Below are 72,089 nucleotides of genomic sequence, written 5' to 3'. Positions count from 1 at the left end.
ATTGGTGTCTGTGATACCTGATTGGAGGAACTCCTTCGGTGCCATTGAACGTACCATGGCTCCCCTTAGCGGCGAAGCCACAGTACTGCAACGACCAGAACTCTGGGGCGCTGCACACCCATCCTAGACAGGACATCAGTGTTTCAGGTAATCTGATTGCCTGAAGCACTGAAAAACACTGCAATTGGCTGTTCAAGATTGAACAGCCAAGCACAGCAATTATAGTTGTGGGGGGCTACCCCCTTTCCCCCTCGGACTAAGGCACCCTGATCCCTGCTGTGAGCATCAGTAGTAACAATGATGTGATCACCTTGCGATTATCGCAGTGGTCGCATGATTGACATGACATACATGTACTGCATCGGTCAGTAAGTCTTTCCTGATCATGACGTATATGTACTGCAAATATCGGGAATGGGTTAAATGCCAATAGAAGCAAGAGGAAAAAAGAAAACATTTCTGTATTTGAGTCTTTGTTAATACCAATATGTAAGCATTAGTTATATCCTGCAAATTACTGGCAAGGATGGCTAGTTTCTAGGCAAAAAATACATGGAGACTCATACTGAACCTATAAGGATTAACATATGATCAACACAAGTGTGGTTTTTACATTAACAGATCACAGTATGATACAGATTTCTCATGTGCATGATTTATACAGTTGTGTGAAAAAAGTGTTTGCCTTCTTCTTTCCTGTTCTTGTTGAGGAGAGCCATAAGATCAAATACTTAATTAACCTCAAGACGTAAGAGATTGAGAGAAGTGACCCATAACGTGTATTGTTTAACCTTACATAAGTTTTCCCAGATCAAAGTGAGACACTAAAGATGGCTGCCATTTCCTGTATCAGCATGCAATGTGCTGGTATCCAAGATGACGCCCACCCTGATGACCTCATGGATCCACCCACAGTGACGCCCACCCTGATGACCTCATGGACCAACCTACCCTGATAACCTCATGGATCCGCCCATGGACTTGCTCATTGCCCAACCCACTAACCAATGGAATACATCCGATCACTCCCATTTTAGAGCTAACCGAGCCCCCTTACAGGAAATATATAAACTTGTGTCTGACTAAATAAAAGCCCCTTTTGGAGCTGAGCCATAGATTGATCAAGGAGAGTTTACATCTGACTGTGTGTGTCATATGTTTATTTCTTTAGTGCGCACCTGATCAATATCCATTAGGCCAGGAGTAGGCAACTCGAACATTTTATTATTGGTCAACCCAACATATTTGGCCGCGCAACCTGGGGCCAGCAGAGGAAGAGCCCTGAACCCTGAGGACCGGCAAGTGGAACAGCAGGACGCGCTGAATACCCCGAACCTGGAGACTGATCACCTCCTTATCAGAACACGGTAAGTCTGCTGATTTTTATAATCTGTAGTCTTTACCTGTGTCCTTTGGGGTATCCTGTGCAGATTGCCTGACCGTGTCCGGTTTTCTTGGTATCTGTAAGACTGCAGAAGGGTCTCTCCACTGCTGGTCATTTAATTGCAAGAACCGTCACATGTTTTAGTTGCCTACTGCCTGTTACGTGTTGTGAAGAGGGGAGATGACTGGTAGTTAAGAGAGCAAGCGTTAGAAAAGAAAAGGAAGCGTTAGAAAAGGAAAGCAAGTGTTAGAAAAGAAAAGCAAGTGTTGAAAAAATAATTCTTTTTGTTTGTGGTACAGTACACGGTTGTCGCCTGTGATACGATTTTCAGTTCTGTATAGGAGAGACTAGGACCTTGAGTGAATTGACTCGGCCTAGGAGGGGCCCTTTAAACTTGGAGTGAGATGACTCAGTTCGAGCCAATTAAATTTATAGTTTTGCCTCATGACATCGAGTGAATTGACTCTGCACGGGGACTGGTAATTTAGGGAGCAATTTGATTAAGTAGGGAATAATTGGTTTGTAAAGTACGGAACACGGAAGTCAGACAGGGACCACGTGACAAGAAGGAATAGGAACTGAGTGCTGCAGACTCAGTTCCCTTTAGAATCTCAGGTTTGAGTCATCTCCCCGTCTTATTGTTTGTTTGGTGTTTGCTATCTTGATAGATAGATATATATATATACTGTATATCTATAGAAAGATGGAGAAATTAATGCAGTTCTGCCGTATTGGCACTAAGCCAAATTCAGATGGCAAGTTAGACCCGTGCACATTAGTAGCGACTCGTGAAGGGAAGAGTCATGTTAAACAATGTAAAAAGCTTATGAAGTTGTGTGGAATGCCAGAAGGGGGAAGGTTACAGCCCCTGGAGTGGAAGATTGTCTTGAAGGAAAGAAAAGGTATCCTAGAAGATAATGGATTGTTTACTGCTAGGGCGTGGGAAAGAGTTTCTGAAAGTCTGTATAGAGAAAATTGGGTAGAAGAGGAAAGGAATAAAGAGTAGAGCTTTGAGTTGTGTATTACAAAAATATATCCTGTGAGCGACCACCACCGTATAATGGTGGCCCAGAGCCATGTGCTAACTCTGGCAGCAGCCATTTTGTGGATGGGCCATGTTCTAATTCTAATGGTAGCCATTTTGTGGATGGCAAATGTGTTAATGCTGGCAGTAGCCATTTTGTGGATGGCAAATGTGTTAATGCTTGCAGCAGCCATTTTGTGGATGGAAAATGTGTTAATGCTGGTGATAGCCATTTTGTGGATGGCAAATGTGTTAATGCCGGCAGTAGCCATTTTGTGGATGGCAAATGTGTTAATGCTGGCGGTAGCCATTTTCTGGATGGCAAATGTAATTTTGACGGCAGCCATTTTGTGAATGGCAAAAGTGCTTATTCTAATAGCAGCCATTTTGTGGATGGCAAATGTAATTCTGGCGGCAGCCATTTTGTGGATGGCAAAAGTGCTAGCTCTGGCGGCAGCCATTTTGTGGATGGCAAAAGTGCTAGCTCTGGCGGCAGCCATTTTGTGGATGGCAAATGTGTTAATGCCGGCAGTAGCCATTTTGTGGATGGCAAAAGTGCTAGCTCTGGCGGCAGCCATTTTGTGGATGGCAAATGTGTTAGTGTTGACGGCAGCCATTTTGTGGATGGAAAAAGTGTCAATTCTAATGGCGGCCATTTTGTGAATAACAAATGTAATTTTGGCGGTGGCCATTTTGTGAATGGCAAATGTGCTGCTCCTGGTGGTGAACATCTTAGTCTAAGGCTACACACCACATCACCAAATCCTTGTTACCCAGTAATGACCACTAACGGCCAATACTCTATTCCTTCGGGAAGTGGACAGGCTTTACCCATGTTTCCCGTCTCAGTGGTTTCCAATGGTGCATTGACCCTTTCCCCTATCACTCCTGTCGTGAATCCAGCAATCCTCCCACCTGGATCGTCCCCGGCACCGACCCTTTCTACTGTCACTTCCACTGCCAATTTAGCCGCACACCCACACGAGTTGCTCCAAGCAACGGCCTCTCCTTCAAATGCTTCCGCTACAACAGCACTCTCACGCAGTCTACCTAACCCTATACCCGGTTCCTCAAAGGCTCTCTCGCAGCCAAACGCACACCTGTATGGGACAGTGGCAACTGTAACAAGGGGGGCTCAATCTGGGAGGGGGATACCAATAGCACAGGAAGCACAAAGGGGAGGGAATGTTGGGAACCTATTTTTGAAAAAGAACTTCCTGAGGGACCCTTGTTAGTGGTGGGAAAGGGTGACATAACAACAATGGAGACAGACGCTATTGTTAATGCTGCCAATTCTCGGTTAGAGCACAATGGAGGTGTAGCTAGAGCTATAGTGGAAGCAGGAGGGGTGACTATTCAAGCTGACAGTCGAATCATTGTTGAGTCACGTGGTCAGATAGCTGTTGGGGACATAGCGGTGACTAAAGCTGGCAATCTTCCATGTAGAATGATCATACACGCTGTGACCCCTACTTTTGACCCTATTCATCCAGACGTTAGTGCTCAACAACTTCGTGCAGCAATAACTCACATTTTAGAGTATGCGAATATTAGTGAGCAGATTGAGACCTTGACAATTCCCACCATTGGTGTTGGCATTTTAGGTTTCCCTGTTCATGCATGTACAAGGGAAATCATTGGAATTATAATAAGCAAGTGTAGCCCCCCCCCAAGCATTTGCTGCCTCTCTGAAATCAGGTTAAATAGTAATGAGGACCGGACTGTTAAAGCTTTTAAGACTGCCTGCGTCACCTGGACCCCACACCATGATACTGGAGCTGCCCAAATAGAGCCCCTCATTCCAGGACTGTTACCTCCTCCTTCTCCTCATACACAAAGGATTACATCTGTACTCCCGGTGCCATCTCTACTCCCGCCTCAGGTGTCACCATCAACAGTGCCAATGCTCATGTCTGAGGAGCCCACCCTCTATGTCAAGTTTACACCCCAGCAAGCTGCTACTCTGTTGAACGAAGTTCTAGATCCAGAAAAACAGCCGTGACCTTTCTACAGAAGCATGCTTCAAATCCAAAGTACTTACCCAGCCACGTGGCAAGATCTCATTTCCCTGGCAAATCTTAAAGCAGGCGATGCATGTTGGCCTGTTATGGAAATCGTGTTCAATGATGTCTCACTTGCCAGTGACACTACATGGGACTCTGGTGTTGAGTTCTACCAACAACTTAAGACATAGGCCTCGGATGAGTTGGCTGACCTGTCACTTATTGTCGCCAATGGATTCCAGATGCCTCAAAGCTGATGCAGCCATTGTACGATGACCTCAAGACGTCAGCATTTCCACTATGTACCAAATCCGTGGAAGCTTTCTACGCTCTTAAACAGGCCATACAGTCTGCAACAGCTTTTGGAATCCCAAATTCTGATATCATCTGAGGACATCCAGTTCTCTTAATGGCTCCACATGACATAACTGCTATTCTTGCAACTTAAACATCTGTTGGTGCAGCGTCATATGAGACTCCAATGTTCGCTCTTGGTTCCGGATAATGTCACTCTTGTCCGCTGCAGCATCCTCAAACTGTCCATGCTGCTTCCTCTTTCCAGGGGGGATGTGGATGATGATGCTGATACTCTCGGTGAAAATGCTTCTACACACTCAGAGGAGGATCATGACTGTCTTGAACAAATGCAGGAAGAAGTAGCCTCCAAGAAAAACGTGTCTGAAGACCCACTCCCACATGCTGACCTGACGTTCTTCACTGATGGTTCCAGATTTGCAGATGAAACAGGAAGATTCCATACGGGATATGCCGTGGTTACACATGACCAGGTCATCTCAGCTGGATCGCTACCACCGCACATGTCTGCACAAGAAGCGGAACTTAAAGCTTTGACGTTGGCTTGTCAGGAAGCGACGGAGAAGGTGGTCAACATCTACACGGATTCAATATACGCTTTCGGAGTGGCTCATGACTTCGGCAGTATCTGGGCAGCCAGAGGATACCTAACATCCAGTGGAACTCCTGTAAAACATGCTGCTATCATACAAGAATTTGTGGCCGCTCTAGATCTACCTTTGGAGGTTGCAGTGATCAAGATCAAAGCTCACGGGAGATTGGATTCTCCAGAAGCAAGGGGGAACTTCTTTGCTGACAAAACAGCAAAGACCTATGCTGCGGATCCATTTAGGAAAGAGAAAGCAGCTATGTACATGTCACAAGACACTGAAGAATGGCCTAAATGCTCTCTCATGAGGATTATCCATCTACATCAAGACGAGACACCAGATGATGAAAAGGAGCCATGGCAAGAAGGAGCTAAAAAGGATGAAGATGGAGTCTGGAGGATGAACAAAAAGGTCTGTCTACCCCATAATCTGTACCCCTCAGTGACAGAATGGGCACACGGTATCACACACAGAGGCAAAAATCGGATGAATGACCCAATTTGGAAGACTTATATGGCACCTGGGATCTTTACGGTCACCCAAAAATCTTTCAAGTCCTGCCTTGTGTGTGCAACATGCAATCCAGCACCGCCTCAGAAAGTAACTCAGAAACATTTGGCTAAACCACTCTCTCCCTTTCAGAGAATTCAGATAGATCACAATCAAATGACAAAAGTAGGGAAGTGCGAGTATGTACTGGTAGTGACCGACATGGTCTCAGGATGGCCCGAAGCCTATCCAGTAAGGCTACTTTCACACTAGCGTTAACTGCAATACGTCGCAAATGCGTCGTTTTGCCGAAAATATGCATCCAGCAAAAGTTCTGGATACGTTTTTTCGTCATAGACTAACATTAGCGACGCATTTGCGACGCATTGCCAAACGTTGCGTCCGTTTTGTGACGCTTGGGCGTGTGGTAGCAGACCGTCGGGAGAAAAAAACGTTACATGTAACGTTTTTTGCTCCCGACGGTCCGCTTTTTCCGACCGCGCATGCGCGGCCGGAACTCCGCCCCCACCTCCCCGCACTTCACAATGGGGCAGCGGATGCGTGGGAAAAATGCATCCGCTGCCCCCGTTGTGCGGCGGAGACCACGCTAGCGTCGGGAACGTCGGCCCGACGCACAGCGACGGGTTGTTCCCGACGCTAGTGTGAAAGTAGCCTAACCAACATGACTGCCAGAGTGACTGTTAAGAGACTGATGACTGAAGTAGTATGCAGATATGGGGTCCCAGAGGTAATTGAGAGTGACCAAGTAACCGCATTCATTGCAGCACTGACTAAGGAACTATGGACATTGGTGGGAGCTGATTTGGGTTTACATACTCCATATCACCCACAGAGCAGTGGGAAAGTAGAAACACTGAATGGCACCTTCAAAAATAAAATATTTAAAGCCAGTCAGGAGGTTAGACTTGGACAGACATTTTGCCCGTTGCCTTATACTCAGTCAGAAACACTCCAAGGGGTTCCACTAAACTCACACCATTTGAGATTCTTTTTGGGGGGCCTCCAAGATTGGGTCAATATTTTTCACAACAGCTAGCCTTAGGAAGTGATACTCTTGTAAATTATGTATTTGTCCTTACTAAAAAACTGTCAGTAACACATGTACAAGTTTTATCATCCATTCCAGGTCCAGATTCCACTGAAGGTACCCATACTTTCCAACCTGGTGACTACGTGCTGGTAAAGAAGTTCATCAGAAAGACATCCCTGGAGTCAAGATTTGAGGGTCCCTACCAAGTGCTCCTGACTGCTACTTTGGTCAGGGTTACTGAGCGTCTCCTGGATCCATCTCTCACATCGTAAACTTGTTAGGGACAGAGTAGGATCTGACCTGCTTGTCAAAGTCCAGCTACAAAGGGAGGTTTTCCACAAGGGAAAACTTGTCTCAAACTGGTGAAAACTCCAATTCCCCCTCCCGGGCGAGACGGTCAGATCTAGGATGTGTTATATCAGGGTGAGTGACGTGTGTATTTTATGTAACCATGGTGATGGGAGATTGGAGAGTAATAGATCCAGCAGGTAGGAAAGTCCCGAGGACATGGGTAACGCGCTCCGATATACCTCCTCGGTATACCCATAATTGGTCACACATTCTCTGGTGTCAATAGCATCCATTTTGTCATGAAGCCTCTGATGTCATAGTGACACTTAACACTGGTGGGTTGGGGAACCGTGGTGGGATCAAGATAAAAAAAAAAGGGAGGTTAATAAAGTATTTAGGGGGGACTGTTGAGGAGAGCCATAAGATCAAATACTTAATTAACCTCAAGACGTAAGAGATTGAGAGAAGTGACCCATAACGTGTATTGTTTAACCTTACATAAGTTTTCCCAGATCAAAGTGAGACACTAAAGATGGCTGCCATTTCCTGTATCAGCATGCAATGTGCTGGTATCCAAGATGACGCCCACCCTGATGACCTCATGGATCCACCCACAGTGACGCCCACCCTGATGACCTCATGGACCAACCCACCCTGATGACCTCATGGATCCACCCATGGACTTGCTCATTGCCCAACCCACTAACCAATGGAATACATCCGATCACTCCCATTTTAGAGCTAACCGAGCCCCCTTACAGGAAATATATAAACTTGTGTCTGACTAAATAAAAGCCCCTTTTGGAGCTGAGCCATAGATTGATCAAGGAGAGTTTACATCTGACTGTGTGTGTCATATGTTTTTCTTTAGTGCGCACCTGATCAATATCCATTAGGCCAGGAGTAGGCAACTCGAATTGAACATTTTATTAATTGTTCAACCCAACATTCTTTTGCATGTTTGTCATACTTAAATGTTTCAGATCACCGAATAAATTTAAATATTAGACAAAGATAACAAGTGAACACAAAATGCAGTTTTTAAATGAAGGTCTTTATTATTAGTAAAGGAAAAAGAAATCCAACCCTACAGGGCCCTGTGTGAATAAGTGATTGCCCCTCCCCTTAAAACATAAGTGTGGTTTATCACATCTTTGTAAAGCTGAGTTCAAATTCCCCAGCCACACCCAGGCCTGATTACTGGCACATCTGTTTTCAATCAAGAAATCACTTAAAGGGAATCTGTCACCCCAAAAATCGTATCCGAGCTAAGCCCACCGGCATCAGTGGCTTATCTACAGCATTCTGTTAATGCTGTAGATAAGCCCCCAATGTATCCTGAAAGATGAGAAATAAAGGTTATATTATACTCACTCTGGGGCGGTCCCGTTGCGGTCCGGGTCTGATGGGCGTCGCGGTCCGGGCCTCCTAACTTCATTCGATGATGTCCTCTTCTTGTCTTCTTGCAGCGGCTCTGGCACAGGCGTACTTTGTCCTGACGAGGGCAGAGCAAAGTACTGAAGTGCGCAGGCGCCGGGAAAGGTCAGAGAGGCCCGGCGCCTGCGCACTGCAGTACAGAATGCTGTAGATAAGCCCCTGATGCTGGTGGGCTTAGCTCAGATACGATTTTTGGGGTGACAGATTCCCTTTAAATAGGACCTGCCTGACAAAGTGAAGTAGACCAAAAGATCCTCAAAGCTAGACATCATGTCGCAATCCAAACAAATGTGCTGGAACAAATGAGAAACAAAGTAACTGAAATGTATCAGTCTGGAAAAGGTTACAAAGCCATTTATAAAGCTTCTGGATTTCAGCAAACCACAGTGAGGCCGGGACAGTGCTGCCGGCATGGAAGGCGAGTATAAGCTTCCCTATCCAAACAGAACACTGGTCTGAACAGATGCATACTAAAAGTAGCCATCTTCATACATAACTAGCAAATAAAGTTGCACCCCGTATTTTTTTTTTTTTTAAACGCTAAAGCATATAAACATGAAATCTATAAAATTTGTATTGCATTACTGCTCTAGAAAATAGGAAAAAAAAGTATTCTTAGCACATAATTTGGCCAATTCATGCGTGCCCAGCAGCCAACAAGGCGATCTTATGCTTGGAACCTATGTTTACATGCTTTAGCGTTAACCCCTTAACGACCGCCGATATGCCTTTTAACAGCGGCAGTTAAGGGTACTTAAACCACAGCACCGTTAATTAACGGTGCTGTGGAAAAAGTGAATAGTGCCCACCAGAGTCGGATTTTCTCTGAGGTCTCGGTTGCCGGGGTAGCCGAGACCCCAGAGAACATGATTCAGGGGGGTTTTACTGACCCCCGAGTTGCAATCGCCAGTGATTAACCGTTTACCGGCGGTCGCAACAAAAAAAAACAATACGCGATTTGCCATTTAATTTCTCTGTCCTCCGATGTGATCGCACATCAGAGGACAGAGAAATGGGGTCCCCGATCGCCCCCTGATACTCACCTGTCTCCCCCGGTGCTCCTCATGGCTCCAGATGGGCGCCGCCATCTTGTTCCGGGAAAAAAATGGCGGGCGCATGCGCAGTGCGCCGGCCGGCACCCTGAAGATCTTTGGGGTCTCGGCTGCTGGGGGTAGCCGAGATCCCAAAGAACATGATCGGGGTCGGTTTTTACCGACCCCTGTTTTGCGATCGCCGTAATTAACAGTTTACTGGCGGCCGCAAAAAAAAAAAAAAAAAAGCAATGTCATTCTCTGTCCTCTGATGTGATCGCACATCAGAGGACAGAGAAATAGGGGGATCAGGGACCCTGTTATACTTACCGGTGTCCCTGGGTCCTCCTGCTTCCTCTCCTGGCCGCCGGCTTCTTGCGCTGGTAAGAAAATGGCGGGCGCATGCGCAGTGCGCCCGCTGTGATCTGCCGGCCGGCAGAGGAAGATTCTTCCTCTTGTTTTATTTTGGTCACTGTAAGATCATTTCACAGTGATCACAATAAAAAAAAAAGTAAATAACCCCCCCCCCTTTATCACCCCCTTAGTTTGGAAAATAGAAATACATACATTTTTTTAATTACTCTTTCCTATTAGGGTTAGGTTTAGGGCTAGGGTTAGAGCTATGGTTAGGGTTAGAGCTAGGGTTAGTGTTGGGGCTAAAGTTAGGGTTGGGGTTAGGGTTAGAGCTATGGTTAGGGTTAGAACTAGGGTTTGGGTTGGGGTTAGAGCTAGGATTAGGGTTAGGGTTGTGGCTAAAGTTAGGGCTAGGGTTGGGGCTAAAGTTAGGGTTAGAGTTGGGATTAGGGTTTGGATTGGGGTTGGCATTAGGGTTATGTTTGGGATTAGGGTTATGGTTAGGGGTGTATTGGGATTAAGGTTAGGTTTTGAGGTTAGGGTTGAGATTAGGATTAGGGGTGTGTTGGGTTTAGGGTTTTGATTATGATTATGATTAGGGTTAGGGGTGTTTTGGGGGTTAGGGTTGTGATTAGGATTATGGATCGGGTTGGGATTATGCTTAGGGGTGTGTTGGAGTTAGAATTGGGGGGTTTCAACTGTTTAGGTACATGAGGGGGTCTCCAAAAGAGACAGCCAATTTTGTACTCAAAAAATCAAATTATGCTCCTTCCCTTCTGATCTCTGCCGTGCTCCCAAACAGTGGTTTACCCCCACATATGGGGCATCAGCATACTAAGTACTAGTTGGACAACAACTTTTGGGGTCCAGTTTCTCCTGTTACCCTTGCTAAAATAAAAAAAAAATTGGGGGCTAAAATTTTTTGTGAAAAAAAAATGATTTTTTATTTTCACGGCTCTGCATTATAAACTGTAGTGAAACACTTGAGGGTTCAAAGTTCTCACCACACATCTAGATAAGTTCCTTGGGGGGTCTAGTTTCCAATATGGGGTCACTTGTGGGGAATTTCTACTGTTTAGGTACATCAGGGGCACTGCAAACGCAACATAACGCCCGCAGACTATTCTATCAAAGTCTGCATTCCAAAACGGCGCTCCTTTCCTTCTGAGCTCTGCCATGCGCCCAAACAGTGGTCCCTTCCACATAAGGGGTATCAGCATACTCAGTATAAATTGCACAATAAACTTTGCGGTCCAATTTCTCCTGTTACCCTTGTGAAAATAAAAATTTGGGGGTGAAAAGATCATTTTTGTGGAAAAAATATGATTTTTTATTTTCATGGCTCTACATTATAAACTTCTGTGAAGCAGTTGGGGGTTCACAGTGCTCACCACACATCTAGATAAGCTCTTTGGGGGTCTAGTTTCCAAAATGGGGTCACTTGTGGGGGGTTTCTACTGTTTAGGTACATCAGAAGCTCTGCAAATGCAACATGACGCCCGCTGACTATTCCATCAAAGCCTGCATTTAAAATATCACTACTTCCCTTCCGAGCCCCGATGTGTGCCCAAACAGTAGACCCCCCCCCCCATTAATGGGTTATCAGCGTACTCAGAACAAACTGGACAACAAATTTTGGGGTCAAATTTCTCATGTTACCTTTGAGAAAATAAAAAATTGCGAGCTAAAAAATCATTTTTGAGGAAAGAAAAGGATTTTTTATTTTCACAGCTCTACGTTATAAATTTCTGTGAAGCACTTGGGGGGGTTTAAAGTGCTCACCAAACAACTAGATAAGTTCCTTAATGGGTCTAGTTTCCAAAATGGGGTCACTTGTGGGGGTTTTTCACTGTTTAGGCACATCAGGGGCTCTCCAAACACAACATAGCGTCCGATCTCAATTCCAGCCAATTCTGCATTGAAAAAGTCAAACGGAACTCCTTCTCTTCCAAGCTCTGCCATGTGCCAAAACTGTGGTTTACCCCCACATATGGGGTATCTGCGTACTCAGGACAAATTGCACAACAACTTTCGTGGTCTAATTTCTCCTGTTCCTCTTGTGAAAATAAAATTTGGGGGCAAAAATATCATTTTTGTAGAAAAAATGCGATTTTTTATTTTCACGGCTCTACGTTATAAACTTCTGTGAAGCACCTGGGGGTTCAAAGTGCTCACCACACATCTAGATAAGTTCCTTAAGGGGTCTGGTTTCCAAAATGGTGTCACTTGTGGGGGGTTTCCACTGTTTAGGCACATCAGGGTCTCTCCAAACGCGACATGGCGTCCGATCTCAATTCCAGCCAATTCTGCATTGAAAAAGTCAAACGGTGCTCCTTCACTTCCAAGCCTTGCCATGTGCCCAAACAGTGGTTAACCCCCACATATGGGGTATAGGCGCATTCAGGAGAAATTGCACAACAAATTGTGTGGTTCATTTTCTCTTTTTACACTTGTGAAAATAAAAAAAAATTGGTTCTGTAAAAAGTTAAAATGTTTGCAAAAAAAAGTTAAATGTTAATTTTTTCCTTCCACATTGATTCAGTTCCTGTGAAGCATGTAAAGGGTTAATAAACTTCTTGAATGTGGTTTTGAGCACCTTGAGGGGTGCAGTTTTTAGAATGGTGTCAAGTTTGGGTATTTTCTGTCATATACACCCCTCAAAGTGACTTTAAATGTGAGATGGTCCCTAAAAAAAATGGTTTTGTAAATTTTGTTGTAGAAATGAGAAATCGCTGGTCAATTTTTAACCCTTATAACTTCCTAACATAAAAAAATTTTGTTTCCAACATTGTGCCGATATAAAGTAGACATGTGGGAAATGTTATTTATTAACTATTTTGTGTGAGATATCGCTCTGATTTAAGGGCATAAAAATTCAAAGTTTGAAAATTGCAAAATTTTAAATTTTGTTGCCATATTTCCGTTTTTTCCATAAATAATCGCAAGTATTATCGAAGAAATGTTACCACTAACATGAAGTACAATATATCACGAAAAACAGTCTCAGAATCAGCGGGATCCGTTAAAGCGTTCCAGAGTTATAACCTCATAAAGTGACAGTGGTCAGAATTGTAAAAATTGGCTTGGTTATTAAGTACTAAATTGGCTGTGTCACTAAGGGGTTAAAGTTGCACCCCGTATAATTTTTTTTTTTTTTTTTAACGCTAAAGCATATAAACATGAAATATATAAAATTTGAATTGCATTACTGCTCTAGAAAATAGGAAAAAAGTATTCTTAGCACATAATTTGGCCATTTCATGCGTGCCCAGCAGCCAACAACAAGGCGATCTTCTTATGCTTGGAACCTATGTTTACATGCTTTAGCGTTAAAGTTGCACTCTGTATTTTTTTTATGTGTTGGTTATGTATGGAGATGGCTACTCTTAGTATGCACCTGTTCAGATCAGTGTTCTGTTTGGAAATAATGGTCAGTCTTTTGTTGTTTATATGCATAGGCCCCCTGACTGATCACTCCACCCATCAGCCTGTGACAGTTTTTATTGTATTAGCGCCAAAACCTTTAGATCAAGAAAGGGGTGGTCCTAGTAGTGGATGACCCCTTTTAAGAAAATGACAAAATCTTATTGTTGCTATCATTTATTAGTTTCAGTAGAAAAGGGTGAATTCTGAAGATGTTTTTGCAGATTACAAGAGCGTCCAGATGATGGGATATAAATGGATATGAGCAAATATCTGGGTGAATTATAACTTCTTGCTGCTGAAATGGAAATATTGAGGTTAGGTAGGTTAGTAGGGTGGAAAGCGCAAGAAGTTTAGTTTTGAAAAGATTCAATGTTATAGACAGAATCGGTGATGTTATCTATTGAAGTAAAGATTGTCATTTTTGACACTTATGCCTGGCGGGTACAAGCTTCAAAAGATGTGCAGCTAGACACATCTGGACTGGACCAAGGGAACCCAGTAGATGTAGTGTATATGGACTTTTCAAAAGCTTGTGATATGGTGCCACACAAAAGGTTGATACATAAAATGAGAATAATTGAGATAGGGGAAAATATGTGTAAGTGGGTTAAGAGCTGGCTCAGGGATAAAAAACAAAGGGTGGTTATTAATGGAGCACACTCGGACTGGGTCGCGGTTAGCAGTGGGGTACCACAGGGGTCAGTATTGGGCCCTCTTCTTTTTAACATCTATTAATGACCTTGTAGGGGGCATTCAGAGTGGAATTTCAATATTTGCAGATGACACTAAACTCTGCAGTAATCAATACAGGGGAGGACAATTTTATATTACAAGATGATTTATGTAAACTAGAAGCTTGGGCTGATAAATGGCAAATGAGCTTTAATGGGGATAAATGTAAGGTCATGCACTTGGGTAGAAGTAATAAGATGTATAACTATGTGCTTAATTCTAAAACTCTGGGCAAAACCGTCAATGAAAAAGACCTGGGTGTATGGGAGGATGACAAACTCATATTCAGTGGCCAGTGTAAGGCAGCTGCTGCAAAGGCAAATAAAATAATGGGATGTATTAAAAGAGGCATAGATGCTCATGAGGAGAACATAATTTTACCTCTATACAAGTCACTAGTTCGACCACACTTAGAATACTGTGCACAGTTCTGGTCTCCGGTGTATAAGAAAGACATAGCTGAACTAGAGCGGGTGCAGAGAAGAGCGACCAAGGTTATTAGAGGACTGGGGGGTCTGCCATACCAAGATAGGTTATTACACTTGGGGCTGTTTAGTTTGGAAAATGAAGACTAAGGGGTGATCTTATTTTAATGTATAAATATATGAGGGGACAGTACAAAGACCTTTCTGATGATCTTTTTAATCATAGACCTGAGACAGGGACAAGGGGGCATCCTCTACGTCTGGAGGAAAAAAGGTTTAAGCATAATGACAGACGCGGATTCTTTACTGTAAGAGCAGTGAGACTATGGAACTCTCTGCCGTATGATGTTGTAATGAGTGATTCATTATTTAAATTTAAGAGGGGACTGGATACCTTTCTGGAAAAGTATAATGTTACAGGGTATATATACTAGATTCCTTGATAGGGCGTTGATCCAGGGAACTAGTCTGATTGCCGTATGTGGAGTCGGGAAGGAATTTTTTTCCCCAATGTGGAGCTTACTCTTTGCCACATGGGTTTTTTTTGCCTTCCTCTGGATCAACATGTTAGGGCATGTTAGGTTAGGCTATGGGTTGAACTATATGGACTTAAAGTCTTCCTTCAACCTTAATAACTATGTAAATATATGTTTAGCCAAACTGATCATCCCCCATCGCCTACAGTAAGGAGAAATCTCGAAAAATGAACTATTTAATATGCCTTGTACTTACCCCATAGTTAATTCACTGATCTGTGATTGACCTGAAATTTTTGAGACTTACTTTACCTTTATGTACTTTTTTCTTATAAGCGCTGTAATTTTTATATTAACCCCTTAATGACCAAGCCAATTTTGACCTTCACGACCAGGCCAAATTTTTTTATCTCTGACCAGTGTCACTTCATGTGGTAATAACTCTGCAATGCTTCAATGTTTCCCAGTGGTTCTGAGATTTTTTTTCATGACATATTGTACTTTTTTTGTGGTGATTTTAGGTCGATATGTTTTCCATTTTTTTGTGAAAATTTCTGAATTTTTGTGAAAAATTCTCAATATTCAAACTTTCAATTTTTTTACCCTTAAACCAGTTAGTCATGCTGTACAAAATAAGTAACATTATCCATATGTCTACTTTACATCTGAATTTTTTTTTCAAACGTCATTTTATTTTGTTAGGATTTTAGAAGAGTTAAAAGTTTAGTAGAAATGTCTCATTTACAAAAACTTTTTCTTTAAGAAACTCTTCAGATTTAAATGGACTTTGACTTGCCTATATATTGGAAACTCTACGAAAGTGATATAATGTTAAAAACTGCACCCCTCAAATACTTTAAACTTATTGTCAGGATTTTTTTAACTGTACAGGTGCTACACAGGAATTAATGCAAAGTGGAATGAAAACTTAAAAAAAAAAAATGTTTTTCATCTAAAATGTTTTAGCCCCAATTTTTTCACTATTACAAGGAATAGCACAAGGATATGACCTCACAAATTGTTACTAAGTTTCTTCTGCGCTCACGAATACCCTATAAGTGGTCAGAATCCTCTATTTGAACAACTGGCAGGGCTCGGAAGGGAAGCAGCAACATTTCCATTATGGAACACAAATTTGGCTGAGAGGGCGGCATGTCACATTTGCAGGGCTCCTAAGGTGCCTAAGCAGTGACCCCATTTTGGAAATTACACCCCTCAAAGATTTTATCCAGGGGTATTGTGAGCATTTTGAACCCATAGATACGACACAGATTCTGATAACATTAGGCCGATATATTGAAAAATCTTGATTTTTTTTCTTTTGTGAAAATGTTGCTTAATCTCCTAAATTTCTTTTTTGCAAGAGAAAATATGAAAAAGTGGACCCCACCATTTGTCACACATTTCCTTCTGAGTGCAACGATACCCCACATGTAGTCAAAAAGTTCTGTTTGGATACATGTCAGGGCTCAGAAGGAAAGAAGCGACATTTGGTGTTTGGAAAGTAAATATGGCTGGCATAGATTGCATACACCATGTCTCATTTGCAACACCCCTGATGTACCAAAATAGCAGAAACCCCATTTTGGAATTCAGCTAGGGGTGTGTTGAGCTTCTTGAACCCATAGGTACTTCACACAACTTTTTAAAATGTAGACGTGAAAACAAAAATTCTTTTTTTTCCAGCTAACACAACGTTTTAGCCCCAAATTTGTCATTTCGATAAAGGTTAACTTGAGGTTAACAACGGCTGACCCTTCTATCCCTATGTCACCTTGTATGGGATGAAGGAGAAAAACAGGTAGGCAGCCTGAAATGATGCAACACTAGCTGGGAGTTGGCCTTATTCACACTGAAAGATATGTATCTTTATATGGCGAATTGATATAGATATAAAATATTGCCCTTAATGATTAGATAAAGTGCAATAGTGCTACCGTATAGGCAGCAAAATTAAAGTCAATGGTGGGGGAGGGGACAGATTCACCCTTTCTATGCCCTGCCTGTCTGTTGAGGTTGGCATCTTAAGTTAATAGCCAGTGATGAGTGGTCAATGGGAGGCAAAAACAAATGCATGCACAACACCTTATAATAGCCCCAAATGCTGCCAAAACACATCAAATGAGGGGAAGACACCAGGAAAGTGACCTCAATTAATGCACAGTACTAATTGTAGCATGGCACTGCAGCAATCAGTCAGGCATGAAGTATTGGGGTCTGGCACCGTATAGCGGGGACCAACACCTCTTCCACTACAGCCAACCCAGCAGATGGAGAATGTAACGGGCAAGGTGGTGTAATCACTTCCATATCCCTCTGAAAGCCTAGAAGTGGTGTAACTAGGTGGCCAACCAAATCCCTACTCGGAGAAGTGGCAGCAGGTGTAAACTGTGACCCATGGAGGGACAAAGAGGTGGCAACAGGTGGACCTCCATGGCTGACCTACAGAAGGTGGCAGCTAACCCCCTACAGCGGGTAAGCTGCTATTCCCCAAGGAGGGATGAAAAAGGCAGGCACTGTAGGGACTCTGGAACCACGGGTGCAGATGGGATCGGCTGAGGAACAGAAAAGCACTGGCAGATGCAATCTGGATCGGCTCATGGACAGAAGAGCAGAAGAGTACAGACAGGTAAGAGCAGATGGGTACAGAGTAGATAAGCAGACAGGCAGACCTGCGGAAGGTGACAACTAGCAAACATGCAAACAAACATAGCTCAGACACCTCCATATTGGAGGAAAAGCCTTAAATAGAAGGTGCTGCTCAGCTATAGGCTGGGATAACCTTAGGTTGATGCGAGCCGTTCCTAAAAGAGGGAGGGAGCGCACATGTGGCCTCTAAGCATAGTTCCTGGTCCTACAACTGAACTTTGGTAGACACTGACACAAAGGGAGCGAGATGAGGTTGTGGGTGAGTGGGAGACACTGAATGTCCCGTTAGGTACGAGGAGATCCAACAAAGGGCCATGTCTGTATTGTCAGCAGATCAGAAAGTCTCAAATACAAAATCTCAGGCACTGTTAGCATAGTAGTCTACGGGGAACCCCGTAAAGCTACTCTAAAGAATCCAATGTGATGCTTCTGCAGCGCCCCAGAGTCCTGGTCGTTGCAGTACTGTGGCTCCGCCACTAAGGGGAGCTATGGTACGTCCGATGGCACTGAAGGAGTTCATCTGACCAGGTATCACAGACACCAATACATTTCACAGCCGGGCCACCAGGGGGAGCTAAGGGTTCTATTCACTAGGCCACTCCCCACCATTGAGGGTAAACTGGGGGTCAGGCAGGAAGTTAGACAGAAAGCTGACTGGGTTGGAACCAGGCAACACCCTGTGGCAGAGGGTGTTGTGGGATAAGATTCGGTAGGGTCCCTGTCAGGGGTGGGATCCTGACAGAGGCTTGGCAACTTGAGCGAACGTAACGGGACCGTGCCTGCTCAGTATAGCGGCGGTACCCAAGAAGGGACTGGAAGCGAGATAGATTGTGCTGAGTGAGAAACGAGATCAAAGCAACAAGGAGAATACCAGTAGGAGTCGTGCTGTAAGACCGAGGCAACATCCTACTGAGGCGCACAACCGGCGGCCGGAACGCCGAGGGAGTATTACAATATTCAGCTTCAAGCAATACTCTAAACCACGGCAGGACAGTCAGTCTAAGGCGGGCTGTCTCACCTAAATTACCTATGCAGTCTTGGGGGGCAACTTGTGGAGAGGGGCGACTCTAGGGTCCCGGAAGAGCTCCGAGCCTACCCGTCGTACGGGTGCCGTTCCAACCGTAACATCAGGGAGGGACGGAGGATTAGCAGAACATCATCTAATCGAGTTGTGAGGGAACTTAAGAAACGGACACAACAGTTGTGGGGACTTTCCGTAAGCACAGCAGGGAAGGACCACAACACATAGCGCTAGCAGGAAGACGCAGATTTCCACCTGTTAAGAGAACTCTGGAGGTGCCATTGGACCGGCCGGACTTGCGCAGCCTGGTTATCCGGATTCCGGACTGAGGACCCAGAGATCTTCAGTAAAGAGGTAAAGAGACTGCAACTTGGTGTCCTCGTTATTTACTGCACCGCACCACTACAGCATCACCACCACCATCATCTACCCACATCTATTACTGTACGCCCCTCAGCAGGGTCACGGACCGGGTCTAGCCACCGTGACAACCCCAGAGCAAAGACTCAGAGGCCCGGTACCGGGTACCCCTCGGCCCTGCGGCAGTGGGGGCGCTACAACTTGGCGTCACGAACAGGATCTACTTAAGCCTGAAGAGTCAGGTCATGTGTGCCTTGGAACTGTGATTAATTGTGCTTGGACTGTGCTTTATTGAGAGGATTGTATATTGCCGTTTGCCGCCAGAAATTCCCGCCAAAAACCGCCGCATTTGCTACACCAAAGAAGAAGGAGGCCGTGCCATGGGAGGAGACTACCAAAGTGGCGCCAGAAGCGGCGACCGCCCCCTGCGCCTCTTGCTGCAAAGCGAAGACCTGCCTCAAAGCAGGGGACCACCCCTTGATTTGCAATGGCGGGAAGCGGGTGACGGAGAAGCTCGACCCCAGAGAAATGGCGGAGCCAGGTGCATGCATTGCCACCAACTATCAGACAGCGATGATGAACAGCAAGTGCCTGAACGAGGAAGGAGCAATCCCGACTTACCCTCAACCACCGCAGCGGGAGAATCTGAACTCCTCGGTGCCGGCGACAGGGGAGCTGAACCCACCTATCCCGACATCGGAGCCAGCCGAGGAGGAGCCATGGGGAGCGGAGTCGCATCCGGAGGCCGCAGAGGGAGAGCCGCAGTCCGGGCTGCAGCCGATTCCAGTGTCCTCGTCAACGGACCGGATCAACATCGGTGGAATCACATCGGGCGCAGGTATGGAAGACGCCCCTGCTCCCCCGCTCGATCCCGCTCCCGCGACCGGCCCTCACCCCAGTAGAAGCCGCCTCCTCTCAGCAGAGCTAGTGGTGTTACCCCCCGACGCAATGGGGAAGCTGGTACCACCGCTGCCGACCAAGATGGGAGAACCCATAGACGTGGGCCCAGACGGGGTGATTCTCCAGTGGGACACCCCCCGGATTGGGCCAGATGGAGCTCGGGAGGAAGGGTTCACCCTTGCTGTGCTTACCTGGGAACAATACAAACAGTGCTTGATCCTACATTGGAAAAGGCAAAAAGAGGCAGAGCTGACTGACCCACCGAGAGTACAACAATCACCTCGTGCATGTGGTAATAAGGACGTGGTAAAGCGGGGAACTGTATTGGCCTTCCACCCGAAGAGGGGATGGGGCTCCATACAGGAACCGGGGCTACCAACTGACATCTTCGTTACTAGTTGCAAAGTGAAGACTCCCTGCTGCAGCCGAGATGGTGATCCATTGCAAAAGGGGGATCAGGTGACTTACACCCGTCATCGGAATGCATACGGGTGGTATGCCCGGAACGTTCGCCGCTGTGAACTTGGGAGAGTGTCATCTGTTACTTCAACCATGATGGAACCAGACGTGACAGATCTTACCAATATTGCCACCGTACGTCTCATTGCAGCGACTGAGCTGGCGGCGAGAGTCCGCCTTCAGGTTCAGGCATCAGGTGGTCTGACTGCACCCGGGGAATTCACCAGCGACACTGGTGTGGCATCAGCCGTTGATCAAGGATTGAAGCCTGCACAGTCGGAAGGTGTCCACTTCCGACTGATGTCTTGTGATTTACTAGGAGAATAAACCTCGATACCATGAGAATGTAAATAGTTACTGTTCTTCTGTTTTGCTGCTAGACCCGTCCAGGGTTAACTCTTAAAGGGATCCCTTTGTTGACCCGGGATCCCTATTGTTTTGTTTGCTTTTTCTAAGTTTGCACAAGTTTCCAGAACTGCCGCAATCATGAACAGTGCATGATACAAACTTTTTTGTAAATAGTTTGCACCTTTTTAAAGGTGCTCCCTACTGGTTTTACTTAACAAGAGACTCTTTGCGAAGATACCGCACCGGAGCCTTTGCTGAGTACGGACTGGTAGCTTGAGAAGATATGCTACCTCATAGAGACTTGGTCACCTTTTAAAGGGGACGTTCACCTGTTGCACTTAAAGGGTGATATTGCTTTAAGACAGAAAGTAATAATGTCTTGACAAAAGAAAATGATGAAGATGCTTATATGAAGAAGTTATGTGTATTTAACAAGTTAATTGTGAAAAATGTTTAATAATGTTGAAAGTAATATGAAGCAGACAGTGAACCCGTACGGGGTTAGTTAGTGAGTCCTCTTAAGAGCCATATAGAGATGGCTCATTGGTCCAAAACTGAAAGTAATGTTATGCTCTATACTGTGTATAGTAGTTGAAAAGGCAGTAGGCCCGGGCTGAAAGGGGCGGTCCTGTAAAGAAAGGAGAGGCAGAAGGTCTGGTGCCGTTAGGACAGGCGGTCCTGCAGATTTAAAGAAGGAGAATGAAAAAGTTAAATTGCCTTATGATGTGATTATAAGAAAGTCTTTAGTGGATTCAGAGTGTACGTCCTTAAAGGCAAAGTTAAACTATTGTTTGAACCTTTGTACTAAGTAGAATACCCGGTTGGGTAAGAAAAGTTACTTATAGCATGTTGCTATGATATTTAACCATGTTTGTAACGTTCAAGTGTCCTCACCTCCCATAAAGGGAAGCTCTGTTCAAGTATGCTTATTGTTATTGTACTCAACAAAATTGTATGTCTTTTTGCTAACCTGTATTGTTGTTTTCTTCCCAGTCCAGGAGTACTGGATTTAACCGGGGGGGGGGGGGGGGGGAGTGCAGCGCCCCAGAGTCCTGGTTGTTGCAGTACTGTGGCTCGGCCACTAAGGGGAGCTATGGTACGTCCGATGGCACTGAAGGAGTTCATCTGACCAGGTATCACAGACACCAATACATTTCACAGCCGGGCCACCAGGGGGAGCTAAGGGTTCTATTCACTAGGCCACTCCCCACCATTGAGGGTAAACTGGGGGTCAGGCAGGAAGTTAGACAGAAAGCTGACTGGGTTGGAACCAGGCAACACCCTGTGGCAGAGGGTGTTGTGGGATAAGATTCGGTAGGGTCCCTGTCAGGGGTGGGATCCTGACAGAGGCTTGGCAACATGAGCGAACGTAACGGGACCGTGCCTGCTCAGTATAGCGGCGGTACCCAAGAAGGGACTGGAAGCGAGATAGATTGTGCTGAGTGAGAAACGAGATCAAAGCAACAAGGAGAATACCAGTAGGAGTCGTGCTGTAAGACCGAGGCAACATCCTACTGAGGCGCACAACCGGCGGCCGGAACGCCGAGGGAGTATTACAATATTCAGCTTCAAGCAATACTCTAAACCACGGCAGGACAGTCAGTCTAAGGCGGGCTGTCTCACCTAAATCACCTATGCAGTCTTGGGGGGCAACTTGTGGAGAGGGGCGACTCTAGGGTCCCGGAAGAGCTCCGAGCCTACCCGTCGTACGGGTGCCGTTCCAACCGTAACATCAGGGAGGGACGGAGGATTAGCAGAACATCATCTAATCGAGTTGTGAGGGAACTTAAGAAACGGACACAACAGTTGTGGGGACTTTCCGTAAGCACAGCAGGGAAGGACCACAACACATAGCGCTAGCAGGAAGGCGCAGATTTCCACCTGTTAAGAGAACTCTGGAGGTGCCATTGGACCGGCCGGACTTGCGCAGCCTGGTTATCCGGATTCCGGACTGAGGACCCAGAGATCTTCAGTAAAGAGGTAAAGAGACTGCAACTTGGTGTCCTCGTTATTTACTGCACCGCACCACTACAGCATCACACCACCATCATCTACCCACATCTATTACTGTACGCCCCTCAGCAGGGTCACGGACCGGGTCTAGCCACCGTGACAACCCCAGAGCAGAGACTCAGAGGCCCGGTACCGGGTACCCCTCGGCCCTGCGGCAGTGGGGGCGCTACACTTCCATCAATATATCCAAACACAGCATTGAAGCATAAAGTTACAGAAGTAAATATACAAAATATATTTTATTATACCTTAATAACAATATAAAACCAGTGCCAAATAGATAACATGACATTCAAGAATACAATATACACAACCAGAGTAAATTTGAATGAGGGTCAGAAATGCACCCACTAAAATGTGCGGCACAATGGGATCGGCATGGATATAAAAATGGAGGATACGAGGTAGGTAGCAGCCACTAAAAAAGTACTAAGGTGCTAGTGCATACAATACCAAAATGGTTGCCTACCAATCACTTGTCTAATGCATATATGCAGTAGCAATCACAGCCCATCCAGCTCAATCAGCAAGAGAGCTACACAATGACCCACAAAAACAGTGTTCCCATCAGGTCATCTTACCCATGCTTTTATCCACGTGCGCACACACGCGCCCCGCATGGGTAAGATGACCTGATGGGAACACTGTTTTTGTGGGACATTGTGTAGCTCTCTTGCTGATTGAGCTGGATGGGCTGTGATTGCTACTGCATATATGCATTAGACAAGTGATTGGTAGGCAACCATTTTGGTATTGTATGCACTAGCACCTTAGTACTTTTTTAGTGGCTGCTACCTACCTCGTACCCTCCATTTTTATATCCATGCCGATCCCATTGTGCCGCACATTTTAGTGGGTGCATTTCTGACCCTCATTCAAATTTACTCTGGTTGTGTATATTGTATTCTTGAATGTCATGTTATCTATTTGGCACTGGTTTTATATTGTTATTAAGGTATAATAAAAGATATTTTGTATATTTACTTCTGTGACTTCATGCTTCAATGCTGTGTTTGGAGATCAGAAAGTCTGTAGTAAGAGGGAATGGTCCACTGTGTCAAAGACAGATGCCAGGTCCAGGAGAAGGACAAACTCGTGTCGCTTTCATTTGGCAGTTAGTATGTTGTTAGTGACTTTAGTCAGGGCAGTTTCAGTGGAATGGTGCGGTCTGATGTCAGATTGTAAGCGGTCAAAGAGGGAGCAAGAGGAGAGGTGGGAGGACAGTTTAAAATAGACTTGTTTTTACAGTAGTTTGGAGGCATAGGGGAGAAATGATATGGGGTGATAGGTAGACACAGAGGATGGGTCAAGGGTGGGCTTTTTGAGGATGGGTAATTGAGGTATGTTTCAATCAGGATGGAAGACATCAGTTGTTAGTGACAGGCTGAAGAGGTGGATAAGGCTTGTGATGAAGATTGTGGGAAAGTTTGGAATAAGGTGGGACGTTATTGTGTCAAGTTCACAGGTGGTGAGGCAAAGTATTCAGCTGAGAGGAGAGGGAGGGGGAGCTGGTGGACAGAAAAGAATTGAAACTACTGAATAGCTGTTTGGGGTTGTGAGACGTATGATATGATGGATGAGAAGTCGGTTTGTTTTGCTGCAGTGAGCAATTGCGCAGCAGTTTTACTTCTGTTACTGGACAGGCAACTCCGCTCCCTTTCTTTGGCAGCCGTACAATGGTACACTTAAGGGCCAGAAAGGACATGTGCTCTAGTAGATGGCAAGCGCTGCATCAAGTGGCCTCTGCTCCTTTTCTTCCACCTTAATATCACACACAGTACTTTCCACAGTGGTGGCACCCCAATCACCCTTTTTTTCCCTACATCACAACTCTCCAAGCTCCCAACTGACTGTTGGGAACCACAGATGGCTGAGTCTGCTGTACTCTAAAGATTCACAGAATCAAGAGGAGGAAATCATCTGCACTGATGGCCAAATTTTTTCTCACTTTGTCCCATGGCTGCACAAAGTTTGGTCCGAGCATAACCTAAACCCTCGTCAACAGACGTTAACCCTGTTGGGTGAAGGTGATCCATTTGTGATGAGACTCAGATTCTTGAGGCACCTGAGGACTACTGCGCTGTCAAGGCAGGAAGAGCAGGAGGGTGACTCTCAGGGCGAGGAGTGGTAGAACAGAGAGGATGACAATGAGGTAGTAGATCACACTTGGTGTAAATCCAGAGGCATGCAGCTGAGTAGCTCAGCAGAGGAGGAAGACGAGGTTACATAGACACCGAGTTATGCAATCACGACAACCAATGCATCCTGAACCCCAACTCTGGCACTGGACAGCAGCGTTCGCAGTTCTGCAGTTGTCTATCTTGAGCCTTTTTTTCAGACCAGCAAAAATCTAAAAAAATCACGGTGGCTGTCAACTTTTTGAAAAAAGACCTAGTAGAGTAAAAAAAATGAAATAATATCAGTACTACATGCATGAACTGGCACATGTGCGATCAACATGCGTTAATCTGGGAATGTCACTGTGCTAAAATGCAGACTAGTGGGCATCGCCAACCACCCTCCACCCCATCAACCGCATCTTCTGATTCTTCCTCCTCCCTCATCATGTCAAGTGTTATCACACAGGTCTCCGGCCGAAGAACCTCCACTTGCTTACCCCCTACATTTGGGGTTACTGAGAGCCAAGCACACCCCCATCTTTTTCATTCCACTGTAACATCTCCGCCTGCACCTCTCTCACAATCCAGCAGCTTGTTGTGTTCACCCTACTCCACCCTGTGTCAGCACAGTAGCAAACCCTCGTTTGTGTAATTGTGCTCACATAAAAGATTGTTTCTTCCTACACATGGCAAAGCTAACAGCTTGAACTTCACCATCTTCAATCTACTAATAATAACCTTTATTTATATATCACAAACATATTTTGCACAGCTTTACAAGTCTGCAGTTCGTATAAAACAGTCAAAAGTTACCAAGTTTAAAAAAATCCAACAAAGCAAAAATAATGCCGACCCTGCTCTTCAGAGCTTACAATCTACAATGAGGTGTGGGTGACACTAATTACAGGTGCTTATTTACAATGATTTTGAGAAAATGGGGGGGTAGAAAATAAGGCTGCATCAGCCTTTTGTGTAAGGTTGAGTTTGATTGCAAATTATGTTCAGAGAAGTTGAGAATAAGCTATATATATATAAAAAGGACTTTGATTAGGGAATGTGATAGGCCACCCTAAGCCGATGTGTTTTAGGGAGCTCCTAAAAATGTCTAAGTTGTGGCTATACTCCTAATTTCATGGAGGACAAAGGGTAAGAGGTGAGTCATCTAGGTAGGAGATTGAACTGAGCCAGTCAAAGACCAGATCAGGGGTGTTACCGTCTTTGTGTGTCTCAGAGTTTGAAAGTTGTGAGAGGCCACGAGAATTGGCTAGAAATAGAAGCTGGGATGCAGTCGGGAAGGAGGAGCTGTTAGTGTCCCAGAATAAGGGTAGTTGTTGTGAATTCTGTTGTGGGTTCTGCTCTTGGGCTCCCTCCGGTGGTTATAAGTGGTAGTGCTGCTGTTTGTCCTTCACAACAGTCATCAGCTGCTTCCACTTTGGACGGGGCTATTTAGTCTGGCTCCTTCCTTTAGTGAGTGCCAGTTGTCCATTGTTTTCTAGGGATCCACATCTCTGCTTGGTTTCTCCTTCTGGATTGTCCAAATCATCAAAGATAAGTCCTGGCTCTGTTTTTGCAGTCCACATGCTGTGGACTTAATAGGTCTGTGAATTTCTATGTTTTTTCTTGTCCAGCTTTGTCTGTGTAAAGATTTATTCAGCCAAGTTGGAAGCTCTGGAGTCACAGAGTTAGCCTCCATGCCTTTAGTTAGGTGTGAAGATTTTTGTATTCTCTGTGGTGGATTTTGTAGTATTTTTTATACTGACCGCACAGTACTCTGTCCTGTCTTTTCTTTCTAGGTAGCGTGGCCTCCTTTGCTAAATTCTGTTTTCAGTCTGCGTTTGTAATTTCCCTCTCCTCTCACAGTCAATATTTGTGGGGGGCTGCCTTTCCTTTGGGAATTTTCTCTGAGGCAAGATAGTATTCCTGTTTCTTTCTTTAGGGGTAATTAGTTCTCCGGCTGTGACGAGGTGTCTAGGGAGTGACAGGAACATCCCACGGCTACTTCTAGTTTATGTGTTAAGTTCAGGGTCTGCGGTCAGTATAGAGGCCACCTACTCCAGAGCTCGTCCATGCTGCTCCTAGGCCACCAGTTCATAACAGGTAGTCAATTCTAAGGACATGAAGTGTGGCAGCAACGCATAAAAGTGGTCAAGGAAGTGGGTGGGTGAGCCTGTGAGCCACAGTATATGACTGCTACTATGAGGGAGAAGGGATGGAACACCCTGATGGTGTGAACCTCAAAAGAAGGATGGTGTCCAATCGGCCTGTATTTTTTTATTGGGTTAAAAACAGGATTGTTGTTGGCAGTGAGGAGTGTAGGGTTATTGTGGAGTTAGCAGTGATCGTACGGTTATATATACGTACAGGATATAAAACATATTCCATGTGTTCTAATCTGGAAGTGGATAAGCTGTACGCTCATCATTACTTTTCTGAGAACAAATTATTGTGAACAGCCTGTGGCCTCATTGGATGACTCATCGCCCAATCGTGTCATTGTCTAGACGATAGGGGTCAGCTGGAAGCTATTGGCTGCAAAGATCACAGCGCTTGTTTCTGTATGACTCATAGCCCGTGATCTCTGTCATTATTGCATGGCCACTCCAATCTGTTGGCCACGGAAATGCAGCCCTTCCGCCTTATGGATATAGACGGTTTCCAAAAGCTGATGGCCGTCGCAGTTCCACCAGTACCATTTGCTTCACCATAACTTCTTTAAGAAAGATGTGCCTGCGCTACAGCAACAAGTCGCAGACAACATCACCCGTTCCCTTAAAAATTCTATGTTTGACAGGGTGCATTTCAACAATGACACCTGGACGAGCAAGCTTAGACAGGGGAGTTACAGCTAGATGACTGAGCACTGGGTGACTCTGGTGGCTGTAGGGGCAGTCGGGGAAAGGCTGCTCCACAAGTCTTGGAATCAACAAGGCTTGCAGGGTGTTTGAGGATGGATAAATAAACCACAACACACCATAAGATGGATAACCAAACTACTAGACAACAGGGTTTGGAGAAACAACTAAATAGCTAGGGTTGTAGAACTAAACCACTACACAACATATGATGGATAACTAACTTAATAGACAACAGGGATTGGAGAACTAAACTACTAAACAGCTATGATTAAAATAAAAAAGGGGAGAAGCCAGCGCTGCTTATGGTCAGAACGCAATACATAAAGTGCATATGAACATATTAATTTCTAACTGTATTTCAAAATGAGACATTTAGCAAACAATTGATCAATTCTTTGAGCCACCCCGCCACACCAAGGCATTCTCAAATCCTACTCTATGTTTTTTATATTCGCTTTGCCATTACGGCCTCCTAAATGTATTAAAAGCAAGACCACATTAAATGCAAATTGTACCTGAAGCGTTTCTGAATCACTCCCATGGCGCCAGAAAGGGCAAGCGCAGATAAAGGTGGATCAGGTCCGGAAATAGATATTTGAGGTTCAACCTCCACACTGCCTAACCAGCACCAAAGATGAAGGGTGAGACAGGCCCAGACACAGGTGCACAATCAAACAGAGCCTAGGGCAGGGCTGCTGTACGTGTATACAGCAGCCTAGATCAATCACAATGAATGAAAGGGCACAGCAATTCACGTTTTCTTTCTCCTGTCTTCCTCCGGTCCCTGTCTATCTTCCCCTGTACGCCAGAGGACACGATGTGTCCGACAGCCCCTATGCCAGGCCTTAGGCTCTGGACGTGACAAGATCGACTGCTTGGGATCCCAATAATGCCTCCCACTGCCTGGAAGAAGCGACACATGCTGCTCCTACCAACCCAACACACTTCACTAACTCTCTCTGAACTCTCTCTAACAGGGAGTGCCCCCTTTTTATAAAAAATAAATAAAAGTGCCACCCACTGGGCTAGTTCTATTATTAACTAAGTCCTTATCTCATATGCTAAACCTATTATATTATATTATACCACCTATTGTATAAGATTACTTATATTATCCTAAGCTTATCATATACTATACTCTACTCACATTATTCATTAACACGTTACATGCTAAACATTACCATAATACATCACTTTTACATATAAAACCGCACTACAGTATTCACATGACTTTTGACTTCAGGGCAGGAACAGGGTAAGACAGTCTACATCACTACACTGCTATAATAATTAATGCATAAAAGTTTCAGTACTTTGAAACATTATTATTTTTGCAAATAAAAAGAAGTAAAATATTTTGTTATGTCAATTTTCTGATATTTAGAGTAAACTTAGCAACAATTCAAATAACTAAAACATGTCAAAACACTATTGCAAATTATAAACAGTTAAAGAAATTGCACTACAAAATGTGGTCCTCATTTAGTGACAACTTTTTTGCTTGTCTCTTGTACTCCTGCATCGAATCACCTCTTACAATCGTCCAACAGTAATCTCCAAGCATTGACAGATTCAATTTTTCTTGATAATTTTTCTCAATAGCTGCAATATCTCGGTGAAATTTCTGACCGTACTTGTCTTTCACTGCTCTGCAGTTTGGTGGAAAGATGTCTATATGTGAATATAAAAAAATTAATCTTTAACCCCTTAACCACTGACGAAATGCATAAAAAAGGCCCTATTCCCTTATAGCCATTTTGGCGATCGGGAATAAGAGAATAGTGCCACCCTGCAGCCGAAATTCCTGTGGATGACAGCTGTATATGACAGCTGACACCCTGTAATATCGTCCCCCCGATTGGGGCCAAGTGGTATCTAGGTGGTTAAAAGAGGTTTAAGAGACCCCTATGGCAAGATTGACCTCACACCATCGTAGTGATGGGTGCCAATCATTGCCATGGTACCCTGAGGTCATCTGATGACCCCAGCATATGGTGGTGGTCTGTGAGATCCAGCCATAAGTTGGGTCTCACTGGTACAGTCAGTTACTCACTGACAGCTCTCAGGCACTGCAGTATACGAGTACTGTAGTGCATGAGAACTATGATCAGAGTAAAAATATTCTTATGCCGCAGTGAAAAAAGTAAAATGAATAGTTTAAAAAGGTAAAAAAAGTGCATGAAATCCTGTTTTGACACTAAAAATGCAGTGTTTGTGATAAAACAAAAAAAAATAGAAAACACAATGAAAATGTCACTTTTTTACCATACTGACAAACAAAAAAATTGAATAAAAAGCGATCAAAAAGTCACATATAAAAAGGAGTGGTATAAATAAAAATGACAAATCTTTTTGCATAGAACAAGTCTTAATATGGCTCATTCGGGAAAAAAAACGTATAGCTCTCAGAATATGGTCGTATCACTTTTAGGCTAGGTTCACATTGTGTTGAAGCAGCCCGTTCAACACATGCGTTAAACAGGCTGCGTTAATGCAAGTGCCGACATGCTAGCGCAGATAGAGCTAGCAGATGCTCTATCTGCACTAGCGGTGATGGACCCGGAAATGCTGATGCCCGCGTCCGAGGGTCCGTCACTCAATGACGGCACATCGCTAGCGCACGCCCATTTTGGGTGTGCACTAGCGATGCGCCCGAAATAGTGCTTAATGGCAGCGTTAACGGACTGCTTAAACGTAATGTGAACCCAGCCTTACCGCACGGCCAATGGGGCAAAAAAAAAAAATGATAAAAACAATTACTGAATTGCTGGTTTTTCTTTATTCTGTTTCTGAAAAATCAAAATAAAAAACAAAAAATGTTAGGTGCCACAAAATGGTGCTAAAAAAAATCTCCAACTCATCTGGCAAAAAATAAGCCTTCAAACAGCTCTGTTCAAGAAACAATAAAAAAGCTACAGCTCTCAGAATATGTTGACAAAATAACTTTTTTTTTTATATAACAAAGCATTTTTACCATGTGATAGCAGCAAAACATAAAAAAACCTATATAAATCTGCTTTCGCTGTAATTGCACGGACCCAAAGAATAAATCCATCTTATCACTTATAACACACGGTGAACCACGCAAAACTTAAAATAAGAACTGTTCTTGTACTACTGTCTGTATGTTCTTTCCACCTGCCAAAAAAATCAAGGCTCGGTTCACATTTATCCTGCGCTCTCTGCTGAGCGCTTACGTTGGGGTTTCCGTGTAAATCACTCAAACAGCAATTCAGAGAAAACCCAGATGTAACAACTCACTTATGAGTATATGCATATGGTGATGCCATGTTATTTTAGGCGACTTTTTAGTGCACAAGTGTGGACAGTTCTGTGAACGCCTAAAAAGATGGACACCACCAGAGCAGATGCCAAACGTACTCCTAAGTGTCTCCATCTGCCTCATTATAGTGAATGGTTCTGTCTGGGTTTTTATATGAATTGCGTTTTTGAGGATTTACGTGGAAACCCTGAAATGCTCAGCGTAGAACACAAGGATGTGAGTCCAGCCTCATAATGAAAACGATAAAAAAAAGTTTTGTTATAGAACATGGACTATTAGGCTATGTTCACACGCTGCGGATTTTGCTGCGGATCCGCAGCGTTTCCGCAGCTGCAGGTGCGCAGCAGTTTCCCATGCGTTTAAAGTACAATGTAAACCTATGGGAAACGCAATCCGCAGTGCACATGCTGTGGAAAAAACGTGCGGAAACAGCGGTTTACATTCCGCAGCATGTCAATTATTTGTGCTGAATCCGCAGCGGTTTTACACCTGCTCCATAATAGAAAACCGCAGGTGTAAAACCGCAGTGGAATCCGCACAAAAACCGCAGTAAATCCGCGATAAATCCGCAGGAAAAACAGTGTTTTTGCCCTGCGGATTTATCAAATCTGCTGCGGAAAAATCCGCAGTGGACTATTCTACGTGTGCACATACCCTTAGGATTCACAAGTCTGCAGTCATATACATTGACTGCAGATTTGAACCCGAAGCCTAGACAACCCCTTTAAGCAATGCACCTCAAGCGCTTTGCATATTCGTAAGTATAAAACGTTTAATACAAACACTAAGTTTTTTATTAAAACGAATCCTGTCTGGTCTCTTGTGCCCAACTGAAGAGTGACCCAGTTCTTTTTAATAAGAAAAATTCCCTTAACATTCTGTAGAGACATAATGTCCTTTTATATTTATCCTTAGCTTTCTTGCTGCTCACATATGACATAAAGTAAGTCATGTTCTATATCCATATGTTTCCACCCTTAGAATTATTTTACTGCTTGAGTAAGAATAAAGAAGCACTCCCATGAATATTTCATTAAATGTGTGTAAATCTGTATGTAGTGTAGTGTGTGTTGATATACTCACCTATTGCCCCTCTCTCTGGGATCCAGATGTAGCTTTTACAATTTTAGTCTATGGAGTGATAGGAGAAGGCTTATGTTGTAAAAGAGTCTTCTGGCTCATACATAGAGTGTGTCGGAGATTCTGAATTGCGGTGGTGTCACTGGGAAGAGGGGTGGAACAGGGCTGGAGACTGGAGAGAGCAGAGGTAGGGGAGTATATTGGTATGCTCACAGACACTACATTACATTTATATATATTTATGTAAGCCCTGTTGGGAGAGACTGGTGTACAGAAACTGATTTTGATAGGAGCAGACAGTGTTTACCAGTAAGAGACATTAGTCCCTGCTTAACTGCATTGCCTTGGTGACCTGGAAGAGGAGGAGCAGCAGCAGAGGACCGGACTGATTGAGCAAGATGGAGAAGAAGGAAAGAGGAGACAGTACCAGAAAATATGAGGATGGTCAACCATTACTGAGGGGAGACAGCAGTGAATCAGAAGGAGAGCACAGTGATCCTTGGAGCTGCACCACAGCTACAAACAAACCAGGTTGCCTGGGGTTGCCCATCTCCTCCTCATTTACCCTCAAGGAGTAGAACTCTGACTTGCATGCCTAATCAACTGAATCCTAAAGCCTCACGCTGGAACCCTGTGTGATTGCAGAGCTGCCACATCAAAAAGTGAGCAGCTTTATGGGACTTGCGGTTGTACTGGGGATAAGTGTATAAGAGCTATCTATCTTTGCTTGGACTTGTGGTCCAACACACTTGGAGTTATAATAGGACCAGCCATGAAGGGGATTAAGTTCCTATGGCATTACATGCACCAACAGATTCTGCAAGTGCGCCATCACCAGCAGCAACCAGCCCCAACACTGAACTTTGTTGTTTCCTTTGCTGCAGCCATTTAAAGTGTAAGCAATATTAGTTGGGAGTGTGCTTTTTGCGATTTAAAGGGGAAACATCATCCCTAACATTTTGGTTAACTGCAAAGTTCTTTATTGTATTTGTACTTGTAGATTGTGTAATACTATTTGTTTTATTGTTACTTGCTATTCCCCTTACCATATTCACCATTCATCTTCTTTATAAATAAACCTGCTAATTGTTCCAACCTCATCTCTTGTGAGTGCATGTGGACTGTGGACAGGGGTTTCTCAAGTCGACAACTGGCAGAAGACCCTCTTGCATCCCACTACAGCTCACAGCAAGATTTGGGTGGAGGTACTGCACCATATTGAGGTGTGAACTACCAGACACCCTGATCATGGAGGCAGCTTAAAGGGGTGTTACATATACACACATTTAATGAGCAAAAATATTCATGGGAGGGCTTCTTCACAGTTTCATAAAGTTCTTTGTTTGCGGCTTAATTTTATTACTTTTATGTTTTCTGTCTCTTTATTCAGGAGTTTTTTCCACAAGTTCAGACCTAATAATTATTGTGCTGGAGTAAATGGGGAAATATAACCAACGGTGTTACTGTTTTCAGTGGATTTATCCCCTTCACGACCAGGTGATGTTCCTTTTTTTTTTTTTTTTCCTCCCCTTTTTCCAAGAGCCATATTTTTTTATTTTTCCATCCACATAATCATATGAGGGCTTGTTCTTTGCTAAGCAAGTTGAACTTTTGAATGACAACATTCATTTTATCATGTGATGATGATTGATAAGCATGAAAACAAGTGAGTTGAATTTGCAAAAAAGTGCAATTCCACAATTGTTTTATTTTTTTATTTACAGTGGCATGTAAAAGTTTGGGCACCCCTGGTTAAAATTACTGTTATTGTGAACAGTTAAGCAAGTTGAAGATTAAATGATCTCTAAAAGGGCTAAAGTTAAAGATGACACATTTCCATTGTATGCTAGGAAATAAAATTTAAACATTTGGTAGATGACATAAAGGAAAATGGACAGACAAAAGACTGGGAACCATTGGAGATTTGTGTGCTCAGATAACTTTGACCAAGGTTTCAGACCTTAATTAGCCAGTTAGGGTTATGGCTAGTTCACTATCATCATTAGGAAAGGTGATGCAAGTTTCCCAGTTTTATAAAAATGCATCCTCCTCTAACCTTGTGCCAAAAATAGCAGCCATGTGTTCTTATAGGCAGATGACTAGCACTCTGAAAATGAAAATGGTGGAGGCCACTAAAGCAGGAGAAGGCTATAAGAAGATAGCTAAGCATTTTCAATTTGTCCTTTCCTGAGTTTGAAATGTAATTAAGAAATGTCAGTTAACAGTAACAGTGGAGGTCAAGATAAGGTCTGGAAGACCAAGCAAAATTTCAGCGAGAGCTACTAGAGCTTGTGGCTCAGCAGTTTGAAGCACCTCTCTGTAATGTTAAGTTTCTGGGTTCAAGACATGGGAGACTCACAAAAAAAACATTTTTAGAAAGGGCTAGATGATTTCCTCGATACAGATAACATTGTGGGTTATAGTTAAATTAGTGACAAAATGTGCAATTGGTAGAGAAAGGTTGAACTTGATGTACCTAGGTCTTTTTTCAAACTATGTAACTATGTTTGTAGGAATGCTTGAGAGACAACTCGCAACCCCCACTTTACTGCAAAAGACCTTCAGGAAGATTTAGCAGACTCTGGAGTTGTTTTGTGTACATTGTTCTACTGTTTAGAGACACCTACACAAATATAGCCTTCATGAAAGAGTCATCTTTCACGTCTGCACACGAGTATGTCCAATGTAAGGCAAAACATATACAGTAGGTGCAACAGGATGATTATGGAAGAGGAAAGCCCTATAGGTAGGGAGCAAGGGATGGAACCCAACCTGACACCAACCTGTGTCTATCCCTAATCTCCCCCTAATGGCCTATGCGGATTCTTCCCCCCGCTGCTGTCACGTGCCTAGTCCCTGGCTGTCACCTCGGCTATGGGTACCAACTGCACATGATCCGCTTACTTCCCGCATGGTGGGCATAGCCACATGCGGAAAGTAAGTGGATCAATGCATTCCTATGTATGCGGAATCCCCGCGATTCCACACAAGGAATGAACATGCTGCTTTTTTTTCCTGAATGCGATTCCGCCGCGGGAAAAAACGCAACATGTGCACAAAAATTGCAGATTGCATTCTAATAATAGGATGCTTAATGTATGTGGTTTTTTCGAGGTTTTATCGCGTTTTTATAGCGAAAACCCGTGAAAAAAACGCAAAATATCCTGAACGTGTGTACATAGCCTTAGACCGGATTCACCTCCATAGTCACCTCATCCTCAAGGTCATAATAATTGCATGATAGTAATAATGTAGGCTCTGGAGGCGTGACAAATCTCCTGAGCAACGACCTGTGGAACACATAGATATGCATCACTGGGGGTAGCTCCAACTGGAATGTCATAAGGCTGAGAACTCCCACCACCCAATATGGACAGATCACTCTAGAATGCAGAGTCCCAGATGCATACTTCCTCCTGATGTTTTTAGTGGACACCCACACATACTTGTTCACACATTCCGAACCTGAATGTTTATTACCACACGTACGTTTGAAACAAGTTGATACTCTTGAGACGCCTGCCAGGGCCGTGGGGTACCCGGTACGGGGTCCGGTGTTCACAGGGGGATGGCCCTGGGTGCCCATGTAAAAGGGAAATTGAATAAAGTTTATGTTCGGGATGCCACCTGTGGTATTCGGTGCCGCCCGTGTGCCGACTGAGGACCACACAGACCGTGCAGGAGACAGAGCTACAGTTAAGCGCTGTCCCTCCTTTTCTCCTGCGGCAGTACGTGCACACGGAGGAGAGTGCACACTGTTCTCCGTGTGCACGTGAGCGGGACACTTTGCGGACCGTGCGGCCGGAGAAACGCGGACATGTCTCCGTGTTTTGCACACGGACACACAGTCCGTGAAAACACGCTGACATGTGCAGAGACACATTTATTTTAATGTGTCTACGTGAGTCAGTATCTCCGGTACGTGAGGAAACTGTCACCACACGTACTGGAGCCACTGACGTGTGAAACCGGCCTCAGTTGCATGATTTACGGCTTCCAGATAAGCTGAATACATGTGGGAATTTCCTAACAAACAGGCATTTTTCACATGTATTCAGCGAATCTGGAAGCCGTAAATCATGCAACTGAGGCGATGAAAACTATATCTCCGAGCAATAACAAATACTCAGAGGTCACCTGAATGTGCTCGGGAAAACCCGAGCAACGAGTACACTCGCTTATCACTAATCAACATGCATCACGATGACAGGGTCAAGTTACTACCATGGGCAGAGTTTTTTGCACGGATCCGTTTTTTTCCGCCAGATCCGTTTTTTTTACAATGGATCTGTTTTTTTCTGCCGGATCCGTTTTTTTTCCGCCAGATCCGTTTTTTTCCGCCAGATCCGTTTTTTTTCTCATAAAGTTGTATTAGCGCCGAATTTCGCTTGATGGCCACACGTTTCATCCGTTTTTTTGCAGGATCCGTCTAAAAAGCTGTTTCCGCCGGACGGAAAACACATACAGAGGAACGTTTTTTCTGTCCGGCGAAAAAAATGCACTGCGACGGATCCAGCAAAAAGCGGATGAAACAGATGTGAAATGATGAATCCGGCCTCCGAATCTGTTTTCTCATGCATGTTTCCATTCAAATCATGAACATTTTCCGTTTATTTATTTCCAAAAACTGTATGTAGTATGTACATGTATGTAGTATGTATGTAGTATGTATGTAGCATGTGCAGCGCCCCAGAGTCCTGGTCGTTGCAGTACTGTTGCTCCGCCGCTAAGGGGGGCTATGGTACGTCTGATGGCACTGAAGGAGTTCATCTGACCAGGTATCACAGACACCAATACATTTCACAGTCTGGCCTCCAGGGGGAGCTAAGGGTTCTATTTATTAGGCCACTCCTCACAATCTGGTAAAACTGGGGGTTAGGCAGGAAGTTAGAGAAAAAGCTGACTGGGTTGGAACCAGGCAACACCTTGTGGCAGAGGGTGTTGTAGGGGAAGATTCAGAGGGGTCCCTGTCAGGGGTGGGATCCTGACAGAGGCCTAGCAACCAGAGAGAATGTTACGGGACCGCGCCTGCACGATATAGCGGCGGTACCCCAAGAAAGGACAAGAAGCGAGGTATATTGTGCTGAGTGAGAAACGAGATCAACGCAACAAGGAGAATACCAGTAGGAGTCGTGCTGTAAGACGAAGCAACATCCTATTGAGGCGCATAACCGGTGGCCGGAATGCCGAGGAAGTATAGAGCTCCAAGCCAAACTTCAAACCTACGGCAGGACAGTCAGTTACAGGCGGGCTGTCTCACCCAGACCCAGGAAGACACAGGGGGGGTAACAACAGGAGTGAGGCGACGCTGGAGTCCCGGAAGAGCTCCGAGCCTCCCCGTCATACGGGTGCGTCCTAACCGTAAGATCAGGGGGACGTAGAGGGAGAACATCAGAATCGAGTTGTGAGGGAACATGAGAAACAGACACAACAGTTGTGGGTACTATCCCGTAAGCACAGCAGGGGAGGACCACAACACACAAGCGCAGGAAGGTAGGCACAGATTTCCACCTGCAAAGGGAACTCTGGAGGTGCCATCGGACCGGCCGGACTTGCGCAGCCTGGTTAACCGTATTCCGGACTGAGGACCCTGAAGCCTTCAGTAAAGAGGTAAAGAGACTGCAACCTGGTGTCCTCGTTATTTACCGCGACCGGCACTTCACCGCACCATAACATCATCATCTTACCACCACCTTTCATTGTGCGCCCCTCAGCAGGGTCACGGACCGGGTTTAGCCACCGTGACAACCCCAGAGCAGAGACTCAGAGGCCCGGTACCGGGTACCCCTCGGCCCTGCGGCAGTGGGGGCGCTGCACATGTATGTAGCATGTATGTAGCATGTAGTATGTATGTGGTATGTATGTAGCATTTATGTAGCATGTATGTAGCACGTATGTAGCATGTAGTATGTATGTAGCATGTAGTATGTATGTAGCATGTAGCATGTATGTAGCATGTATGTAGTATGTATGTAGCATGTACTGTATGTAGCATGTATATATGTATGTAGTATGTATGTAGTATGTATGGAGTATTTTTTTTTTTCTACATTCAACACATTAGCCGGATGATGGGACTACTACTGTCCCATCATTGGCTAATGTGTCAATCACTGTCAGTGTAGCAGGCATCGTTCGATGGGACTTGTAGTCCCATCGGACGATGCCTGCACACACACACAGAGCCCCAGCATGCCGCACAGAGACCCCCCCACGCCGCACAGAGACCCCCCCCCCACGCTGCACAGAGACCCCCCCACGCCGCAGTGTCCCATTGACTTGCATTGGTATCGGGTATCGGTATCGGCGATATCCGATATTTTTTGGATATCGGCCGATCCAATCCGATAGCGATACTTTTCATTATTGGAAGGTATCGCTCAACACTAGGGTTGAGCAAAACGGATCGGACATTTTAAAAAATCGCCGACTTTCGGCAAAGTCGGGTTTCGTGAAACCCGACCCGATCCCAGCGTGGGATCGGCCATGCTGTCGGCGATCTTTGCGCCAAAGTCGCGTTTCGTATGACGCTTTCAGCACCATTTCTCAGCCAATGAAGGTGGATGCAGAGTGTGGGCAGCGTGATGACATAGGTCTCGGTCCCCACCATATTAGAGAAGGGGATGACAGTGATTGGCTTGCTTTCTGCGGCGTCAACAGGGGCTATAAAGGGGCGTGCACGCCGACCGCCATCTTACTTCTGCCGATCTGAGCATAGGGAGAGTTTGTACTGTTTGTACACCGCTGTGCAAACCAACTGCTTTTTTAAAAGCAAAAGTCCTGTTGCTCCTTTCTGCACAGTTCTATTGTTTATTTGTCCACACTTTTGTGTGCAGCAGTCCTTTTTATTGCTGGCTGCCATACTTGTCCTGAGATCATTGCAGGGAGATTGTTATTGTAGTACAGTCCCTTTTTTTATATATATATTTCCAGCCACTTTGTGCCACTTATACTGTGTACTGTAATACAGTGGGCCTGAATTTTGCAGCAGTCTCCCACACATAAAAAGGAAGATTTATAATGCCACTAAGTGCATCTGCGTCAGTTCTGTTTGGCGTATATCTGCCAGCCACTTTCTGCCACTTATACCATGTAGTGTAATACAGTGGGCCTGAATTTTGCAGCAGTCTGCCACACATAAAAAGGGAGATTAATATTGCCACTAAGTGCATCTGTGTCAGTTCTGTTTGGCGTATATCTGCCAGCCACTTTCTGCCACGTACACTGTGTAGTGTAATACAGTGGGCCTGATTTTTGCAGCAGTCTCCCACACATATAGAAAGGGACATTTAAATTCACAACAAGTTTACATACACCTTCTACCTTGTTTTACAGTACCATATAACGGTTGTTAGTTTGGTTACATTTTCCCAAGAATGAAGTCTGGTGGAAGAGGTCGTGGCCGTGGGCGGTCATTGCTAGCTGGTAATGATGGTGGTGGTGGTGGTGATGGAGAATCTGGTGGTAGTGGGAAAAGCAAAATAGCACCTAAGGCTCGAGTTGTTGAGCCAGCGTCATCGTCTGGCTACACAAGGCCTCGAACGCTCCCTTTTCTGGGAGTAGGAAAACCGCTTTTGAAGCCGGAGCAGCAGGAACAAGTTTTGGCTTTCATTGCTGACTCTGCCTCTAGCTCTTTCGCCTCCTCCTCGGAAAGTGCCAAATGTCAGAGCAGTGCGTCGTCAGTGGATGCTCCCGGTCAGGAACAAGTCGCTTCCTTGTGTCCTTCACCCAGAACAACAGTGAAGGATGCGTCAGGCGACAACAGGTAACTCCATGGAGCTCTTTACACATACCGTGCCTGGGTTAGAAAGGATAATAAATTTAAAAGGTGGTTTATTCAACGCGTTTCAAGGTCAGTGCGACCTCTTCTTCAGGAAATTCCACATACAACATAGGTATGTTGTATGTGGAATTTCCTGAAGAAGAGGTCGCACTGACCTTGAAACGCGTTGAATAAACCACCTTTTAAATTTATTATCCTTGGAACTTCATCATTAAGGCAGCGCGGATTTAACCCACACCTCCTGCACAGTTTATATTGTCATACGGCCGTTGATCGGCTTGTGGATCTGCAGCAGCCGAAATCGCTACATGCTCTTCATTCAACAAAATCAGGTGAGCATTTCTAAGAAAGCTCTCTTGGTTATCTAAAGGATAAGACCCTATTTTGCGCTTTGTGTCTCCATTTTTTTTCCTATAGCTGGGTTAGAAAGGGAAATTGTAAACAGGCCATTACAAGATGAATCGGACATGGAGTGCACAGATGCACAGCCACAGCTAGATTATTATGCTGTTCCATTGACTCAGATCACAACATTGCCCTCGCAGTGTACTGAGCCAGAATCTGACCCTGATGAGACTATGGTGCCCCGTCCCGAACGCTATAGCACCTTACACGGTGACACAGAGGAAGGTGCACAGGACATTGAAGAGGAGGTGATAGATGACCCAGTTGTTGACCCCGATTGGCAGCCATTGGGGGAACAGGGTGCCGCTGGCAGTAGCTCTGAAGCGAAGGAGTATGAGCCACAGCAGGCATCAACATCGCAACAGCTTTCATCTGGCAGGCCCGTATCTGGCCAAAACCGTGTGTCAAAACCAAAAACAGTTTTAGGACAGCGTGGCCATCCGGTGAAAGTAGCACAGCGTGCAATGCCTGAAAAGGTATTCGATAGTAGGAAGAGTGCAGTCTGGCAATTTTTTAACCAAGATCCGAATGATCAGTGCAAAGTTATCTGTAAGAAATGCTCAAGGACCTTTAGCAGAGGGCTGAATGTCAAAAATTTAAATACAACGTGCATGCGTAGACATTTAACCAGCATGCACTTGCAAGCAGGGCCGGCTCCAGGTTTTTGAGGGCCCCGGGCGAAAGAGTCTCAATGGGCCCCCCCTTTAACACATACCCCGATTTATGATGCACAGATACGGCAGAGAAATGTATAGTACAATGCCAGATTTCACTTCTTACATGACTGACAGCTATTGTAAATTCTGCAGTGTATATATACAGGACAGGATGAGTGGTACTGTGCAGTGTATATATACAGGAGGAGTGGTACTGTGCAGTGTATATACAGGACTGGAGGAGTGGTACTGTGCAGTGTATATATACAGGAGGAGTGGTACTGTGCAGTGTATATATACAGAACAGGAGGAGTGGTACTGTGCAGTGTATATATACAGGACAGGATGAGTGGTACTGTGCAGTGTATATATACAGGAGGAGTGGTACTGTGCAGTGTATATATACAGGACAGGAGGAGTGGTACTGTGCAGTGTATATATACAGGACAGGAGAAGTGGTACTGTGCAGTGTATATATACAGGACAGGAGGAGCGGTACTGTGCAGTGTATATACAGAACAGGAGGAGTGGTACTGTGCGGTGTATATACAGGACAGGAGGAGCGGTACTGTGCAGTGTATATACAGGACAGGAGGAGCGATACTGTGCAGTGTATATACAGGACAGGAGGAATGGTACTGTGCGGTGTATATATACAGGAGAGGAGGAGTGGTACTGTGCGGTGTATATATACAGGAGAGGAGGAGTGGTAATGTGCGGTGTATATACAGGACAGGAGGAGTGGTACTGTGCAGTGTATATATACAGGAGAGGAGGAGTGGTACTGTGCAGTGTATATATACAGGAGAGGAGGAGTGGTACTGTGCAGTGTATATACAGGACAGGAGGAGTGGTACTGTGCAGTGTATATACAGGACAGGAGGAGTGGTACTGTGCAGTGTATATATACAGGACAGGAGGAGTGGTACTGTGCAGTGTATATATACAGGAGAGGAGTGGTACTGTGCAGTGTATGTACAGGACAGGAGAAGTGGTACTGTGCAGTGTATATACAGGACAGGAGGAGTGGTACTGTGCAGTGTATATATACAGGGGGAGAGGTGCTGTGCAGTGTATATATACAGGAGAGGTGCTGTGCAGTGCATATATACAGGAGGAGTGGTACTGTACAGTGTATATACAGTACTTCAGCATCTCAGCTGCAACCTGCAGCCGCCCAGCTCACCCAGAACCCAAGAATACAGGGATACCATTGCACTCAGAGTCACTCAGGCGCCGGTAGGAGCTCCTCCGGAATCTGCCTGATAAGTTCAGCACGCAAGAGCCACTCGCTCTGTATTGCCGTGTGTACATGAATGTGTCTTATGTCTCATGGGGTTCAGTTATGTGCTACTCTATTATGGGGGCACTGGGGTACACAGGACAGCTGCAGAGCAGGGCACACAGGCAGGGTGAGGGTACAGGACGGATGCAGAGCAGGGCACACAGGCAGGGTGGGGGTACACAGGACGGCTGTGGAGCGGGGCACACAGGCAGAGTGGGGTACACAGGACGGCTGCAGAGCGGGGTACACAGGACGGCTGCGGAGTGGGGCACACAGGCAGAGTGGGGTACACAGGACGGCTGCGGAGCCTGGCAGGCACACAGGCAGGGTGGGGGTACACAGGACGGCTGCGGAGCCTGGCAGGCACACATGCAGGGTGGGGGTACACAGGACGGCTGCGGAGCCTGGCAGGCACACAGGCAGGGTGGGGGTACACAGGACGGCTGCAGAGCCTGGCAGGCACACAGGAAGGGTGGGGGTACACAGGAGGGCTGCGGAGTGGGGCACACATGCACTCACTGTAGCCAGCCAGGGGCGGAGAGCAGGCTGCATGCATTCACTGTAGCCAACCAGGGGCGGAGAGCAGAGCAGGAGAACGTGCTCTCTCTGCCCACAAACAGGTACGGCTGGCTACGTTCTCTTAACCCCTATGTGCCTGCCTGCCTGCCTGGCTGAGTGACGAGTGAGAAGATGCTTGTGCCATGCATCTATGACAGCGTGAGTGGGCCCCCCTGTGTAGCCAGGGCCCCGGCACTTGCCCGGGTGCGCAGGGTGCTGACGCCGGCCCTGCTTGCAAGCCTGGACTAACTACCAAACGTCCCGTAACGTAGGTGCACCCACTCAGAATGAAGCTAGTCAGCAACGCTACATTGCTTCCCTCACTGTAAGCCCACCGTTTAGGACACCACCTGCAGCAAATGTGGAGGTATCGTCGCAAGGCCAAAGCAGTCAGGGAATCACCAGGTTGTTGGTAGGAAACACTATATGTAGGCCAACAGCAAGAATACCCTCACCAACCCTCTCTCAATCTGCCATGTCCACCACCACCCCCGCTAGTTCCACCATATGCAGCTCTCCAGTCCAGCTCACCCTACAAGAGACTCTCGTTAGGAAAAGGAAGTACTCATCCTCTCATCCACGTACACAGGGTTTGAACGCCCACATTGCTAGACTAATCTCGTTAGAGATAATGCCCTACCGGTTGGTTGAAAGCGAAGCTTTCAAAGCCCTGATGGCCTACGCAGTACCACGCTATGACCTACTCAGTCGACACTTCTTTGCGAGAAAAGCCATCCCAGCCCTTCACCAGCATGTCAAAGACCGCATTGTCCATGCACTCAGGCAATCAGTCAGTAGAAAGGCGCACCTCACAACAGATGCATGGACCAGTAGGCATGGCCAGGGACATTACGTGTCCATCACGGCACACTGGGTTAATGTGGTGGATGCAGGGTGTACAGGGGACAGCCATAGTGGGACAGTTCTGCCTAGCCCACGGTCTAGGAAACAGTTGGCTGTAGGCGTTCGCCACCACTCCTCCTCCAGCAGAAGCGAAAGCTCGTCCACAAAGCGCAGTCGCACGACCACTCCATCCGCAGCTGCCAGTGTTGCACACGAGGTGTCCCATTATGGAACAGCTAGTGGTAAGCGTCAGCAGGCTGTGTTGGAAATTAAGTGTTTGGGCGACAACAGACACACCGCGGAAGTTCTGGACGAGTTTTTGCAGCAAGAAACTCATTAATGGCTGGGCAGTGTTCAACTTGAGGCAGGCAAGGTAGTCAGTGATAACGGAAGGAATTTTATGGCTGCCATAGCCCTTTCACAACTGAAACACATACCTTGCCTGGCTCACACCTTGAACCTGGTGGTGCAGTGCTTCCTGAAAAGTTATCCGGGGTTACCAGCCCTGCTCCTGAAGGTGCGAAGACTTTGCTCGCACATCTGCCGGTCGCCCGTACACTTCAGCCGTATGCAGAAACATCAGCGATCATTGAAGCTTCCCCAGCACCGCCTAATAATCGACGTTGCAACAAGGTGGAACTCCACACTGCACATGCTTCAGAGGCTGTGCGAATAGAGGCGTGCTGTAATGTATTTGTAGGAGGATACACATACACGGGCAGGCAGTTGGATGGCAGACATGGAGTTGTCAGGTGTGCAGTGGTCGAAGCTACAAGACCTCTGTCAAGTCCTTCAGTGTTTTGAGGAATGCACACGGCTGGTAAGTGCAGATAACGCCATCATAAGCATGAGGATCCCACTAATGCGTCTGCTGATGCAAAGTTTGACGCACATTAAGGAGCAGGCGTCTGCAGCCGAGGATGAGGGAAGCCTTGATGACAGTCAGACATTTTCTGCTCAGGGAACTCTCCTGGACGAGGTGGCGGACGAAGAGGAGGAGGAGGATGATGAGGATGAATATTTTTGAGAGGAGGAAGCTTCTCAGGGGGCAATAGAAACTGGTGGCGTTGCAAGGTCAGGTACAGGGTTTTTGCGGGAGACAAGTGATGTTGATTTGCCAGAAAGTGCTCCTCAACCCAGCACAAGCAGTGATTTGACACCTGGAACATTGGCCCACATGGCTGATTATGCCTTGCGTATCCTAAAAAGGGACCCCCGCATTGTCAAAATGATGACCGATGACGATTACTGGTTGGCCTGCCTCCTGGATCCACGCTATAAAGGGAAATTGCAAAATATCATGCCACATGAGAACCTTGAACACATCTTGGCTACCAAACAAGCAACTCTTGTAGACCATTTGGTTCAGGCATTCCCAGCACACAGCGGCGGTGATGGTTCTCACACGAGCTGCAGGGGGCAACATGGCAGAGGTGTTAGAGGTGCACAAATCAGAAGTGGCATTGGACAGAGGGGTTTTACGACCAGGTTGTGGAGTGATTTCGCAATGACCGCAGACACGACAGGTATTGCTGCATCAATTCAAAGTGACAGGAGACAACATTTGTCCAGTATGGTTACGAACTTTTTTTCCTCCCTTATCGATGTTCTCCCTCACACGTCATTCCCCTTTGATTACTGGGCATCTAAAATAGACACCTGGCCTGAATTGGCAGAATATGCATTACAGGAGCTCGCTTGCCCAGCTGCTAGTGTGCTATCAGAAAGAGTCTTCAGTGCAGCTGGTTCAATACTGACAGAAAAAATGACTCATCTGGCTACCCAAAATGTTGATGATCTAACCTTCATTAAAATGAACCAATCATGGATTTCTAATTATTTTGCCCCACCTTCCCCTGCTGACACGTAGCTTTCCTGTAAAAAGGTCTTGCTTTTGGACTCCTCTTACTGACTGCTCCAATTCCTCCATTTGCAGCTGCCGAATGTCCACCATAGGCCATTTTTACACCTCCCTAAATGGGCTGACCACCCCACCACTTGGCGCAAGCACCCATGCGAGTGCTGTTTGCCTGGACAGGTGGGTGTGCCCACTTTTGGCCGACGGCACTGGCACAGGGTCCCTCATAGTACAATGATGTGTCTCTGGCGGTGGTGGTGCACACCCAATGTCAGACACACCGTCGTAATATGAGGGGCCCTGGGCCAGTACCGCCGCCCACGAGAGAGTGTTTCCCCCCAGCTCAAACAGTGCTCTACCACTTGCAAAACTTACCTCTCACTGCTCCACCACTGTTTAGTCTGTGCTGTTAAATCCTTCAATGGCACTGTCAATACAAATTTGTTGAAATGATAGATGATAGTAAAAATATACAGGGGCCCTGCCCTCCAATTAGACCTGTGAATATTGTGCTCTAACTACCACTGTCTGCTACTCAGCAGAGGAACCCACCCCTGTACCTAGCTTTGCCACCTGTTTATTTAGGAACATTTTTTTTTGCAGACATTTAGCCCACTTTACTATTTTGGCCAACATACTGTATCAGCCACTTCTTCCAGTTGTCCTCCACCAAACAAAGCAGTGCCGCCAGTTTACTCCTGTTACCAGTTTAGAACTGCATAGAGCCTACTTTTTTATTTTAGGCCTAGTAAGTCTGCGCCACTCCTTGCAATCGTCCTCCGCTGACCAAACCAATGCTGCCTGTGTACCCCTGTAACCCGTTTTAAACTGCATTGAGCCTACTTTTTTATTTAAGGCCTAGTAAGTCTGCACCACTCCTTGCAATCGTCTTCCGCTGACCACACCAATGCTGCCTGTGCACCCCTGTAACCCATTTTAAACTGCATAGAGCCTACTTTTTTATTTTAGGCCTAGTAAGTCTGCGCCACTCCTTGCAATCGTCCTCCGCTGACCAAACCAATGCTGCCTGTGTACCCTTGTAACCTATTTTAAACTGCATTGAGCCTACTTTTCTATTTTAGACCTAGTAAGTCTGCGCCACTCCTTGCGATCATCCTCCGCTGACCAAACCAATGCTGCGTGTGTACCCCTGTAACCCATTTTAAACTTCATTGAGCCTACTTTTTTATTTTAGGCCTAGTAAGTCTGCGCCACTCCTTGCAATCGTCCTCCGCTGACCAAACCAATGCTGCCTGTGTACCCCTGTAACTTATTTTAAACTGCATTGAGCCTACTTTTCTATTTTAGGCCTACTACATGTGTCTGTCTGCGCCACTCAATACAGCTGTCCTCCACTGAACATAGCTGAGCTTCAATCTTCAGGCTTTCGGCCTATAGGAAATTTTAAACTGCATTTGGCCTACTTGTTTGGTTGGGCCCTACTAACGGTGTCTGCCGCACCTTGCTTTTCTCCTCCACTGAACAAAGCTGAACTTCAATCTTCAGGCTTTCGGCCTATAGGACATTTTAAACTGCATTTGGCCTACTAGTTTGGTTGGGCCCTACTAACGTTGTCTGCCGCTCCTTGGTGTTCTCCTTCACTGAACAAAGCTGAGCTTCAATCTTCAGGCTTTTGGCCTATAGGAAAGTTTAAACTGCATTTGGCCTACTAGTTTGGTTGGGCCCTACTAACGGTGTCTGCTGCTCCTTGGTGTTCTCCTCCACTGAACAAAGCTGAGCTTCAATCTTCACGCTTTCGGCCTATATTTTGAATATGAAACTGCATTTGGCCTACTAGTTTGGTTGGGCCTACTAACGGTGTCTGCCGCTCCTTGGTGTTCTCCTGTGCTTTTCTCCTGTGCTTCAATCTTCAGGCTTTCGGCCTATATTTACAATATGAAACTGCATTTGGGCTCCTTGTTTGGTTGGGCCTACTAACGGTGTCTGCCGCTCCTTGGTGTTCTCCTCCACTGAACAAAGCTGAGCTTCAATCTTCAGGCTTTAGGCCTATAGGAAATTTTAAACTGCATTTGGCCTACTAGTTTGGTTGGGCCCTACTAACAGTGTCTGCCGCTGCTTGTTGTTGTCCTCCACTGAAAAAAGCTGAGCTTCAATTTTTAGGCTTTCGGCCTAGATCAGATATTAAACTGCATTTGGCCTACTTGTTTGGTTGGGCCCTACTAACAGTGTCTGCCGCTCCTTGCTTTTCTCCTCCACTGAACAAAGCTGAGCTTCAATCTTCAGGCTTTCGGCCTATAGGAAATTTTAAACTGCATTTGGCCTACTAGTTTGGTTGGGCCCTACTAACGGTGTCTGCCGCTGCTTGTTGTTGTCCTCCACTGAAAAAAGCTGAGCTTCAATTTTCAGGCTTTCAGCCTATAGGAAATTTTAAACTGCTTTTGGGCTACTTGTTTGGTTGGGCCTACTAACGGTGTCTGCCGCTTCTTGTTGTTGTCCTCCACTGAAAAAAGCTGGGCTTCAATTTTCAGGCTTTCAGCCTATAGGAAATTTTAAACTGCTTTTGGGCTACTTGTTTGGTTGGGCCTACTAACGGTGTCTGCCGCTCCTTGGTGTTCTCCTCCACTGAACAAAGCTGAGCTTCAATCTTCAGGCTTTAGGCCTATAGGAAATTTTAAACTGCATTTGGCCTACTAGTTTGGTTGGGCCCTACTAACAGTGTCTGCCGCTGCTTGTTGTTGTCCTCCACTGAAAAAAGCTGAGCTTCAATTTTTAGGCTTTCGGCCTAGATCAGATATTAAACTGCATTTGGCCTACTTGTTTGGTTGGGCCCTACTAACAGTGTCTGCCGCTCCTTGCTTTTCTCCTCCACTGAACAAAGCTGAGCTTCAATCTTCAGGCTTTCGGCCTATAGGAAATTTTAAACTGCATTTGGCCTACTAGTTTGGTTGGGCCCTACTAACGGTGTCTGCCGCTGCTTGTTGTTGTCCTCCACTGAAAAAAGCTGAGCTTCAATTTTCAGGCTTTCAGCCTATAGGAAATTTTAAACTGCTTTTGGGCTACTTGTTTGGTTGGGCCTACTAACGGTGTCTGCCGCTTCTTGTTGTTGTCCTCCACTGAAAAAAGCTGGGCTTCAATTTTCAGGCTTTCAGCCTATAGGAAATTTTAAACTGCTTTTGGGCTACTTGTTTGGTTGGGCCTACTAACGGTGTCTGCCGCTGCTTGTTGTTGTCCTCCACTGAAAAAAGCTGAGCTTCAATTTTCAGGCTTTCAGCCTATAGGAAATTTTAAACTGCATTTGGCCTACTAGTTTGGTTGGGCCCTACTAACGGTGTCTGCCGCTCATTGGTGTTCTCCTCCACTGAACAAAGCTGAGCTTCTGTTATGGACCTGGTGGTTAGGTGCACCTGGAATGACCTGATGGTTAAACTAAAAAACAGGACAAGCTCTGGGAAGTGGGAACTCTGCTGACCGCCATCCTAATCTTATAACACACACACTAGAAATAGCTGTGGAGCGTACCTAACTCTCCCTAGACGCCTCTTCACAGCCTAAGAGCTAACTACCCCTAAAGATAGGAAAATAAGCCTTTCCTTGCCTCAGAGAAAATTCCCCAAAGGTAAAGGAAGCCCCCCACATATATTAACTGTGAGTTAAGAGGAAAGTCACAAACACAGGGATGAAACAGGTTTCAGCAAAGGAGGCCAGACTTACTAAATAGACTGAGGATAGGAAAGGGATCTATGCGGTCAGCACAAAAATCTACAAAAAGCCACGCAGAGTGCGCAAAAAGACCCCCACACCGACTCACGGTGCGGAGGTGCCACTCTGCAACCCAGAGCTTCCAGCTAGCAAGGCAATATCATGTTAGCAAGCTGGACTAGAACTTAGCAAGTACTAAGAAATATATATTCAGTACACAATGAACAACAAATGAACTAGCAGGGACTTAGCTTCTGCTGGAGTAGACAGGTCATCAGAAAGATACGAGAGAGATCTGAACCAGTGCAGATACATTGACAGCTGGCATGGAGTAACGATCTGAGTGGAGTTAAATAGAGAAACCAGCCTAGCCGCAAACGAAGGCAGCTGAGGAAGGAACCTCAGAACCAGCAGTTCCACTAACAGCCACCAGAGGGAGTCCACGGACAGAACTCGCCGAAGTACCATTCATGACCACAGGAGGGAGTTCGAGAACGGAATTCACAACAAGCTTCAATCTTCAGGCTTTCGGCCTATATTTTGAATATGAAACTGCATTTGGCCTACTAGTTTGGTTGGGCCTACTAACGGTGTCTGCCGCTCCTTGGTGTTCTCCTGTGCTTTTCTCCTGTGCTTCAATCTTCAGGCTTTCAGCCTATAGGAAATTTTAAACTGCTTTTGGGCTACTTGTTTGGTTGGGCCTACTAACGGTGTCTGCCGCTTCTTGTTGTTGTCCTCCACTGAAAAAAGCTGGGCTTCAATTTTCAGGCTTTCAGCCTATAGGAAATTTTAAACTGCTTTTGGGCTACTTGTTTGGTTGGGCCTACTAACGGTGTCTGCCGCTGCTTGTTGTTGTCCTCCACTGAAAAAAGCTGAGCTTCAATTTTCAGGCATTCAGCCTATAGGAAATTTTAAACTGCATTTGGCCTACTAGTTTGGTTGGGCCCTACTAACGGTGTCTGCCGCTCCTTGGTGTTCTCCTCCACTGAACAAAGCTAAGCTTCAATCTTCAGGCTTTCGGCCTATATTTTGAATATGAAACTGCATTTGGCCTACTAGTTTGGTTGGGCCTACTAACGGTGTCTGCCGCTCCTTGGTGTTCTCCTGTGCTTTTCTCCTGTGCTTCAATCTTCAGGCTTTCAGTCTATAGGAAATTTTAAACTGCTTTTGGGCTACTTGTTTGGTTGGGCCTACTAACGGTGTCTGCCGCTGCTTGTTGTTGTCCTCCACTGAAAAAAGCTGAGCTTCAATTTTCAGGCTTTCAGCCTATAGGAAATTTTAAACTGCATTTGGGCTACTTGTTTGGTTGGGCCTACTAACGGTGTCTGCCGCTCCTTGCTTTTCTCCTCCACTGAACAAAGCAGTGCCGCCTGTTTACTCCTGTTACCAATTTTGAACTTCATTTGGCCCACTTTATTATTTGGGCCTACTAACTGTGTCTGCCACTCATTACAGTTGTCCTCCACTGAACAAAGCAATGCCGCCTGGTTAGTCCTGTTACCAATTTTGAACTGCATTTAGCCTAGTTACTTATTTGGGCCTACTCACTGTGTCAGCCTCTCATTACAGTTGTCCTCCACTCAACAAAGCAATGCCGCCTGGTTAGTCCTGTTACCAATTTTGAACTGCATTTAGCCTAGTTACTTATTTGGGCCTACTCACTGTGTCAGCCTCTCATTACATTTGTCCTCCACTGAACAAAGCAATGCCGCCTGTTTAGTCCTGTTACCAATTTTGAACTGCATTTAGCCGACTTTATTCTTTGGGCCTATATCTGTGTTTCCTCCTCATCCTGCCCATTGCCCAGCCACTGCTAGATGAGTCTGCTGGTACATTGACCCAGACCACTACATTCCCCTTGCACTCTACACAGCCAGTATCTGACCCTGCTGAAAGTCTGGTTCCCCTTCCCGCATACTATACCACCTTACACGGGGACAAAGAGGAAGGTGCAGATGAAAGTGCAGGTTCCTTCATCAGGTGGGGGCGGGCATACTCGTTGGCGACGTCACTGGCACAGGGCCCCTCATAGTACGCAAAAGTGTCTCTGCCGGTGGGAGGTGTCCCCGCCGTCAAACACATCGCCGTACTTTGAGGGGCCCTGTGCCAGGGCCAATGCGAAGGAGTGTGCCCCCCTGCTTGCTCAGGATCACAGCACTTGCAAAGTTGAAATACTTACCTCTCCCTGCTCCACCGCCGTGACGTATTCCGCATTTCCTGGGCCCACGAAAAACTTGAGCCAGATCTACCCCCCACAACTTTAGCCAAATGACCCCCTATTTTCAATGCCTAACTATTATTATAAGGTAAATTACGATTGACAAGCTTAAGTAACAAGAATTGATGTTTTTGGCATTAAAATGGGCACTGTAGGTGTTTTCCTGTCCTCCACTCACTGCCGACTTTGCTTCCCCATTGACTTACATTGGGTTTCGTGTTTCAGTCGGATCCCCGACTTTTTTAACTAATCGGACGATTTCAGCCGACCTGACTTTTGACAAAGTCGGGTTTCGCGAAACCTGACTCGATCCTAAAAAAGTAAAAGTCGCTCAACTCTACTCAACACTATTGTTAAATAAATACTTTAACTCTTGATCTGCCTCCTGTCCGTGGCGACATCCCGCGTTCCTGCAGATTTTGACACATGCGCATGAGTTATCCAAATGGTCCTGGGATCATGTTACCTACAGGGTGATACCATGTTACCACAGGGCAATCCCTGTTGCCATCGATATGGCCTTACACACCCATGGCTGAGACTCATCTCGAAGCACTGAGCGCATGCGCATTGGGTCTGTATGTCATACGTGTTTGGTCACGTGACATGAGTCAGGTGACCGTTCCCCGGTAATGTCCGGAGGTAATGTACGCAGTGTTCGGCTGCGATGAGATGGGAAACAGCCTATGGTTGGCAGCTGGCTGGGCATGTACTGTTAGGATTCAGCCGTGTGATTGCCTAGGATAGGCTAATATATGGACTCTTTATTATTCTGGCGCACTTATGATGGGTGATCCTGATTGGATCTCCATAACAGCACGAAAACATATGCATTGTTTTCCCCGCCTTCTCCCCCCCCCCCCTGTTTCCTGATGACTGTTTTTTGGTATCTATGGCGGATGCTATCCCTCTATTGGCTGATCGTGCTTTATATGATTTTATAAATAACATGAACATTATTGAAATGTAGATTTCTAGTGAATACACTGTGTGTGTGTATTTGTACACATATATATGTATATATATACTGTATATACAGGTCCTTCTCAAAAAATTAGCATATAGTGTTAAATTTCATTATTTACCATAATGTAATGATTACAATTAAACTTTCATATACTATAGATTCATTATCCACCAACTGAAATTTGTCAGGTCTTTTATTGTTTTAATACTGATGATTTTGGCATACAACTCCTGATAACCCAAAAAACCTGTCTCAATAAATTAGCATATCAAGAAAAGGTTCTCTAAATGACCTATTACCCTAATCTTCTGAATCAACTAATTAACTCTAAACACATGCAAAAGATAACAAATGAAAAAAAGTTTTTTGCCTCTATGTTGAGCACCCCCGCTGATGCCTGCATTTTTTATGCATATGTGATATATGAACTTTGGTGGCAAAGAAGAAATTGTGTTAGTACAGCCTGGTGCCGTCCGTATATCTTACTAATTTGACTTCACATGCAAAAGATACCTGAGGCTTTTAAAAACTCCCTGCCTGGTTCATTACTCAAAACCCCCATCATGGGTAAGACTAGCGACCTGACAGATGTCAAGAAGGCCATCATTGACACCCTCAAGCAAGAGGGTAAGACCCAGAAAGAAATTTCTCAACAAATAGGCTGTTCCCAGAGTGCTGTATCAAGGCACCTCAATGGTAAGTCTGTTGGAAGGAAACAATGTGGCAGAAAACGCTGTACAACGAGAAGAGGTGACCGGACCCTGAGGAAGATTGTGGAGAAGGACCGATTCCAGATCTTGGGGAACCTGAGGAAGCAGTGGACTGAGTCTGGTGTGGAAACATCCAGAGCCACCGTGCACAGGCGTGTGCAGGAAATGGGCTACAGGTGCAGAAGCGCCTGACCTGGGCTACAGAGAAGCAGCACTGGACTGTTGCTAAGTGGTCCCAAGTACTTTTTTCTGATGAAAGCAAATTTTGCATGTCATTCGGAAATCAAGGTGCCAGAGTCTGGAGGAAGACTGGGGAGAAGGAAATGCCAAAATGCCTGAAGTCCAGTGTCAAGTACCCACAGTCAGTGATGGTGTGGGGTGCCATGTCAGCTGCTGGTGTTGGTCCACTGTGTTTCATCAAGGGCAGGGTCAATGCAGCTAGCTATCAGGAGATTTTGGAGCACTTCATGCTTCCATCGGCTGAAATGCTTTATGGAGATGAAGATTTCATTTTTCAGCACGACCTGGCACCTGCTCACAGTGCCAAAACCACTGGTAAATGGTTTACTGACCATGGTATTACTGTGCTCAATTGGCCTGCCAACTCTCCTGACCTGAACCCCATAGAGAATCTGTGGGATATTGTGAAGAGAAAGTTGAGAGACGCAAGACCCAACACTCTGGATGAGCTTAAGGCCGCTATTGAAGCATCCTGGGCCTCCATAACATCTCAGCAGTGTCACAGGCTGATTGCCTCCATGCCACGCCGCATTGAAGCAGTCATTTCTGCCAAAGGATTCCCGACCAAGTATTGAGTGCATAACTGAACATTATTATTTGTTGTTTTTTTTGTTTGGTATTAAAAAACACTTTTATTTGATTGGTCGGGTGAAATATGCTAATTTATTGAGACAGGTTTTTTGGGTTATCAGGAGTTGTATGCCAAAATCATCAGTATTAAAACAATAAAAGACCTGACAAATTTCAGTTGGTGGATAATGAATCTATAGTATATGAAAGTTTAATTGTAATCATTACATTATGGTAAATAATGAAATTTAACACTATATGCAAATTTTTTGAGAAGGACCTGTATACTAGATGGTGGCGCGATTCTAACGCATCGGGTATTCTAGAATATGTATGACAGAACTTTTTCAGTAAACGTAGCATATAACAGCCCACATAGCATATAGCACAGCCCATGTAGCCTATAGCACAGCCACGTAGCCTATAACACAGCCCACGTAGCATATAGCACAGCCACGTAGTATATAACACAGCATATAGCACAGCAACGTAGCATATAACAGTCCACGTAGTATGTAGCACAGCCACGTAGTATATAACACAGCCACATAGTATATAGCACAGCCACGTAGTATATAGTATAGCCCACGTAGTATATAGCACAATCCAAGTAGTATATAGTACAGTCCACGTAGTATATAGTACAGTCCATGTAGTATATAACACAGCCACGTAGTATATAGCACAGTCCACTTAGTATATAGCACGATCCACGTAGTATATAGTAGTCCACGTAGGATATAGCACAGCCCACGTAGTATATAGTACAGTCCACGTAGTATATAACACAGCCCACGTAGTATATAGTACAGTCCACATAGTATATAACACAGCCCACATAGTATATAGCACAGTGCACATAGTATATAGCACAATCCACATAGTATATAGTAGTCCACGTAGTATATAGCACAGCCACATAGTATATAGCACAGCCACGTAATATATAGCACATGCACAGCCCACGTAGTGTATAGCACAGCCAGGTAGTATATAGCAGCCACGTAGTATATAACACAGCCACGTAGTATATAGCACAGCCCACGTAGTATATAGTAGAGTCCACGTATTATATAACACAGCCCATGTAGTATATAGCACAGTCCACATAGTATATAGCACAGTCCAAGTAGTATATAGCACAATCCACGTAGTATATAGCACAGTGCACGTAGTATATAGCACAGCCATGTAATATATAGCACAGCCACGAAGTATATAGCACAGTCATGTAGTATATAGCACAGCCCACATAGTGTAAAGCACAGCCACGTAGTATATAGCAGCCACGTAGTATATAGCACAGCCACGGAGTATATAACAGCCCACGTAGTATATAGCACAGCCCACGTAGTATATAGCAGTGTGGGCACCATATCCCTGTTAAAAAAAATATTAAAATAAAAAAGTTATATACTCACCTTCCGGCGGCCCCCGGATCCAGCCCAGGAGTTAGCGATGCTCTTGCCAGGTCCTTTCCCAGTGATGCTTTGCGGCAATAATCCGTGATGATGTAGCAGTCTCGAGCGATCCTACATCATCTGGGGTCATTTCGCAAAGCATTACTGGGAACGGAGCTGCCAAGAGCATCGCGAGGATGAGGAAGGCTTCAGGGGCCGCTGGAAGGTGAGAATAGCACGATTTGCTATTATTTTTAACATTATATCTTTTTACTAATGATGCTGCATAGGCAGCATCAATAGTAAAGCCTGTCGCTGATTGGTCGCGACCGGCCGAGCGCGACCAATCGGCGATACGGGATTTTCGTTACAAACAGACGGAAATAGACCTTAGACAATTATATATATATATATATATATATATATATATATATATATATATATATCTATATATATAATCTTTGACCACTGAGAGATTTTTTTTGTGATCTTCCATATAAATTATGTGATATGTTTGTGGGCTGGGTTTCTGTTGTGATTGGTGAAGATTGTGTTTCCACACTACATAACCAGCCTTTTGAGATATCCTGTATATTTGATACAGACCTGCTGTAGGTCGAAACGTTGTATTTATCTATTCTGCCACCGATATACGTGGATGAGATGTGTCTGAGGGATGTGATCACAAATCGCTATATAAACAATGGCGGACAGCGTTACTCACTAACTGTGCTCCTAGTCCTTATCAGCTGTGCGTGGTGATCCGGAAGGATGATGCAGTGATACATTCAACAGGTTTTATTTACAGTACCTTGGTAAGATGAGGACTGTAGGTTAGAGGTATTACAGGATCACCAGATAGAGATAGTAGAAGCTCCAGGTTAGAGGTAACAAGAGAATCCTTTCTCCAGCTCTGCAGCTGAGATCTAAGATGGCACAGAGTACAAAACAGGAAAAGAAGGAAGAAGATAGGAGGAACTAAAGACAGAAAGGCATTGTGGGAAAGTTCCTTAAGGAATATTACAGTGTGATACAGCAATGGCCAGTAGATGGCAGCAAAGTATAACAAATACAATATATGATAGAACTAGGTATATTACCATTACATAAATGTCCATGTATGACTGAAAGTCTATCAGAATAAACTGAACAGCACACTCCCCGTCTGAAATCCTTGGATTTCACTATACCATAAGTCTCGAATTGGGAGTGTTAACCAGAAGTGCATGGAGGGATACCTCAACCTGTAAGATAAAAACAATGCATGCAATGCAACAATAACATATTGTATAACAAGATAGACAAATGTCTGTAACGAGTTCCTGAAGTAATCCAACGGATAACCCATCTTCGGATTGGAGAAGCCGTGCTAGGCCAAACTGTCTCCAACCCATTTGTAATCCAAAGGTTGAAGTTCCTTGAAAGAGTTCTTACTGACTGGATGGATAATCAATCCTCAACTGGTATGAGTAAGATAATCTCTGATATAGGCCTAATGAAAGATTTGGGGTCACCTTGCTTAATAACTGTCACTTCTACCTTACGTACCTTGCCATCATCACTTGGAAAGGTTTTAGATATAAGTCCCATAGGCCATGCGTTTCTTTCCTCCTTCTGGTCTTTCATGAGGATAATATCTCCTACTTGTAAATTTGGCTTTACTTGTTGCCATTTTCTTCGTTTTTGGAGAAGTGTCAGGTACTCCCTCTTCCATCTATTCCAGAAACAATCAGCCAGATGTTGCACATATTTCCACCGTCTCTGATATTTGTTACCGGACACAGAGTCTTCAGGCGGGTTAGGAACAGTTCCAAGTTTCTGGGTGAGGAGAGTTGCCGGAGTGAGAATTGTAGGAGATTCTGGATCCGTAGATATGGGTACAAGAGGTCTTGAGTTTACTATAGCAGAGACTTCTGCTAAGAAAGTGGTCAAAGTCTCGTGAGTGAGTCTTGAAAGATTTGAGTCATTCAGCATAGATTCCAGTATCCGACGAGTAATGCCTATCATTCTTTCCCATGATCCGCCCATATGGGAAGCATGAGGAGGATTGAAGACCCAGGAACAGCCATTGGTTGTCAAGAAGTTCTGGACTGGTGTTGAATTCAGCTGTAGTTCTCGACAGGCACCTACAAAGTTTGTTCCACAATCAGATCTTAATTGTTTTACTGGTCCTCTGATGGAGAAGAATCGTCTTAGGGCATTAATGAAACTGGAGGAATCCATGGACTTTATCACTTCTATGTGTATTGCTCGTATACTCATGCACGTGAACAACACTGCCCAACGTTTACTTTCTGCATGCCCGCCTCTGGTCCGACGTGCAGCGACTGCCCATGGGCCAAAAACGTCCAAGCCAACATAGGTAAATGGAGGCTCTGTGCTTGTCCTATCAGCAGGCAAATCAGACATCTGTTGTTGTTGCAGTTTTCCTCTTGTCTTACGACATTGAACACAATTATGAATTAAATGGGAAACTGGTCTCTTTGCTCCCACAATCCAGAAGCCTGCAGCTCTTAAGGCTCCTTCAGTGAAGTGTCTACCTTGATGTTTCATTTTTCATGGTAATGTCGTATTAGTAGAGTGGTGATATGATGATGACCAGGAATAATTAGAGGATTCTTTTCTTTCTCATCTAATTTAGCTTTGTTTAAACGACCACCAACTCTCAATAAACACCTCTCGTCTATTACTGGGTTTAGGTTGACAATGGGGCTGTTTTTAGGAACGTCTTGTTTTTCACGTATACAATCCAGTTCCTTGTGAAAAACATTCTGCTGCACATTGCGTATCACAATGAGTTCACTCAGAGCAATGTCTTCTGCAGAGAGAGGCTTATGGCAGATATGCCAACCGTGACAATCAGTGTTACTGTCCTTATTGCGATAGCATTGTACAATGTGTACTAACCTTGCAATGGCACGAACCAGTCTCGTCCATCTTGAGAAGCGATCAAAACGCCGACAGTCCAAGCCAACCTTCTCCTTGAATTTGGTGATGAAGGTGCTGACATCAGGACGGATCTCTGGGTCGACATCTGGATCCTGAAGGCTGAAGCTGTCTTCAACGGCAGTCTCTTCGCACTGTTCGTGAAGGAACTCTGGTCCTGTCAACCAAGAAGAGCTTGCGAAGGCACCAATAGACACTGGTCTAGTAGCAAGGTCCGCAGGGTTAAGATGGGATGGGACGTGCTGCCATTGCTGGGGTTTGGAGGATTTCCTGATTCTTTCCACTCGGTTACTGACATAGACGTAGAAGCGTTTCGTCTGGTTGTATATGTAGCCCAGAACTACCTTACTGTCTGTGTAGAATTTTGTGTCATCCACGTGAATAGCTAGTTCACTCTGTATGAAGTCTACAATCTCTATGGCTAGTACAGCCCCGCAGAGCTCAAGTCTGGGTATGGTGTGCTCGGGTTTAGGAGCCAGTTTAGCCTTTCCAAACAGAAATCCAACATGGGCTTCATTATTAGAGTCTACAACCTTCAAGTAAGTGACAGCGGCAATTGCTTCAGTGGAGGCATCAGCGAATACATGAATCTCTTTCCTTTGACTCGTAGTTAGGGATGCCGGAGTGTAACAACGTGGTATGTGGATCTTATCCAAGGCGCAAAGAGATTCTCTCCACGACTTCCACTTTAGTTGTTTGTCCGCAGGGAGTGGTATATCCCAGTCCTTAATGCACTCTGAGAGTTGTCTCAGCAGGAGCTTGCCTTGTATAGTCAGGGGTGCGACAAACCCAAGTGGATCATATAGACTGTTCACCACTGACAGAACCCCACGCTTAGTAAATGGTTTTTCTGCACCATTAACCTGAAAGCTGAAGGAGTCCTTTAGCAAATTCCACCTCAGGCCTAGGCTTCTCTGTACTGGTGGATTGTCTGAGCCTAGGTTCAAGTCCCTAAATTCTGCGGCATGATCATTAGGGTGAAAGGCCTTCATGACAACAGCACTATTGGAGGCAATTTTATGCAATCTTAAATGAGCTTTAGAAAGCATACCTTGTGTCCGTTTGAGCAGATCTATGGCTTCCTCCGCTGTAGGCAGGGATTTAAGACCGTCTTCCACGTAGAAGTCCTTTTCAACGAACTGTTGGGCATCCTTCCCGAACTCTGCGGCGCCATCAGAGGCGGTCCTACGTAGGCCGTACGTAGCGACTGCAGGAGAGGGACTGTTTCCGAAAACGTGCACCTTCATGCGGTATTCGATCATTTCCTTGTTGGTGTCGTTGTCTCGGTGCCATAGAAAACGGAGATAATTTCTGTGATCTTGTTGCACGATGAAACAATGGAACATTTGTTCGATGTCAGCGGTAATGGCGACAGGTTCCTTTCTGAATCTCATGAGCACTCCCACCAGGTTATTAGTCAGGTTCGGACCAGTGAGGAGAACGTCATTCAGAGATATGCCGTCATGTTTGGCGCTTGAATCGAACACCACTCTGATTTGTTTCGGCTTTCTTGGATGATACACTCCAAAGGAAGGTAGATACCAGCATTCTTCATCAGCTTGCAATGGTGGAGCTGGCTCTGCGTGATCATTGCGAAATATCTTGTCCATAAAAGCTATGAAATGTTCCTTCATTTCAGGCTTGTTCTTTAATGTTCTCTGCAGTGAGATGAATCTAGATAAGGCCTGTTCTCTGTTGTTAGGAAGCCTGGTCCTTGAAGCCTTGAAGGGTAAGGGAGCAACCCAGCGGTCAGATTCATTTTTGAAGAATCCACTGTCCATGATTTTAAGAAACTCCTTGTCTTCTATGGATAAGGCGACCTTGTTATCATCTTTTGTTGTGTGAAACACTGTTCTCCCTAAGTCATCACCGTAGGGAGTGGGAATGATGTCAGGCTCCTGGATGCAATCAGAGAACCTTTCTTTCACTTCGTAGTGATGAAGGCATGGCTTAAAGTGAGTTGCGCAACCATTTTGGAGCACATACGTTTTACAGGCGTTGACTTCGGATGCCTTATGACTCCTATCCAGACATACATCGCCCACGATTACCCAGCCTAGGTCGAGTCTTTGGGCGTATGGAGCATCATCTGGGCCGTTGCATTGTTGGCGTATCTTGTGGACCTTCAGAATGTCCCTTCCGAGTAGGATTAGAATATCAGCATTCATGTCCAGAGGAGGAATTTCATTAGTCAGGTGCCTCAAGTGGCGATGATGAAGTGCGGCTTCCGGAGTGGGAATCTCCTCCCTGTTATCAGGTATCTGGTCACATTCAATTATGGTTGGCAAGGGTATATGCACGTTTCCCTTGATTGAAGAGACTATGTACCCAGAGGCTCTCCTGCCAGAAGTCTCAATACGACCAGAGCAGGTGTTGAGGGTGTATGGAGTCGTTTGTCCCTTTATGTTGAAGATCTCAAAGAATTTGGGCCTTGCTAGAGATCGGTTACTTTGCTCATCTATTATGGCATACATTTTAGAGGCCTTGTCGGGTTGTCCTTCTGGATAGACCTTAACCAGACATACCTTGGCACAGCATTTAGGAACAATCCCTTCTTCACATACCTCAGTACATGAGGAGGAAACAGCAGTTGCAGTTGGGTCAGGGACTTGTGGCTCCCCGCCATGCTTTTGAGCAGGGTCGGATGCTGCAGAAGGTTGTGAGTTGTGTAGAGCTGGCGTGGGATGCATGGCTGTGACGTGTTTATCACTGCTGCATTCAGTGCACTTAATGGCGGCCTTACAGTCCTTAGCGAGGTGGTCTGAGGAGGTGCAACACTTATAACATATCCCTAGCTCCTTGAGGGTGTCTTTACGCTCCTGCAGAGTTCTTGCTCTGAATCCATGGCATTCTTTAAGTGGGTGAGGCCTTTTGTGGATAGGGCACATACGGTTGCTGACCATGACTTTAGGAGCAACATTATTTGTTTTAGTGAAGGCAGGTGTAGTAAGTGGAATGTCAGTCTTACTCACAGATACTGTGTTCCTTGAATCTCTACGTTTGGCAATGTTATCATACCTTGTAGATGATGATGATGCTGGTGAAGTAGGCTCAGTGAAGTCGAAGCTGGGATCATTCTTCTCCCGAGCTTGGTCACTGATGAACCTAGAAAAATATGAAAAGGGGGGAAAGGACACATCATACTGCCTTTTATACCGTGAGCCGTGGTCTGCCCATTTATCCTGCATGCCGTGTGGCAACTTGGACACTATTGGATTAACGCCATGAGCAGTATCTAGGTAGCTCAGTCCTGAAAGACGTTGGTCTAATTTTGCCAATTCTATTTCCCTTAGCAGGTCGCTCAAATCTTGAAGTTTTCTATTGTCCTTGTTAGTTATCTTTGGGAAGGTTTGCAGTCTTTTAAATAAGGAACTTTCTATTGCTTCTGAGCTGCCGTAGGTTTGTTCCAGTCTCTCCCAGGCTGCAATAAGACCTGCATCTGAATAGTCCACATGAACTGCCCTTATTGTCTTTATGCGCTCTGCTGATTCAGGGCCTAACCAGTTAACAAGCAAATCCAGTTGTTCCTTGCCGGTGAGATTAAGGTCTTGGATCACTGCTTGGAAGGTGGATTTCCAGGCTCTATAATTCTCAGCACGATCATCAAACTTTGAGAGACTAATGTTTATTAACTCCCGGCGAATCATGCATCTGGCAAAGTCAGACATGTCCGATCTCCCGGTCATTGTTGCAGGATGAACTTGTGGTATCCGTAGGGAATGTAAGTTCTCTGGCTTATATGACTGCGACAAAGGACGAAATGATGCGGCATAAGGGTTAAACTGCGGTTTAGTCTCTGAAGGTTCTGTTGGCTGTTGCCTAAATTGAGGGTTAGTGCTGGAAGTTACCTTGTCGGCAGTAGGTGGCGACATTTCTTGACTTGCGGGCACATCCGTGTTAGAAACTGGAGGTGGCGCTGGTCCAGATGTTGAATGTCTTAGCACGTAGTCAGTAGTGCGATCAGCTGCGTCCTCCATTTCTTCTGGAATAAGACAGTCCGAATTATCATCTTGTCCCAGTGCTTGTTCAAGGACCTTCAGTTTAGCAAGGGCTGTTGCTTCTTCCCTTTCTGCTTGGAGTATTTTTAATTTCCTTTGAGCTTCCATTTTGTTTCTTTGAGCTTCCATCTCATTTCTTTGCGCTTCCATTTTGTTTCTTTGAGCTTCCATTTCATTTCTTTGAGCTTCTACTTCCACTTCAGCCTCCCTCTTAGCAAAGGAGCTTTTTACTCTAGCTTCTTCTGCAGCCGCACGGATCTCCAGTAGCTTGTTGGACAATGTTGACTTCCTGGAGTGAGATGATCTGGAAGACCGAGCTGTGATTTTGGTCGATGTTGTGCGATGTGACCTAACCTCTTGGAGGTGAGCGATGCGGAGTTCTGCTTTATCCTGAGCGTCTCGGACTAATTAGGTCTTTTCTTGGAGAAGAGTTTCCCTTTCAGTTAGTTCTGCTGGGGCATCTTCCATCTCACAGTTACTCAGGAATGTGATGTACTTTACAGACAGTCTCTGGTAGCGATCATAGGCGGCAGATAAACTCTTCAATGTGGCGGTTAAACCTGCGGCGTCACTGTGATAGCGTGGAAGAGCTGCTAAATAGTGATCAACTCTGCCCCATAAATGTTCTAGGTTATCATGGAACTCGTCTCTAGTAGCCTCAAAGTTCTCTCTGACCTTTTGTGTCGGCTTGGTTACACGTCTGGGTCGTACGTCCTGCTCTATAGTAAGTGTGGACTCTGCTCCTGCAACATCTATGGTGTCGGGAGCCTGATGTGCTTCACTTGCAGATGGGTCCACGGTGCCCTTTGTGGACATGTTTTAGCTAAGATGGCTGACGGTTAAGACTTGCTAGCAGACAATGCATATGCACACAGACACTGTAGATTAGGTCTCTTGTTACTATTCTGCCACCGATATACGTGGATGAGATGTGTCTGAGGGATGTGATCACAAATCGCTATATAAACAATGGCGGACAGCGTTACTCACTAACTGTGCTCCTAGTCCTTATCAGCTGTGCGTGGTGATCCGGAAGGATGATGCAGTGATACATTCAACAGGTTTTATTTACAGTACCTTGGTAAGATGAGGACTGTAGGTTAGAGGTATTACAGGATCACCAGATAGAGATAGTAGAAGCTCCAGGTTAGAGGTAACAAGAGAATCCTTTCTCCAGCTCTGCAGCACATGTGAGATCTAAGATGGCACAGAGTACAAAACAGGAAAAGAAGGAAGAAGATAGGAGGAACTAAAGACAGAAAGGCATTGTGGGAAAGTTCCTTAAGGAATATTACAGTGTGATACAGCAATGGCCAGTAGATGGCAGCAAAGTATAACAAATACAATATATGATAGAACTAGGTATATTACCATTACATAAATGTCCATGTATGACTGAAAGTCTATCAGAATAAACTGAACAGCACATTATCTGTATGGCGGAATAAAGCTCCTTTGATTTTCTACACCCGGATTGCTGCTACTTTACGAAGTGGGTTCCTTGGATCGAGGGATGGTGTCAATACTTAGTGAGTGCTGTCAGCCCTTCCTTTATGTGTCGTCACTACCATAATGATGTCATCCATCAGGGATATGACAGGGCGAAGATGACCCCAAGGGATCAACTTCTCAAAAAAACCCATGTAAAAGGACCAACAAGTGAGACCAATTACTCCCCATCATGCTCAATGGAGGGAAATTAGGGATATTTTTAAAAGATATTGGCCAATGTTAATGTCAGATTTTGTGGCATGTCGTATCATTGATTCCTTGAATAACTCCAAAAAGAGAACTGGCACTTAATGACATTTTTGTCTGCAGTCACTATATTCTTCCCCCTCACTCACAAAACCTTGTTCCAGGGTAAACAGGGCCAAAAATGGGGCTGCTACTCCTGTGGATCGTGTGGAGCTAGCCCCCGAGTAGATCGAGCCTTTGATTTTTCTGATTCATCTAATGTACTCACGTTCCAAATTTTACAATTTTTTAACTGTCGTTCTACTGGCATTATATACTGGGCTACATGCCCATGCAAACTAATTTATGTCGAGTTGAAATCCCGAGAAATTAGAGTCAGAATTTTGGAGCACATTAGCGACATTAAAAATGCTCCTAAAACTATGGAACCGGACAAAGATTCCAAATTAAAAAATATCCCCAAGCAGTTTAAAAACCATCATGATTGTAATTGGCGATTGCTCCATTTCTGGAATATAGACAAGGTCCAACTTGGGGCTATGGGTGGTGACTTTATTAGGATGCTGCATCAAAGGGAGATTAAATGGATCACCACGTCCGATACTGTAATAACAAAAGGTCTTAATGACTCAGTTAGTTTTGCTCCTTTTTTATAACAACTTCATGCACTGCAGTATATGGGGTATATATTTAAGGGGGGTTGGATTGACTTATTATTTTATCCTTATCTTTATTATTATATCCTTATTATCCTTATTATTAAATATAATTTTTAAATCTCTTTTATTGTCCAAAAATAATATATTTTTATTACTTTGCATTTACTTGTACCAATCTATATATTGTAGGTTAATACTTGGGTGCTCCTCCTGTGTCTGAAAATCATTACTGACATTACCTGTAAATAATGACACTTATACACTTACTTGTTTATTTTTGTCATTCAAGATGTAATACGAACAATGGTCACCAGATGGCAATGTATCATCATATGGAAATGAGGAACATTTTGAAATGAACATTTGACAAACCTGATAAATGTGTATAATTTTTATTGTATAATATAGTGATTCTTTATGGTCCCCTTTTTTCCACTGCACATGCCAGGTTATAAAAAGGCACCTATAGACTTGCTATGGGTGCGTGCACACCTCTGCCCCGTCACGTTCTCCCTCCTCTCGCCTGGGGTCTATGCAGTAGGTCCTGACTTGCGCAGTTAGGACTCTCTGAAGCCGGCTGTGGTAAGTGACACGTAGTGGGTGGGGTGTGTGCACCCGATCACATGGTATGTCACGAGGCGCCACCCACCGTTCCTCCTCCCCCCTGCTTGGTGTCCAATGTGGATGCCGCCTGGCACTCTGTGCGGCGTGATCCTCCCGGTGGCAAACATGGGAAATGACAGACAGTGGCTGGTCACCACGTGCCGTTCCTTTGATCCCTCCCTCCTCCGGCTCGGCGTCCTGTAACAATCACCGGCCGGGGGAATTTGAATGGGCGAAGGGTGGCACATGCTTGTGTAACACCCCAGGAAGCCGGTTGTTACAGTTGTATTGCCTTCCTCACGGGGGGGGGGGGGGGGGTGATGCCATGCCTGGAAGTGACAAGGATCCACTTAACAGGTAACAAGTACATACCTTTTGGGAGTGTCCTAATATTGCTCCTCTGTGGAAAGAATTGTCCAAATTAATCAATCCTCTTACTAAACAAACAATAACCCTTACACCTCAAATGGCGCTTTTATCTCTGGAATTAGAGGAAATTCATCCACGACATAGAGCCCTTGTGATTCATCTATTCCTAATAACTAAAAATGCAATTGCGGCCTTATGGAAAGAAGAGAAAGTCCCGGTCATTCAAGACATTATGTACAAAATGTCACTCCACAGCTCCTATGAAAAAGCCCATGCAAACGCCAACAATTACTTTGCAATCTATCTTAAAGGGAACCTGTCACCCCGTTTTTTCCATGTGAAATAAAAATACTGTTAAATAGGGCCTGAGCTGTGCATTGCAATAGTGTATTTTGTGGACCCCGATTCCCCACCTATGCTGCCGAAATACGTTACCAAAGTAGTCGTTTTCGCCTGTCAATCAGGCTGATCTGGTCAGATGGGCGTGGTGTCTTCCCCCAGATCTTGCTTAGTTTTCCGTTGGTGGCGTAGTGGTGTGCGCATGTCCAAGGTCCTGAATCCACTGCACAGGGGAGTGAAAAGAGCGCAATGTGCACTATTTCATTGGTGATCGGTGGGGGCGGCCATCTTCCTTTGGCCGCGCGTGCGCAGATGGAGCGCTCTGCTGCCCGCGGCTTCAGGAAAATGGCCGCGGGATGCCGCGCGTGCGCAGATGGAGATCGCGGCGGCCATTTTCCTGAAGCAGAGTTCTGTAGAGACTGTGAGTGGAGAAGAGGCAAAGGAGAGGCAAGATACTGGGAGTGGAGCTGCGACAGGGCTCACTCCAGAATCAATGCAGAAACTCTGAGGTTGTGGGGGTAACTGTATGCCCCACAGCAGAAACCAGTGGACAGGAGATTCCAAGTTGCCTGGCCACCATTAACACCCGAAGGCACAGCAGCATATAGAGCCCGGAGTCACCACGACAAGGGACACCTGTAAAACGGCTCAAGTTGCCTGCCATGCGGGTAGTGTCCTACTTAAAGGGACAGAGAGAAAAAGAGGACCTTGTGTGAAGCCTCAGGCAGCAAGGGACGCACAATACTGTGCAGTAAGGAAGGCTTCCAACCCAACCCGACTAAGGGGACTCCAAATCGCTTCCAGGCTGGCCGGACCTCACCATCGCCTGTGATCCGTACCCTGGACTGTGGCTGCATACTACCAGTAAAAGGTAAAGAGACTGCAACCTTGTGTCCTTCAATTCTTTCTGGCACTACACCATCTATCATCTCTGCCTACTACACAAGGAGCCCTGGGGACTAAGCTTCTCCTGTGGGAAGCCATACCATCCCTGCTGCAATAACATCATCTCCAGTGGACCCCTTTAAGCAGTGTCGGTCATCCCTGACCAAATACCACAGGTGGTCACGAACATTCTTTATTCAGAGCAACCCCTTTAAAGACCTTCCCTTTAACTTGGACGCCCAGGGCCATGGACCGTGTCACCGCCGCCGTGACTACCCCTTTAATGACCACCGGACGCGGTACCGAGTATCCCGTAGGACCTAGCGAGCGCTCCACTTGATGAATTGCAGGTGGATTACTAACGTGGACACCTTTATATACTCACAGGAACACTGCCTCAGTAGCCCCTGACGAAGCTACACACAAAACGCGCGTTGGGGTGCGGGGCAGTGTGGTTCAGCGTACCATAATGGCACATGGACTGTATTTTTTGAGCTGCATTTAATCTGACATTTCTTTGCTGTTTATAGTGTTGGGTCACTGCTTTCTTGCAGGCAATTGACACCCAGCAGCATTTTTCTAAGGCTCCTTCCATTTATTCCATTGCCTTGTAATATTTTCAATAAGGTTATGTGTTGGATTGTAATCTGCAATTGATGTAATACTATGTAACATATCTACACATGCTTGTTTTTTCATGTACGATCCACACTGCCCTTACTGTTTTTAAGGGTTTTTTATGTGTTTTTTTTGTACTGTTTTTCTTTCATTGTGTGATTTTTTGTAATAAAGATTTTTCAATGTAATCATGGTATTACTCTTATATATTTTTTTCAAAATATTTAAGTGGTGGTATTAGTCTGAATTTAACTTTCATCATGGTTACCCCCACATATGATTATTGAATTTTGATAAAGTATGGGTCTAAAAATCCTTTTAAATGTACTAATTGTTGGAAATTCTAGCAGTCGGTTAGTGTCTTCCCTGAGGAACCTTGGAGGATTGCTGGTGTGACGTCTCGGTTGTCTTCTCAAGCTAAGTGTTTCGCCCCACCTGTCTACCCTCTCAGTCTCTAGTTTCAGTGGGGACTGACTAGTGCATCCCGTCCCCTCCCTATGTAGGGCCTATTGCTAGGGTCAGGCAGGGATTAGGTTCCTGCTCGGCGGTAGGTGCAGAACCTATATAGGGGTATTTAGGGCAGACAAGGTTATTTTAGATCTGGCTAGGGGTCTCCACTCCCCTCTTCCCTAGTGTTTGGGCTCCCCCTTCCTGTTGTGTACTTACTTATCCTTCACCCAGCGTGACATTAACACTCGCCATACAATTTTTTAAGAAAAAAAACTGACACTTGTATTTTTTTTTGTGTGTGTTTTTGTGGCGTCCCTGCGGTTTTGCTGCTACAATGATATCGCCTCCCTAACTGGTGGTGCTATCGTGTCTTGAAGTAAATGTAAATGGAGCTCCCAACACTAAGTAAACCACACATCCTCACACAAGTCTGATCCCTGACCAGAAGGGGGAGCACAAGCCCCTAGTTTGTAGGGTGACTGCCTCTTCTGGCTGGGGGGAAGAGTAAGAGAGTGCAGAGTATAGTGTGAGGTAGGGAAGAAGGAGCAGATGGAGTTTCCAGGGGTTGAAGCTATGTAAAGCTCACCCTAGGATAAGAGGAGAACAGGGCACCAGAGCCCTTGGCTAGCAGAGATTTCAAATCCTGGTAGCAGAATCTGGAGACTGCAGGTTCCCTGGCCACCCCTTCAGCACCAGAAGCACCACATTACAGAGAGTTCAGAGCTGGGACAGAGAACAGCTTCCAAAAGAGTTTGCAATATATACTGGCTGTAGCTGCTAGAGAACACAAGCAGAGAGTACAGATCAGCTCATAAGTTGCTGAATCTCCAAACATATGGACACAGAAAGGAAGGCTTCTTATAACCACTTGGTGTAGTGGACTCCAGCTGCTTCCAGACCGGCTAGAACCTGTGCTTAGCGATCAGTACTCCTGGATTGAACCTGCATCCATCCTCAGTAAAGATAAAGACTGAATTCCTTTGCCTCATTGCTTCTTTCGGTTGCACTGCTCACTACAACTCCCATCATTGCACCAGGGACATGCTCCTGCTGAGGGGAGTGATCCATCTTGCTGCATTACCATCTATCCCCTGGGGTTCCCCCTTGCAGTGCTGGCCATCCCTGGCCAGACAACTAAGCTGGCGTCACGATACAACCATAAACTATTATCCCCTGTAAATATTTCATTTTCATTTGTCCGGTCAGGGCCACGGTGCTGGGCAGTCGCCACTGTGACATCCCTGATAGACTGCCTGCCTACCGAGTACCCCGGCCGGCGCGACCGCAGCAGTTCATGGATCCCGTTTCAGCAGCAGAGGTTATCATTGGAGGTGACTGACCACAGTATGAGACCTGACTTTCAAATAGTGTGCAGCATCTAGTGTGTTATAGAGGTCTGATCCAGAGGCCACCAAAAAATCCTTCTGTTCCTAATGTCATACAGTAGATGACATCTGGCTTTCAAGTAGATTGCAGCATCTAGTTTGCTATAGAGGCCTGATCCAGAGGTCATAAATAGTGATGAGCGAATATACTCGTAACTCGAGATTTCTCGAGCTTGCTCGGGGGTCCTCCGAGTATTTTTTAGTGCTCGGAGATTTAGTTTTTATTGCCGCAGCTGAATGATTTACATCTGGTAGCCAGCATAAGTATGTAGCGCCCACACTGCCGCAGGGCCGAGGGGTACCCGGTACCGGGTCTCTGAGTCTCTGCTCTGGGGTTGTCACGGTGGCTAGACCCGGTCCGTGACCCTGCTGAGGGGCGTACAGTGATAGATATGATAAATGATGGTGAGGCTGTGGTGGCGCGGTGCAGTAAATAACGAGGACACCAGGTTGCAGTCTCTTTACCTCTTTACTGAAGATCTCTGGGTCCTCAATCTGGAATACGGTTAACCAGGCTGCGCAAGTCCGGCCGGTCCGATGGCACCTCCAGAGTTCTCTTTGCAGGTGGAAATCTGTGCCTTCCTGCTAGCGCTATGTGTTGTGGTCCTTCCCTGCTGTGCTTACGGAAAGTCCCCACAAATGTTGTGTCTGTTTCTTAAGTTCCCTCACAACTCGATTAGATGATGTTCTGCTAATCTTCCGTCCCTCCCTGATGTTACGGTTAGGACGGCACCCGTATGACGGGTAGGCTCGGAGCTCTTCCGGGACCCTAGAGTCGCCCCTCTCCACAAGTTGCCCCCTATGTCTTCGTAGGTGATTTAGGTGAGACAGCCCGCCTATGACTGACTGTCCTGCCGTTGGTTTGAAGTATTGCTTGAAGCTAGATTTATGAATACTTCCTCGGCGTTCCGGCCGCCGGTTGTGCGCCTCAGTAGGATGTTGCCTCGGTCTCACAGCACGACTCCTACTGGTATTCTCCTTGTTGCTTTGATCTCGTTTCTCACTCAGCACAATCTATCTCGCTTCTAATCCTTCCTTGGGCACCGCCGCTATGCTGAGCAGGCACGGTCCCGTGACGTTCTCTCAAGTTGCCAGGCTTCTGTCAGGATCCCACCCCCGACAGGGGCCCTACCGAATCTTCCCCCACAACACCCTCTGCCACAAGGTGTTGCCTGGTTCCAACCCAGTCAGCTTTCTGAGCTAACTTCCTGCCTGACCCCCAGTTTACCCACACGGTGAGGAGTGGCCTAATAAATAGCACCCTTAGCTCCCCCTGGAGGCCCGACTGTGAAATGTATTGGTGTCTGTGATACCTGGTCAGATGAACTCCTTCAGTGCCATCAGACGTACCATAGCCCCCCTTAGCGGCGGAGCCACAGTACTGCAACGACCAGGACTCTGGGGCGCTGCAAGTACATGTGGGGGTTGCCTGGTTGCTAGGGCATCCCCACATGTACTTTTGCTGGCCAACAGTGTAAATCATTCAGCTGCGGCAAGAAAAACTAAATCTCCGAGCACTAAAAAATACTCAGAGGACCCCCGAGCATGCTCGAGAAATCTCGAGTAACGAGTATATTCGCTCGTCATCACTAGTCATAAAAAATTCTTCTGTTCCTAGTGTCATAAGGTAGGAGACCTGACTTTAAAATAATTTGTAGCATCTAGTGTTTTATAGAGGCCTGATCCAAAGGCCACAAAAATTCTTCTGTTCTTAGTGTCATACAGTAGGAGCAGGGCCGGACTGAGCATCGGGCACTTCTGGCAAATTACAGAAGGGCTGGTGCTTGTAGTGAGCCGCTCAATCTGCGCATGCTCTGCCCAGGGCCAGATTACTAATCTGCCACCTCATGGGGGGCCGCCAGCCCGTTTTCCAGCTGCCAGCCCGTTTTCCAGCTGCCAGCCCCTTTAGTTTTTCAGGCACCTGGTGGTGCAGCATGATGGGGGTGGGACGCGCAGCATGCACATGTAGCTGCAGCCATGGCCGGCCTCAGCGATGTGCACGCAGTGGTGAGAGGGCAGCTCCTGAAAAAAACTGAAAAAAGAGGAGACTGCGTTACTTACATCGCACGCAGCATCCTCCTCTTCTGTGTGCAGATCCCTGAGTCTGACCGATCTGCTAGGACCAGGAGGGGGAGGAGCATCAGCTTGCAGAGCAGCAGCACAGGACAGCAGGACAAGATGAGAGAACAGCAGGTTAGAGTATGTATGTTTTCCTATGTGTGTGAGCTTGCATTTGTGTGCATCTTTTGCAGTGTGTGAGTGTGTTTTGCAGTGTGGGTGAACAATTTTTCCCCCAAAAATATATATATTCAATATTCATTATGTAAAATAGGGGGCGGGTCAGTGAGGGATCAGTGACCTGTCAGAATACAGGTACATGTTGTGTGCATTGTGGTTACCTGATAAAAGATATCCTTCATCGCTCCAAGCGTAACATCACTCTCCCCATGAGAAAAGCAATGTCACTGTGGTGACCAGGACCCTGGGGCGTCACACTTGCATCAATACCCGACACTGCTGCCGGCACTTGGGACCGGAGTGTTTTTTTTTTTTATTGCAGCAGCAGCATTACATATGGCACAATGCTGTATGGAGCGTCTATGGGGCCATAACTGCATGGAGCATTATATGGGGCCATATAATATCTATCTATATAGCTATATATCTATTTATAGATCTAAATATCTATCAACTATCTATCTACTATCTACTGATCATCTATCTATCTATTATCTATCTATCATCTATCTATCATCTATCTATGATATCTCTGTGTGTGTAAACATTCTTCAATGGAGTATGTAATTGAAGAGGTTGGACAAGAAATTAAATCACAATTCTTTTTTTTTTGTTAAATAATAGATCTTTAT

The sequence above is a fragment of the Ranitomeya variabilis genome, chromosome 1, assembly GCF_051348905.1.
Source record: "Ranitomeya variabilis isolate aRanVar5 chromosome 1, aRanVar5.hap1, whole genome shotgun sequence".
NCBI lineage: Eukaryota > Metazoa > Chordata > Amphibia > Anura > Dendrobatidae > Ranitomeya > Ranitomeya variabilis.
Note: the sequence above shows the minus strand (reverse complement) of the source record.